Source organism: Pelobates fuscus, chromosome 5 (assembly GCF_036172605.1).
Source record: "Pelobates fuscus isolate aPelFus1 chromosome 5, aPelFus1.pri, whole genome shotgun sequence".
Classification (NCBI taxonomy): domain Eukaryota; kingdom Metazoa; phylum Chordata; class Amphibia; order Anura; family Pelobatidae; genus Pelobates; species Pelobates fuscus.
This window is the reverse complement of record NC_086321.1, coordinates 237,303,824-237,375,912: the sequence shown is the minus strand read 5'-3', so window position 1 is coordinate 237,375,912 and position 72,089 is coordinate 237,303,824. Positions and strand designations below refer to the sequence as shown.

The 72,089-nt window shown below is 42.5% G+C and overlaps 1 protein-coding gene across 1 annotated transcript; it reads right to left on the bottom strand.

The window, feature by feature from the left end:
• Positions 1 to 13,977: 13,977 nt before the first annotated feature.
• LURAP1L (leucine rich adaptor protein 1 like) lies at positions 13,978 to 60,501 on the bottom strand. The gene is made up of 2 exons (XM_063457220.1): positions 59,725 to 60,501; positions 13,978 to 14,760 (listed from the first exon to the last, which is right to left on the bottom strand). Exons 1-2 carry the CDS (start codon positions 59,941 to 59,943, stop codon positions 14,383 to 14,385), a joined length of 597 nt encoding a protein of 198 aa, XP_063313290.1. The 5' UTR covers positions 59,944 to 60,501; the 3' UTR covers positions 13,978 to 14,382.
• Between the last annotated feature and the right edge of the window lie 11,588 nt (positions 60,502 to 72,089).

Here is a 72,089-nt window from a genome sequence, read left to right as displayed (position 1 = left end):
GGAATGAACCCAGAAAACGCAGCATAAAGAAAACCAGACATAGAATAGAAAACCAGAAAAACCAAGAAAAACTAAACAAGAATTGTAAAAAGAGTACTGGATACCAGAAGCCATAGCCAGAATGATCCGCAGCTGGGAATAGGATGTGACAAACTGTTAGCAACATGAACATGATGTCCAGGGCCGCCATCAGGGGGTGACAACCGTGACAGTTGTCACGGGCCCGGCGGCCCTGGGGGGCCCGGACTGCTCTGGCAGTCCTGGGCCCCACTTTCCCTCTCTGCACACATAGATAGCGAATATCGCTATCTATGTGTGCAGCCCCGGGCCCCCGGCTTCCCAGTTACCGCAGAGGGGGCCCAGGCAGCACACAGCTTCTCTTCTTCTCGTTTCTGCTAATAACTCTCGCGAGACCCGGTTGCCATGGCAACGCTCCCCGGGTCTCGCGAGAGTTATTGGAGGAGAGAAGAGAAGAGGCTGTGTGCTGCCTGGGCCCCCTCTGCGGTAACTGGGAAGCCGGGGGGCCCCACCATGCCACCGGACCACCAGGGATGGAATCTCCCCCCTCCCTAGACACAGGTAAGCAGGGAGGGGGGAGAAACAATTCAATTTTTTTATTTTTTTTTATTATGTTAAAATGCCCCCCCCTCCCCCACACCCCAGCACATTTACACACACACACTGCATACACTGACACAACACACACACACACACACTGCATACACTGACACAACACACACACACACACACTGCATACACTGACACAACACACACACACACACACTGCATACACTGACAACACACACACACACTACATACACTGACACAGCACACACACTGCATACACTGACAATACACACACACACTACATACACTGACACAGCACACACACTCTACATACACTGACACAACACACACACATTGCATACACTGACACAACACACACACACACACACATTGCATACACTGACACAACACACACACACACTGCATACACTGACACAAAACACTATGCATACACTGACACAAAACACTATGCATACACCAACACAACACACTATGCATACACCAACACAACACACTCTGCATACACCAACACACTCTGCATACACCAACACACTCTGCATACACCAACACACTCTGCATACACCAACACAACACACTCTGCATACACTGACACAACACACTCTGCATACACTGACACAACACACACTGCATACACTGACACAACACACACTGCATACACTAATACAACACACACTGCATACACTAACACAACATACATACTGCATACACTAACACAACATACATACTGCATACACTAACACAACAAACACACTGCATACACTAATACAATACACACACTGCATTCACTAATACAACATGCACTCTGCATACACTACACACTAACACACTCACTGCATCCACTATACTGACACACACTCTGCATTCGCTACACATTAACACACTCTGCATTCACTACACTAACACACACTCTGCATCCGCTACACACTAACACACTCTCTGCATTCGCTACACATTAACACACTCTGCATTCACTACACTAACACACACTCTGCATCCGCTACACACTAACACACTCTCTGCATTCACTACACATTAACACACTCTCTGCATTCACTACACTAACACACTTTCTGCATTCACTACACTAACACACTCTCTGCATTCGCTACACATTAACACACTCTGCATTCACTACACTAACACACACTCTGCATCCGCTACACACTAACACACTCTCTGCATTCACTACACATTAACACTCTGCATCTGCTACACACTAACACACTCTCTGTATTCACTACACATTAACACACTCTCTGCATTCACTACACTAACACACTTTCTGCATTCACTACACTAATACACTCTCTGCATTCACTACGCATTAACACACTCTCTGCATTCACTACACATTAACACACTCTCTGCATTCACTACACATTAACACACACTCTGCATTCACTACAAATTTACACACACACTACATTCCTTACAATGACACACTCTGCATTCACTACACCCTAACACACACTCTGCATTTATTACACACTAACACACACTCTGCATTCACTAAACTATGCACACACTCTGCATTCACTACACTAACATACACTCTGCATCAACTGTGCACACAGCATCCACTACACAAACATCCTGTATTCACAGTACACACACTACATCCACCACAAATTGAAACACTCTGCATTCACTATACACAGACACTGTGTCTAATACACACACTACATCCACTACAGACACTGCATCCACTAAACACATTTCATCTAGTACATACAAACACTACATTCACTACACAAACACACACTACATCACTGTACACACACTACATCCACTACTCAAACACTCTCTGCATTCACTACACATTAACACTCTGCATTCACTACACTAACACACACTCTGCATCCGCTACACACTAACACACCCTCTGCATTCCCTACACATTAACACACACTCTGCATTCACTACACATTAACACACACTCTGCATTCACTACACATTAACACACTCTGCATTCACTACACATTTACACACACTCTGCATTCACTGCACTAACACACACACTACATTCATTACACTGACACACTGCATTCACTACACACTAACACACACTCTGCATTCATTACACACTAACACACACTCTGCATTCACTAAACTATGCACACACTCTGGATTCACTATACTGACACACACTCTGCATTAACTGTACACACAGCATCCACTACACAAACATCCTGTATTCACAGTACACACACTACATCCACCACAAATTGAAACACTCTGCATTCACTATACACAGACACTGCGTCTAATACACACACTACATCCACTACAGACATTGCATCCACTAAACACATTTCATCTAGTACATACAAACACTACATCCACTACACAAACACACACTACATCACTGTACACACACTACATCCACTACTCAAACACACTCTGCGTTCACTATACACACTGCATCCGCTACACAAACACACACTCTGCATTCACTGCACAAACAGTATCTAATACACACAAACACTACATCCATTACACACATTCTAATTCACTTCCACTATACACACCACATTCAGTCCCGCATCATTGTAAGCAGACTAGGTAGGGCGTGGGCGGGCCCGGGAGGGAGGGGGCGGGGGAGGGGGGGCCCAGACCTTGTGCTTTGTCAGGGGCCCCAAAATTTCTGATGGCAGCCCTGATGATGTCATCACTTATGTTGTAACAAATCGATTGTTGCCTTAAATGTACAGTCTCCTCATATTACCTGCTGGCAATACACAAATAAAAAAATACATTAGACACAACAGAAGAACTAGGTGGGCAAGCAGGACCACCATGCAGGAATAACGCTAGTTTGGAGACAACATAGGTTTTCAATAAATGAAGCTGTATGCTATCCATTCCTTCACCATAAGCAGAAGTTAAGCAACCTCTTCGCTCTGCAAAGACCCTGAGTTTCTGGATCCTATACTGGCTTTATAGCATATATTTTAAGTCTCGTGGACATATACTCTTCCCAGAGCTCTCAATTTAACCGTACAGGAGCAGAGTAGAGAACCAAAGAGGTAGCCAGCGCATTTCAGATCTGGCTATTTACCAAATCAATCATTGACAATGGGGGAGGGGTGGTGGATTTCCATGCCCTTGTTAAACATAATTGCACTCCAGTGATGATGTACAAGAACAAGTTGTAGACATCTTGTGGTGTCATGGTTTGAATAAGACGGAAAGTATATTCTGGTGATTTCATATTCTGAGATTCCTTACCAATTGCAGTTAAAAATTAGCTTGTGACCAATGTCAGGGGTTAGGAAAGCAAATTACTCTATGGGAGGCTAGCTAGGTATATATCTTTGAACACCACAGGCGGTGAGTAGTTGGTCCCAGGTGGCATTGGTATAACTAGTTGTCAGGAATAGATGGAGTATAATTCTACAAACCTTTGAAAAAAACACATAAAGCCTTACAATGGTATAAGAGAAACAGAATGACACTACACAGGTGATACTCATAAGCTGTAACTCATAATCATCGCACTTATGACAAATCACGGCTTGAACTATCTTGCTTTGCATGTAATGTGTCTATCTCATATATTAGTTTCCCCTTTTACGTTGCATTACTGAAATAAATTAACTTTTGCACGATATTCTAATTTTTCGAGTATCACCTGTATTCTTATTCATTAAGCGTCTGACTCAGAAACATGTAGTAACTGACTGTTGTTTTTTCAGTCTAGTTATCTTCATACATAAAGCATACGTTTTAAATATCCCTCTAAAAATGCATTATGGGCCAACCACACTGAGTTGATAACTGTGTCAGCATTATTACGTGATCTCAAGTGATCTCACCAAATCCTCTCTCTTTACCAGTGTCGCTGGGGAGAGATCCACATAGTGCTACAAAGCGTGGTTAGTAGCAGGCATCTCTGGGGGTGCTCTTGTGCATTATCCTTTCCTTAAATTCACACTATAATCACTCTGGTGTTAGAGGGTGGCAGTAATTTTGGTCACACTAGATGATGGGCTTTGTCCAGCAGCAAATGTTTGGGGTCAGTCTCAGACTATAGAACAGAACTTGAACATGAGCACTAATAAACTCATATAAGTTGGCATTGTACACCTCCTCTGAGACTCCCCAAGATCTCACGTTGTTCCGCCTAGATCAATCTTCCAGGTAATTTATTTTCCACATCCACCATGGTGTTATGCGCTGACACCAACTCCTCAAGTTTGGTCTTCATCCTATCAGTATGGGTATCCAAAAGACTGGATTCCCTTGCGGATGTCCTCAGTCATCTTGCTTTACACTCCCCTAAAGAATGGATTGTAGCTTATCAATCATATCAGCTGCTGTACAGTGGTAATATCACATTCTGCAGAGCTCAACATCGACAATGTAGGCCTTTCAATACCATCTTTGCTTATCTATCCTCCGATTGAAGCTGACACATAGAGGCCTCCGCTCCCCTTGTTCTGTCTTTTTTTTTTTTTTAAACCTCGGGGTCATCCTTATTAGTCCTTATAAGCTGCTACTGGCTATTGAGCTAGTGCAATTTGTATGACTTTTCACTGTGGATGTTACTGGATTCAGATTCTCAGTAAGGAGCCAACTGCCAACACCTTGCTCTATCGACTTCCAGTCATGCCCCTCGGATTTTGGAGTATATTTGATATTGTATTCTTTGTATTATTTAATCAATTTGGTTTCCATTGATTTTAGCACATTTGTATAACGTAATAGAAGTTACTATTTAGTTTACTTATCTTGATCTTGTAGATGGAGATGGCCATGATGTTTGTCAGGTCTTATCTCTGCAAACAGGCAACCAGTATAAAACATTCTTACTCAGCCTCTCTGCTCAGATAACTGATACACACTAGAAGAACTATAAAAAGGCCTCCAGCCTGTCAGGGGCAACCGTGTGTTATGTCCCCACCCCCTCCACACAGTTTATGGCATTAACTGAAGCCTGAGAAAATGGACAGCAGTTCAGGCAAGACTACAAAATAAGTGGCGACCTTACAATATTACAGGTGGGCCCTCAAAAGCCTTAGGCCCTCTGTCCATGACCGAAGGCCAGAGATTTCAGCCTTTCAAAAACTGCAAGCACACACAAAATGTGCTCCATGTTGTTGTTTTTTAGTTATTTAAATTTTTATTTTTTTGTGGTGTGTAATTCTTTATATATATATTTATATATTACATCAATAAAGGAAATGTTCAAATTTTGGAGCGGTGATCTGCTTTTTCCATTATTTAAGATTTCATTGGCAAGAACCCCCCTTGAATTTCACATACACATGTTAGTGGTGATAACCGCAGACTTGCAAAAAGCATTTTGCATCATTATAGAGGTATATGAATTTAGCTCTGAAATGGTACAAGCAAATTTTAAAATATTCAATCCGGTCTTTGGGCTTCTTTAGAATCAAAATTTACCACTATAATTTTTATGTACTATATACACTTCAGCAGTTATAGGACGCAAATGTAAATAGAATGGATGTGAAACTAAACCCAAACAAATTAATATTGTTTTTGTGTAACAGGCTTACAAACTTATGTGGTGTGTGCAAAAGACTCAACAGAGAGTGCCAGTGAAGATGGAACTTGTATATTGAATTCACCAAGCTTCCACAGCCCCAATAGGCATGTAAAAGTCCAATTTAGCAAGAGGTCTGCTAAAGTGGTGTGACAAACTGCCATTTGCCACTGGGCATTGGAGAGGACTTATTGCTAGCCTCCTGCCCTGCGACTATGGCCCTGCAGTTCAAACCTGTTATTTTCCCTGCCGAAAGGTTTATTTGTGCCTTTCTGCGGACTGTTAAAGCCATGCTACCCCAGATAGTTATGCCATGGAGCCCAGCCGTATACTGAAAGACTGTATGAAAGACTTTGGCTCTATGGAGATTGAACTGTATGTATGTGATCTGAGCGCCATCCGGTAATAATGTGCGCTCAGATCTAAGCTATCTGGGGATAAGTAGAATGTGTATGTTCTATGTGATAAATGTAACAGTATGTATTTTTATGTCTTTTATTGTACTAAGTCTGCCATGTGGCTAATGGAGTTTTGCCTCTGTCCTTGGAGATAATTGGATTACTTCTCAATTATCTCCAGGATAGAAGACTCTGAAACTGATTTGGGCCGGAAAGCCATGCTGGCAGTGGGTTTTTAAAAATACTTTTACTAACTTTTGAACCCCTGGTCTGATTCGTGCCATTTTTTAATATGCTGTTCCCCTCAATGGATTGATTATGAAAATGTATGTTTTATGTTTGTGACATGTATATTTTAGAAGTTATAGACATGTATAAAATGTATACGTTTTAGCTTGGAGATAATTGAGTAGATACAGTAGGAAACTTAATTATCTCCCAAGCAGAGGGGTGGGAATCTGTGGGATGTAACCGATATGTGATTGGTTAATACCTAATTGCCTGTGGGTGCCTCCCTTGCAGGGGAGCACTGCATAAAAGCAGAGTTCCTGTCATTAAACCAGAGATCTTCTTGACCCTCAATACGTAGCCTTGTCTCGTTATTGGAGGGAACTGCTATATCACACTGGGGATTGCTATGCTCTGCATTTTCCACTGAGCTTTAATCACTTGTTCTTGTTCCTGATACCCTATCCTGGAGGAGAGGTCTTTCCCACACGGTCCTGAATGCTGGAGGTTCATTCAGGGTGGAAGGAAGACGGCGCGGCTCCAGTTAAGCTACGGCGGTTGTGGAGTCTGCAGTGGTTGTGGTGTCGTCTGCAGTGCTGGGAGTCCTCAGGAAGCGCAAGGAGCATCCGTCAACGGAAGGTGATCCATTACAGACTTTTCCATGCCAAAGGTTCTCCATGGTGAATTTGCTGATCTGAGATTATGTAATTCAGTCAAAATGGGGCAATCAAAGTGGCTTCACTATAACCCATGGAGATCAACAGCATTTGCTTTTTTATGTCTTGCCAGAAGAGTTCTTCCATACACTCCCAGGACCCTAGGTTTAAGCCCACTAACCCAGGCACGGAAAGTAGACCAACGGCACTGTTCCAAAGAGGAGAGACATGAGGAACTTGTCAGAAGTGCATGCGAAAGAAGACCAAATATTTAAAACACTCTCAAAACTGAGAACTCAAAAAACTAAAAAACAGTACTAATATACAAAGACAAAAAACAAACAAACAAAAAAACATGTATTCACAAAAAGTTACAAATAGGAGGTTTAACCCCTTAAGGACCGGACTGTTTTTGTGATGTTGTACATTTGCGACCAGGCATCTTTTTACACTTTTGTGGTGTTTGTGTTTAGCTGTAATTTTCCGCTCTCTCATTTACTGTTCCCATACAAATTATATACTTCTTTTTCAGGACAAAAGGGGCTTTCTTTACATACCATTATTTATATAATATCATGTAATTTAATAAAAAAAATGAAAAAATATGATAAAAAATTGAAAAAAATACATGTTTTTTTACTTTTATGTGAAAAATCTTTTACTCATCTACAAAAGCGAATGAAAAAAACTGCTAAATAGATTCAAAATGTTGTCCTGAGTTTAAAAATACCCAGTGTTTACATGCTTTTTGCTATTTTGTTGCATGTTATAGGGCTATAAGTACAAGTAGGATATTGCGGTTTCAAAACATACATTTTTAAAATGTATCAATAGTGACATTGTAACACTATTATCTGTCATAAATCTCTGAATACCACCCCACATGTACATATTTTTTTTAAAGTAGACAACCCAAGGTATTCAATATGTGGTATGTCCAGACTTTTTTAGTAGCCACTTAATCGCAAACACTGGCCAAAGTTAGCGTTCATATTTGTTTGTGTGTGAAAAAAGTAAAAAACTAAATTGAACGCTAATTTTGGCCAGTGTTTGTGATTAAGTGGTTACTAAAAAAGACTGGACATACACCATTTGCAATACATTGGGTTGTCTTCTTTTGCAAATGGTATGCCATCATGGGGGTAATTCTCATTTCTCGGCTACCATACGCTCTCAAAGGCAACGTAACCAACCTGGCCATTTTCAATGTAAAAATATTTGACCCATATATTTGACCCTGTAACTTTCAAAAACGCTATAAGACCTGTACATGGGGGTACTGCTATACTCAGGAGACTTTGCTGAACACAAATATTAGTGTTTCAAAACTGGAAAATGTATCACAACAATTATATCATCAGTAAAAGTGCTGTTTGTGTGTGAAAAATTCAAGAAAAATCACTTTCACTGACAATATCATCGCTGTGATATGATTTACTGTTTTGAATCACTAATATTTGTGTTCAGCAAAGTCTCCCGAGTAAAACAGTACCCCCTGTGTACAGGTTTTAGTGCTAACAAATTAAATTCTCTGGACTTTCGACCTGGGTTGGCAGGCAGGTCCCTTAAATTGCAATCAATAAAATTACTTAATTATGTAAAAATATTACATAAATACACACGTAGAATTTAAATATATATGCATATTTATATATTTGAAGTCTACGTGTATATTTATATAATTATTTATTTAATTTTGTATATGGACATATGCATAGTTCGTATTCTTTTTATTTATTTATATATACATAGATATATATACAATTTCATTCTAAGTGTATTTTGATATAAATATATTAATATCAAAATACAGTTAGAATAACATTTTCATATAGATATATAATTTTTTAAATTTTTATTATTATTTTTAAATTTTTTAATTTAATTTAAATTACTTATTATTAGTATTTTATAATAATATATATATACAATATATAGTTATTATATTATATATATACACGTGTGTAATTTAATTATAAGTGTATTTTTATATTAATATATGTACATATTAATATAAAAATACACTTAGTATGACATTATATATATATGATATATAGACGTATATTATATATATATATAATATACGTCTATATATCATATATATATCATATATAAATATATATATATATATATATATATATATATATATATACACACACACACATATATAATTATTATTTTTTTTATTAACATTAACTTTATTTTTTTTCTTTGATTTTACACTAGCAGGGAGACTGCCTGTCAGCACAGACAGAACCCCTGCAGGCAGACACATGGACACCTATTGTGACCATGTGGTCGCTCTGTTGAGCGATCACATGGCCACAGGGGTCCTAATCTGCCATGGGGAGACTGTCTAGGCTGCAGGCAGTCTCCCCACACCGGGACCAACGCCGATCGCCGCCGGGGGAACGACGGCGATCGGGTAAGTAACTAAGACCGTTAGGACGGTTCAGGACCGTCAGCGGTCGGCAATGCAAAAATGCCGATGACGTCCTGAACCGTCCTCGATCCTTAAGGGGTTAAAGTGAATGTAATTATATATTTTTTTTAGATTCAAAGACAATTATTTTCTTCTTAGTATTTCTTATCCACCTCCAACTATGTATTACATTACAATAAAGTTACCTACAGATAGAACCAATAATGTGATACTACCCATTCCTGACACTTTCCGGTCTGGGCCCCATTCTCTCTCTCTTATTTTTTTTTTTTTTTTTTTTTTTTAATTCTTTATTTTGGTTGTGCAGGTAGGTACATTGTAACATCAAACGCCACAACAGCATGCATATAGGTTAATAGGATTGACAGTGGCATGGGAAGTTGCACATTTTTATAATTATGTAGTGAAGCTTAGCATAACATGTGATGTTCAAAGATAACGTTAACTATGCATATAACTGAAGAATGTATTACAAGAGTATTATATGTTTTAAGCAGGCAAGATTCTTAACATATAGCGCAGATAAGCGATGTTTGTAGACTTAGATTATAATCAGCTATATATATATATCAGATAATTTATAATGTTGAAAACATGTTAGACTGTAATGTTAAACCACAATGTTAAACTGGCGAGCTGTAGTCTACCAGGCAAACACATTAATAGAGGTGAGATATCTCCCAACCGTACATGCTGGTAGCTTGGCTGTTATCAGGTTAAATTATGTAATGACATGTAATTAGCCAGCATAGTTGTATCTGTACAATTTGAGCAATAAAACAAAAATGGAAGAACAAAAAATAAAAATAATACTGCTTCTCTCTGTAGCAAGCTCGTATCGGGCTAAGATCACCCTCACAAGCCAGCAGTATGGGTGTAAGGGCTAATACTCGTGATCGCCAAGTGGGGGCAGTTAATGTCCAGGGTGTAGTGGCTGCTTAGGAGTACTTCTCTTAGCGATCACGCTGTCCCAGGGTAGGTCTGATCCTCAGCCTATTCCCAGTCTGGGCGAGTGCAGTAGGTCTGTGATGAGGTGCTGAAAAATTTGGGCACAGTCCAGTGGGTCAGCGTAGTCGTTTGCTTGTGTGCGCTGTGGTAGGTTTCCCTTCTGTCTCCAGGCCTGGGTGTATGCCAGTGTTTTGGGTCCAGGGTTTTGGGACTGCCTGGGAGCTAAGCCTGCTCCCCTGTGGGAGCTTGGTGGAGGGTGGTTGCTTCTACCGGAGATTTTCAGCCGGTTTGGTCGGCGTCTACCTGTTGTGCCTCGGGAGGTTCTCAGCCTGTGATGGCGGTTTGTCGATGGAGTGTGGGTAGGAGGTTCTTTGCCCACAGGTGATTTCCCCTGCTTCAGCACTGCACGGTTTCTAACCTCTGGTATAGGCTGTTGTTTTAGTTGCTGTGTTCTGGCTTGCCCACCGCTCTGCCCTGGACCTGTACATATGCCTCTTGGTAGGTACCATTGTGGTTTGCTTTGTCCCTTCCTGTGGTCTACCTGGGCTGACTGTGTTTCTCATGCATGGGTGCTGTGGGTGGTCTGGGCTTGATCGCTGAGTGTGTGAGCTGGCAGCCGGTATCTCCGTGGAGTACCTGTTGTTTGAGGCTGAGAGCTGTGTGAGTGCAGTCTCACCTGCGCGAACCGGGTTCCAGGCGAGTCGGCTCTGGTAGTGGGACGGTTAAGTATGTTCCGTGCCTTCCTCCGTCTCTTCATTCTGGTCAGCCTCTCCGCGCCACTAAGTGGTGCAGGTTGTGGTGCTTTTGTCGCCGCCAGCTTTTGTACTGGGTCTACTCGCCGGTCCTTGTGGCTGTTCGGCGAGTTTCTCCCAGAGTTGCGCCCAGAAGCGATCGAATGCCCTCGTTATGTTGTCCTCGTGTGAGGCCCATGGCGCTGGGTTACGTGCGGTGGCCATCTTTGCAGCCAGCATGCCGGTTTGTGGGATCAGTCGCTTGGTGCTATTTTGCACTTGTTCGTGGTCTGTCGCTTAGTGGGGGCCGGGATAACCCCCACCGGCCCATAGGGGGGGAGGCGTAGCCAAGACCGTCGTCGATTTGTAGGTGAGGCGGGAGATCGGCCGCGTCCTCCGCCTCAGTGTAGTCAGCAGGCCGCAAAGGTCGTCGGAGCCCATAAAGCTCACAGCCGGGTGATAAAAATTGGTGCCCGGTCACTCCTGTGCCTTCAGTGATCGGGTGTTGCCGGTATTTTATTGCAGGAGTCAAGGTTTTTAGCCAATTTTTCTCTATTTCCCGAGTAGCTCCTTCGACATGCGTCCTGCTCGTTCAGTAGTCAGGCCCCGCCCCCCCTCTCATTTTTTTGTGTGCCATTCACTGTTCTGCGCCCCTCTCGACCGTCTTAAGTGTCTGTCTACCCCAGCTGAGTCACTGTTATTGTGAATGTGCTCTCCTCTCTAACACAAATACCTTGTCTCACCATTGAGTCCCTGTCTTCGTGCGAATCACCAATCTGGAAATCTTATAAGATAAGTCATATACAGCCATTTCCAAGGTTAGCGGTATAATACAGACGTGGCCTAGTCCTTTCTGCATCAGATCCTTTATTGCAGTGATGTTTCCTTCCTGAATATCGATATGTGGTTCATGGTCAAAGACAAGAGCTGGTCACCTTGTTAAACTCGTGTGATCAAATACCTTTGGGCAAAAGGACAAGAATAGTTTCTTTATGGGCAAGATTTTCAAACATCAAGTTTAGTCTTTTAGATACGTATCTTTCTTAATACACTTTGATCTTGGCAGCAGGACTGCTTGTCACACATTGATTCTCTCTTTAGCTCCCTTCTAACACAGGACACAAAAATATTGTTTCAATTTCCTAGCCAAAAAAAGAACTTTAAAGCACCAGAAGAATGTAAGATAAAGTCTTTGGCATTCGAAGATTTAAGGAAATTATATATTATTTCTAATATGTAATTGTAACTATTTAGACCTGACTGCCAGCATACCTCAGTCAGATAACATCTCTCAGATATATTCAGTTTACAAGAAAGTATCATTTAAAGTTCCTGAGTTATCCCTTGTACAAAAGGTTCTTTGTTCATTTTGACAGTTTTCTCCCCTTTGCTCTATTCACTGATATGACTGGTTAAGTAATGACAATTTTTTCTCATCAAATTTCAGCACAAATTTAACTAGTGTTGTCCACTGTATATCAAGGTTTTAGCGTGTATGTAACAGAGGTAAATGTCCCTAAAATGTGCAAACAAAAGAAAAGTGTATGCTAGTTTAATATGTAACTAGTGTGCCAAGATAAAATAGATTAGTTATTATAAGCCTGTCTACCTTGTTTATTTCAAATGTGTCCATCACACTAAATAATGCATTGCACTCTGTGTCCATGACCCTACAGGAGCAGATGAGTAAGATATTGTTACGGTAATATATAACCCCAATTACACTTTTCAATATGGGAAAATTTCAACATGATCTCTACTGAAGGAGTTGTGGGCACATGGGAACCTACATTCAGACATATCCTGAAGTGCAGCATTTCTGGTCCCAGATAAAATGCTTACTGGAAAATTTGTTTAAGAGACCTTTTGATTTGGACCCTTGGTCCTTCCTTTTGTTTAGGCGTAAAGATGGCTTCCCTAGGAATGCTCAGAAACTATACAACAATCACCCTGGTAGCCAGGAAGACAATGGCTGCTCAATGGTTTAACCCCTTAAGGACCAAACTTCTGGAATAAAAGGGAATCATGACATGTCACACACGTCATGTGTCCTTAAGGGGTTAAACCAGCTGCCCTCTCCCTATCTGAGATTAAGCATAAACTCAAGGACACTCAACTCATGGAAAACCTCCCAGCCATGGACAAAAGCTTCATGCCCTCTTACAAAAAGACATGGTTCCCATGGGATGACTACTGCAGTTGGGATGATCTATATACATGATCTATAGCATGAATACACACACACACACACAACTTGGCATATGAGAAGCTGAGACACACTGAATATACCACAACCAGCCGGCATACCTCTATGTGTTCATGTGTTATTGTGATACTCTGATTTTGGATCCCTCAAATACTTTTAATACTGTAATGAATACAATTTTAATCTGATTTACAGTAACACCCACCTCTTAAGTTATTTACTTAAAAAAATATGACTGAAAAATACAACAAGACATACATACCATCAAGGTATTTTAAAAGAGAAGCTGGTTTATTGTCACACCAAACCATTTCCCTGAATCTGGATTACAAAAAAAAAAAGATAAGGCCGAGGGCAATTTTCAACTAATTTGCATTATAAAATATAGTAGTAACGATAATAAATAAAACAATTCACCTTTAGTACATAAAATAGATGGAATATTAACAACACATCCTCATTAACTGGCCTAAAACTGATGGACTTATGAAGATCATGTAAGAAACATGCATTCTTCATAACGACCCTCATTAGAATAGATACTATGGCTCAGTATTTAATGTCATATGTACCTTTAGAACATGCAATATATCAGCCATATTAATTATGGTTACTACTATGTGTAACAAAAAACAAGTAGAAGCAAAAACCATGGAGGTTCTCCAGTATGGTCATCTATCTGAAACAATAATATTCATCATATTGATTTGTAGAATTATTACATATAGACTCATGGTCCACAGAGTTCTCTTGTGCATCACTGTACTCCTCAAAATCTGATGGTGTGCAATGTCCAGGAACGTCTGCTAATGTATCCAGGTAACTCCCAATGGATATCTCATCCATTCCATCACTGAAGTTGTGCAAACTGTTGCAGCTTCCTTGTAAAGAGGTGTCCCTGCTCTCAAGCAAACTGCAAAGGCTTCCACTAAGACTGCTTCCTTGACTTGTGATAATGTCCTTCTCTTCCATCATCCACTTGATAGATTCAATGCTTTCATTGATAATAAGCAGCTGTCTCATAAGTTTAACATCAGCAGCTCTCAGGAAAATCTGTAGGGAAAATTAAACAATTAGTTTAGAAAAAGAAAAGAAAGAAAATATTTTGTAAATTTAACTTGCCATGGGATATCGGAAAACAGACTTTATTTCCTCTATTGCATAAACCTAGCAAACACAATAACATAAGACCAAAGTGATTGAATAATAGGCATAATGTAACAAAATGTAAAATAATTTAATTGATTGTTTAATCTTTAAGTATTAAACCAAAATACTGTATTTGATTGACACAGTGTATTGCTATTTTACATGAGTTTGAGGCCACTCATGTTTAAAAAAAAAAAAGGGAAAAGAAAATACATTGAAATTCGCTTTTATTTACCAACAATTGTCTCCTTCATAAATCCCCCATTATCCATGTACTTAATTGTAAATTTCCCAAATTGGATAGATTAGGAAATACCTTGCCTTGGGAAATGATACTATACTTTAGGCCAAAGTAGTCAAATTGAATAAGATTTCCAGGCCAACTCAGCCATTATGCCTTAATGGAACACTCTGCATTCATATGTAGTGATCATAGACTCAGGAAGTACTCCCACACAAACTTTTCTTTGTCTTCTTAGAGTGGTTTGACATATTTAAAAAAAAAAAAAAAAAAATTTAGGTCTCCCGGTGCCGCTTTCCCCTCTAGAACAGCTCAGTAAATGTGAATAGGACTCCACAGGTAAAAAAAAAACAAAAAAAAACTAACAACAAACGAATTACAGACAACAGATTTGTCCGGGTGTGGATTAAAAAACAATTGATTCAGGTGAACTGTTCAAAACAAAAAACTTTTTCACAGATCTAGAGCTGAGCTAGAGCAGGAGGCTTTCTTCCCTGAGCGAAGCCCAGTTGTCTAGGGCTTAGCTCAAAGGTTCAGAGCAATCAGCGCGACCTGGCACACCTAAGGTAAGAAGTAAAGTCATACTAAGATGGTTTAAAGGACCACTCTAGGCACCCAGACCACTTCAGCTTAATGAAGTGGTCTGGGTGCCAGGTCCAGCTAGGTTTAACCCTTTTTTATATAAACATAGCAGTTTCAGAGAAACTGCTATGTTTATAAATGGGTCAAGCCAGCCTCTAAATCCTCTAGTGGCTGTCTCACTGAGAGCCGCTAGAGGCGCTTGCGTGATTCTCACTGTGAAAATCACAGTGAGAGCACGCAAGCGTCCATAGGAAAGCTTTGTAAATGCTTTCCTATGCGACCTAGCTGAATGTGCACGCAGTTCTTGCCGCGCATGCGCATTCAGCCGAAAGGGAGGATCGGAGGCGGAGAGGAGGAGGAGAGCTCCCCGCCCGGCGCTGGAATAAAGGTAAGTTTTAACCCTTTCCTCTCCCCAGAGCCGGGCGGGAGGGGGTCCCTGAGGGTGGGGGCACCCTCAGGGCACTATAGTGCCAGGAAAACGAGTGTTTTCCTGGCACTATAGTGATCCTTTAACTAATGATAATGGCTGCGCCTGGGCACTTCTAATATTTTAACCACTATCCTGAATTCCTGACAAAACACAGTTTAGTTAATAATGATCTTCAACGATTAACGTAAAAATATTCACCTGTTCTGTAAGAAACACAAGAGTTCATATCATATGATGTCTAAATGGAAGAATATATCCTACTGGAAGCACAATACAGAATATTATGCAGTACTGGAGGATGATATACAAATAAGTATCACAGTTTGGAGACAAATCCAAACTTCCCACTACATATAGTTTAGTCAGTCATTGCAATTTATGCTCACATTTGCAATGTGTTGGACAGGGAAAAATCTAAACATGGCTAAGATAAAAGAAAACCTTCCTTCTAAAGTAAGGTTCACATTGACATTGAAACGCTAACCTTTAAAATGCTGATTGCATTCTATCACCATGCCAGCATAGCTTGTTATACGTGATACATGTACAAATATGTTCCTTAAAGAAACACTCCAAACACTAAACAGCACAGCTCATTGCAGTGGTTATGGTGCTAGAAGAGCCCCTCACTGCTTAGGAGCGTCACAGTTCTCCTGCGTTAGTAAGAAATCAAACCATTCAAAAATTGAAATGTCCCTTTAATGTAAATTCTCTTTATATGTTCTATGAAGAGAAATCAGGTACCCTTGATAAAGGCAGCCAGTTTGTGCCGAAATGTTGGGGGGTTTGGTGACTCATGTTTCTGTCTGAGGCTTGTAAGGATTTTTGTGGTAATTTATTACTATTATTTTATTGTATCTGCCTTTACTTCTGTTACTTTGTTTATATTCATTTTTTCTTATATGTTTTCATTCTGGTACTTTTTTGTACATAATAAAATTTTAATATTTTTTTGAGATTGTTATGGTGTGCATTCTACATTCTATATACTATAAAGAGAAATCTTTGATTTCCAAATTCATACATAAAGTGCATAAAACTATATATTGTCAGAAACTGGGTGACTTAAAATGTGGTTAGCATGACATTTACCAGAAACACAAAACTAATGTGGTGTACTTTATATTTTTATTTCATAAGTATATACTGTGCTTCAAATATAGCACAATACCCAGCATTTATCTCCCTCTACCCACAACTGCTCACTAATAAAGTTTAAACCTCCAAGCCACTAAAACTAAGCGGAACACAACTATGCGGCAATGTTTCTTTGTGTGTGGCATAACCAACGGGAAGAACATCGGTCTAAAACCTGTGTAAGCTTTGTTCAAATGGGACAGTGCTGTTGGAAAACAAACTTGAAGTTAATCTATTGCTTTATATATATATATACTACGCTGCCAATAAGTCAAAAGACCACATGGTATTTAAAAATTATACTAAAGCTGAATTTGTGCTTAGTTGTGTGACTGTGCTGCTTTTGAAAAAGTGGTCTGTGTGACACAATTTGGACAGCTGTATAACTTAAACATGTTAATATATAAATCTTTTGGACTTGTGTTCTTGGGGACCAAGGACATGACTGAGTTACATCACAATATATCTGGAAAAGGGGCTTATGTGCCAGACTGGCACGGACAGCATGCTGACTAGTGCTGTTGAGGTGCTTTCTCATGGCTCTATGTGTTGAGAGCACTTAGCATAGGGCAGCACATCCTATAATATGCTCATAATGTGTTTGCTGGGAACAATTTCCCGGTGTTCCCAGAAGTGGGGCATTAAGGAACAAACCAAAGATTTGGGAATGACTTGTCAAATCCAGACCGTAAGGTATATAGTTTTCTAGGCTTACACTAATATTACCAGAACACTATAATCACCAGAAGATATACCTTTTCAGAGAAACGATAGTGTTTACATTACTGCCTAGTGACACCTAGTCACAAAGACAGCTACTAGACATGCTTCCTGGGTCACTGCTGCCCAACATTTTCACGCTCTGAACTTTCAGAGGCGCTTAACTTTCCCCATAGAAATAAGAGGAAATGCCGACTAGCGTAGAGTGGCATTTTGTTGCACCTGTGCATTAGCCTCCCATTAGATTGGCTGTGATTGTTAGTTTTGATGATCTCAACCAAGGGAAGTGGGTGGAGCCAGTGCTGGCGGAGACCTGCGTGACGCTGAAATAAAGGAGAGTTTTCTTTAGGTTTAAGAGGGGTAAGGGGGGCCTAAACTGCGTTTATCACATTATAGGGTCAGGAATATACATTTGTATTCCTAACCCTATAGTGTTCCTTTAACTTAATGACATAAGATGTATCTGTTTGCAGTTGGTTAATTTGCAGTAAAGACTGATCATATATACCAGTACATTTTTACATTTTAGTGCCAGCTAGATACTTGCTGTAACTAGAGATATGCAGCTTTCACTCAATATCTGGGTCTCCCTTTTCTAAGCTGGGGTCAAACAAGTCCAAAAGTTACCCTTTGCTAACCCTAGCTGTTTCCAGCATTCAAAGTATAGTGCTTTGCACAGCCCTCTACATTCCACTGGCTGATATTCTAGGTAGATTAACAATATCCATAGGGATTCTAAGAAAAAAATAAAATAAAAGATTAAGACATGAGGTCTGATTAGACTCTTATCTGTTTTTACTACATGCCCCATGCTAAAAATGATCAGTACTGGGCTGTCCATGCTGCTCATCACATATCACTATGTGTTGGCAAGGAAGGGCATGATAATCAGCATCAGAGAGCACAGAGCATTTAAACGGTGTAACCAGGGGAAAACCCTCTTATGGTGTCAGCCATCATCAGTTTAGGGAGTAAGGGATGGTGTTTTCTGGGGACTTGGGGATAATGTAGTAAGGGAGCTTATGCTTGAAGTATAACTGCTTTCAACATGGCATGGATTGTATCTCCCATAATTCTAAATCAAACAAAGCATGTCTGAGAGTGATCGGAATTGCAGACCAAGATATATTAAAGACAGGTGTTTTCTATGGTTTTCTATCCTTCTGAAAGAAGCCACTGACATCAGGGAACACCATCACCATGAAGGGGTGTACGTGGCCTGCAACATTCTCAATTTTGGTGGTATGTGTCAAAGTAACATCCATATGAATGCCAGGACCCATGTTTTTCCCAGTAGTACATTGGCCAGTGCACAACACTGCCTCCACCGGACTGCATTCTCTTCCCCTGATAAACAACTCACATGTACCTAGCCATCCACCTGATCTAAAAGAAAACATGATTCATCAGACCAGGCAACCTTCTGCCATTGCTCCATGGTCAAGTTCTGATGCTCAAGTCCCAATTGAAGGTGATAGACAGGGGTCATAATTTGCACTCTGATCAGTCTGCGGCTACACAGCCCCAAAACATAGCAAACTGTGATACACTGTTTTCTGACAACTTTTTTATCATGGGCAGCATTAACTTTTTCAGCAATTTGCGCTACAGCAGCACTTTTGTGTAATCGCACCTTCCCGTCCTCACATGCATCAATGCGACTTGGACGCCTATGACCCTTAAGCCAGTTTACCAGTTGTCCTTCCAAGCACAACTTTTTTTGTAGGTATAACCACTGCATACCGGGAACAGCCCACAAGACTTACAGTTGTGGAGATGCTCCGACCCAGTCATATAGCCATCATTATTTGGCCATGTCAAAGTCACCCTGGTATTTTCACTTGCCCATTTTTCATGCTTTCAACACATGTAATTCAAGATTTCACTATTCACTTGCTCCCTAATATATCCCACCTTAATAGGTGCCATTGTAATGATATTGTCAATGTATTCACTTCACCTGTCAGTGGTTTTAATGATGTGGCTGTTCAGTGTACTTCAGCTGAATAGAATAATCTATATGCTATAAAGCAATACAGACCTATATCTGACCGTGTCATCAACTTATTATGACAGGTCTGCTTAAAGAGACACTGTTGCGTTCGGAATAAATAAAATTAAATAAAAGGTACTTTCCTTACCTATTTTTCCAGCTATGAGTCTCCTTCGGCGCTGCCATGTCTTCTCCTCGTCTGAGGTTATCCTGGGGGTCCAATCCAATTCTCCTCAGAGTAGGAGATGGGCAACCTTTGGCACTCCAGATGTTTTTACTACATCTCCCATAATGCGCTTACAGGTATAATTCTGGCAACACATACGGGGAGGTATAGACCACAAGATCTGGTGTGAGGAAGGTTGACTATCCCTATAATAGAGGAGCACTGGGACTGTAGGCGCATGCTTGGCACTTGCTGCGATGCACCTATGACTCTTCCATATAGTATCATTGCATGCAACAATTTTCTATGGCAGACCGTGATGGTCATAAAAGCCACAAAGTAACAATCCCAGCTCTTCTACTCTGAGGGCTTGGAGTTGTGGCCTGAAGCTGTGCTTCCAAGCCTTTCAATTAAATACTGTCAATTTGGGCCACTAAAGAGGAAGTAATAACTGTATGCACGATAACAATTTAATTGAGATTAAGTTGTTAAAGTGAGTGTAGTATTCCTTTAAGTGACATTGTGATATTTTGGATTAAAATATTTATTACGGGCAAAATACGGTTGTCTAGCTTCCTTGAGAAGGAAGTGAGTCTATTTTGTTCTACAGTAACGTGACTAAATTTAATGCCCTCAGGTGTGAAACTGACTTATTGTTAAATGTAATCCCTAAAGGCACAGTCCAGGCTGCAGCTAAAAAAATAATTAAAAGGGGGGCGGAGCCTAGCAGCTAAGCCGAACGGTCGCACATCAGGAGTGCTCCTCTCAAAATAAGCCTAAATTAAGCCAAAAATCTGCGCTGAGCCCTAAAACAGCCTGCCTTTCCACACCAGAGACAAGGGCCCAGCACGATAACAAAACTTAAACGAAACCGAGGCTGAAACCAGCGACGAGAACCCGGGGATCGATCTGAGGCCTACAAGCGGCCTACTCAGCTGGCACGGGGGAAGCGGCCGACCCCTCTGCGGACTGCAGCCAACCTAGTTGGAGGTCTCCCCAACACACTCTCTCCCCCCCCCCCCCCTGCCGGAGGGGGATATCCCGGCACACAGCTCACAACTCGGGTGCACAGCACCAACCCAAGCATACCTGCACCGTCGGTCCGGCAAAACACAACATGGCGGACGCCACATGCCAGACAGGACAGGGTCCCCCACTGCTGCCACTCTCAGAACGGCTGGACCGCCTGCTTGCCGACTTCTGGGCCAAGCTCTCAGCCCAGAGGAGCACACCAGCAGAGGCACCAGCGGCAATGAACCCACAGGTTGCCGTGCTGCAACACAAGGCAACAGGAAGGAGCCAAACTACATTTTGGAAGGCTGGGAGGAGAAGGAGGCAGACTCAACACAAGCCTCAGTGGGTCGGCAACAGACCACTGGCGGTGAGTCAAACGACTGAACAGCGACAAACCCCGGGACTGCCTACCCAGACCCCCCCTTCCCACACGGAGACCACTATATTTCCTGGGAGAAAACACCCTGACAGAGGCTCCCCGATTCACAGGCACAACCCAGCCCGATACATCTACACACGGGGGCAGGAGTGCGAAGGGGAACATCCCAATACCCAACAAGAGGCAGAGGCTTCCAACCAACGCATGCACCACAGTCCCTACCACATTCAACGGGTACACGATGTGCTTGCCACAAGACAAGGGACCTGTACTGCTGTGCACTCGGACTGCATACCGGCAGGAAGATGGAGGGGCCCCGAGAAGGGGGATCCACAAGCGAGCCATCACGCCAGCTACACCCTCACAGCATCTGGAGTCGGGTGAAGGACCCGGACTGGACACTAAGCACCGTGAGCGCCAAGCTGAGCAGTATATGGCCTCACGTAATGTCATAATAAGGACATATTAGCGGTTATTAACCCTTACTGTTTCGGCCTATACCGTTTCCTCTACTCATACGGTCAATTGCATGTAAAACATAACTATGATAAAAGCCTAATTCTTAGTAACACACAACAATGTACCACTACTCAATTGCCACACTAGGCAAATGCTTGCTATGTATTGTCTCTCTAGCTAATCAAGTGTGATAGAGTAATTGCATGCCTACCAGCTTGGCCAGAGCGCACTCGGACTGCCGGGGATGGGACTTGGTGTCTAGTCTAATCAAGCATGTACCCTACGAATACCACTCGCTGTTTTTTCTACTATGACCTCACATACTACTTATTTACTATGTGCCTAAGTTTTGCATAGCCCACTTTTACTCTCTAATAGTCTATCAGAATAGGCATTGATACTAGCTACAACAAGCTTCTGTTACACGACACGTTACCACAATTAAAAAAATGAAGCATCATCACTCAGGAAATGTAATTTTTCAAGCAAACGATGTACTTACCCTTTAATGTAATCAGTTTTTTACATTTCCCTATCTTTGTTTCTGTACCCCATCTAATATGCTTCAATAAAAGAAAGATTGACAAAAAAAAAAAATAATAATTAAAAAATAAACACCCACCCATTTTAATGCATCATACAGATATTTGCAGGAAATGATTCACCCAGTCACGATCCTCCCATACATTTCTACACAAGCTGCACAGTCACTGGTGTGTGTTTTATATATATATATATATATATATATATATATATATATATATATATATATATATATATATATATATGTGTATGAGACAGAGAGAGAGAGAGAGTATTTATTAATAAAAAAAGTACATATTTTTTATGATGATCCCTGTTCTAGTGGCTGGAGGATCAGGTTTTGCTCCACTGCTGGATGCAGGCCATGTGTATTGCACTACTAAAAAATATTAGAACAGAGCATCTGTAACCTGTGGCAATGCTCTGATACATTCAGAAAATCCATTACTTGCTGGAGCAGTATACAAGGTCTGCAGATGCTAGATCCACCTTTGTCACCTCACTAACATCACTGTTCGCTTTGGCCAACGAGGAAGGTCTCACATATAGATAAACATTCCTAGACACACATTTACAAACTGCCAGATGCATACGCACACATGCAGATGCACAAACAGCGAAACAGATGCACACACAGGTTCACTTGGTCAGGCACACACAAACATCCAGACCCAAAGGTACAAACACGTCAAAACATGTATTCTGTTTTAACTCTTCTCTTTTCCAAACTATGGAGGGTGGTTCTTCTGGAGTCTAATAAGGAGTGGGCATGTGGAAATTGTCATCATCTCTAGCTCTCTATATAGTTTCCGTAGCACTAGAACAGGGGTCAGCAACCTATGGCACATGTGCCATGCATGACACTCAAGGTGCCTTTGCACGGCACTCAAGGCTGCCAGAGCCAAACAGGCTCTGGCCTATTGGAAGCCCCAGTTGGACTTCAGGTATCTGCTAGTGCAACCACAATGGTGACTGCACATTTCTGCATTTTGAGGATAATTTCCTCCCAGCATTTGTGAATGGGAATCTACACTGGAGTAGAGCAGCCCACAGCAGCTCCTGCCCTTGACCTGTGCCCCACTGGATGCACTGGGAAGCCCCTCACACTGCTAGATATACACAAAACTGCAGAAGAAGCCTCTCATACAAATAATATAAATAACCCACACACACATAGTCCCCACAAACACATCCCTTAGCATCTACGTACACAGACACAACCACACAAGCAGCCTGTCACATGCAATTCCGCATGCAGCCTAAACACACAATATGACATATAATCCAGACACACAATTCTACAAGCAGCCAACATACACAGCCCACATTCCTAGTTATCATACATAAAACCACAAACTACTCATGAACAGATACAATAGAACAGTCCACATAGGACCAGCTCACCAAGGGACTTCAAGATTTTGTTTTGGTACAGTACTGCTTAAAGTGTCTAGCCCTGTACTAAAAGAAAGTGATCTTGTCTCAAATTCTTCCAGCTGTATCACTCTCTGTGAGGGTATCTCCAATGCAGCACAGCTAGGAGAGATAGATTTAATCTCCAACCAGACCCTAGTGGGTCCCCTCTTTGAGTGGTCCGATTATGGGAGTACCGAGTGTACACCCAGATTGCAGCCCTGTGGGTGTTACTGAACAGAGTGTTAAGCTGAATTATACAATTCAGGTTAATATATCCAAAATCTACCTATAGCAGAGTTTGTAAAATTTTGTTTGCAAATCTGTGTTTAGTGGATAATCCATTCCACTTCTATCAGTAAAGAGAGAAAGAGGGATTTAACAAGGAAATCAAGGCCTGAAGGGCAGTGCTATCACTTTAAAAAAGAAAAAAAAAAAAAAAAGAGCTCAGAACGAACAAAAGCATAATGATTAATTATTGCAACTTGGGGTTGCATTACACACTTCATGTCCTTGAGGCAGCTCACTTCCTTTTTCTTAGATATATAATCGTTCAACCTTGGAGAGCATTTAGCACTGCATTTGCTTGTTTAATGATATGTGTTTTGTGAAAATAAAATATATATATACTTCATGAAATTAAAAGCAAGAGTTCAATGCTTTTCTGTGGTGTTTATTAGAAATGTGAATTAATTTTCAATTTGCAAAGGGAAGTCAAGTTCTTTAATTTAGTTATATTCTCAATGTAGATATTTCAGCACTGAAAAAAAAACAACCAAAAAACTATGCAGATATTTTCAAATTACAACTTTAAACCCATGTATATTAAACTCTTTAGAATAAGAATAGCCAAGAACTCTCTGAAGCTGTTTTTTTGGGGGATCCAGACCAGTAACATTGGATACAATTTGTCATTCCTCCTCCAGCATCAGGGACCAACAAACTTGCCACCAAGACGTAGGTATCAACCCTTCATCCTACTCGTTCCCCTCTTTTGGTATTGTCACTTCTGCCTACTCATTCCCCCTAGCAGTTTTCAACCCCTCTGCCCACCCAACAAACAAACAAACAAACCTTACATTTGAAAGGCCCAGGAAACCACTCTTTTTTTGCCCAACATGTCCGCTCTGCCAGACAACAGTACAGACAGAAAGCTGGTCCCTAAAAGCTCCAGAAAGAATCCCATCTTAAAGGGACACTATAGAAACCTGAACAGCTTAATGAGGTTGTTCAGGTGAGAACTCTAGCTCCCTGCAGCCTCTCCCATGTAAACACTGTATTTTCTAAGAAAATACAGTGTTTACATTGAAAGCTAGGAACACCTCCAGTTGCAGTCACTCAGAGTGAACCAGAGGGACTTTGGAGTTGATGGAGGCACAATATGCCTCCATCCACTCAGATCTGCTGTCAGCAGAGCACAGGGCAGCACTGTGCACAGCATCCTGTGACTCAGTATATCCTCCCTCTGCATGCAGACACTGAACTTTCCTCATAGAGATTCATTGATTCAATTAATCTATGAGGAGATGCTGATTGGCCAGGGCTGTGTTTGAATCATGCTGGCTCTGCCCCTGATCTGCCTCCTTGTCAGTCTCAGCCAATCCTATGGGGAAGCACTGTGATTGGATCAGGCTACCACAAGTCAGCAGACTGCTTGTTTTTCTGAGTCTAACAACATGCAGATATACAGCTTCAGGCTTGAATACAGCAAGATTTTTACTATATTTATGGAGGCATGAGGGGTCCAGGGGGGCTAGATGATGGTGTTAACACTATAGGGTCAGGAATACATGTTTGTGTTCCTGACCAGTGGCGTACGTACCGCGGTCGCAGGAGTCGCAGCTGCGACCGGGCCCGGCACTCCAGGGGGCCCGGCCGCCCTGCGGCCCCCACGCGACCGGGTAGCAGCTGCCACGCTTTGTGGCCCCGGGGCCGCATGTTTAGGGGTCCATCGGGTGGCCCATGCGGTCAGGGCCACCCGATGGACATGGATTGTAAGGGGACCCGGTCTGCGCTGAGCGCTTTAAGTGCTCAACCGGGCCCCCTGTGAGGACATCATCACTGCTGGGAGGAAGTGACCGCACGTCACTCCTCCCAGCATACTGAGAGCCCGCACGGGAGGAAACAGAAAGGAGGAGGGAGTCAGATTGGGAACTCTGACTCCCATCAGGCTGACCCCAGGGCCCCAGGGAAGTCACAAATGGTAGGAAACATTTTGTGTCTCTGTATGTGTGTATGTATGTGTGTGTGTGTCTCTGTGTGTTTATGTATGTATATATGTCTGTGTCTCTGTGTGTATGTATGTGTCTGTGTCTCTGTATGTGTGTCTGTCTCTGTGTGTGTGTGTGTATCCGTATGTATGTCTGTGTGTGTGTGTATCCGTATGTATGTCTGTGTCTCTGTGTGTGTGTGTATGTATGTGTGTCTGTGTCTCTGTATGTGTGTCTGTCTGTGTGTGTGTGTGTGTGTGTGTATACGTATGTATGTCTGTGTGTGTGTGTGTGTATCCGTATGTATGTCTGTGTCTCTGTGTGTGTGTATGTATGTGTGTCTGTGTCTCTGTATGTGTGTCTGTCTATGTGTGTGTGTATCCGTATGTATGTCTGTGTGTGTGTGTATCCGTATGTATGCCTGTGTCTCTATGTGTGTGTATGTATGTATGTGTGTCTGTCTGTGTGTGTGTATCCGTATGTATGTCTGTGACTCTGTGTGTGTATGTGTGTCTTTGTCTCTGTATGTGTGTGTGTGTGTGTGTATCTGTTTATGTATGTTTGTGTGTATCTGTATGTGTTTATGTATGTTTGTGTCTGTGTCTCTGTATGTGTGTATGATTGTATATCTGTGTCTCTGTATGTGTGTATGTGTCTGTCTCTGTCTCTGTGTATCTGTATGTATGTGTGTGTCTACATGTGTGTACGTGTGTGTCTGTCGGGGGTGTGTGTATGTGTTTGTGTCTGTATGTATGTGTCGGGGGGGAGGGACCCACAGTCAGGGGGAGAGGGTCAGGGTAGGGGGGGGCCCACGGATCAGTTTCGCACCGGGGCCCCATGGAGTGTGTGTACGCCACTGTTCCTGACCCTATAGTGATCCTTTAAAATATTAATTTAAACGGAGACTAGCCTATTACAACACTATGTTTAAACTACTGGTGACAAACTGAAAACAATAAAACATATAGGATAATTTGCAGGGAACATAAAGTATAATGGTCACAAACTCGTCTTACAGCCACCATAACTGACAAATGACCTTTTATCGACAGGCAGCGCTGTGCACTACAATGCTCATGCCAATAACAATAACTGGGTTAGCCCATAAGAGTCTTTTTGAGTCCATAAGAGGCCCATAGTCTCGTGGCAGCAGGTTCAATGTCAAGCCCCCCACAAGCCCTAGTCTTTTTCATTTTAAGTGTAAGGTAATGATGTAGTGAATAAGCTGTTCCCAAATAACAAAATGTAGCGGACAGGAACATCCATATGAAAGATGAAGGAGCTTATGTCACAAACAGCAATTCCCATGAAACTTATACACACACATATTAGGGATCGACAGATTATCAGTTGGACCAATAAATATTTGGCAATAAAACGTTATCGGCTTACAATGATACCTTCTCAATATACAAGCTCCTGGTAGGCTGCACAAAGCCACTGGACCACCAGGTACTTTAAGGTCAGCCCTCCCTAGCCCAGAGGTAGGGAGGGGGAAATAAAATCCAAATATTTTCTTTTCAGTATGGCATGTATTTTTTGTGCATTTACCACTCATTAAAAAAAAAAACAAAAAAAAAAACCCAAACAAACACAAAAACAACCACATTAACCCCTTAAGGACACATGACGTGTGACATGTCATGATTCCCCTTTATTCCAGAAGTTTGGTCCTTAAGGGGTTAAACATGTCAATTGAATAGCAGATTTGTGTAGAAATTGTGCATCTTTTTTACAAACTGTAAACAAACAGAATATCAGTACCAGTTATCCAGTTTTTGGCAATCGTCAGAAAGGCAAATGATAATCAGTATTGGCTCCTCAAAAAAAATAAAAAAATAAAATTATATCTGTCAATCCCGATTACACAGAATTTTTTGTAAAAAATAAATAAATTAAATAAACACATGAACCCTTCCAATCTACATGCATTTCTGTATTACTTTGATCTAAATTCTGATCAAAAGTTCAACTGTGTCCTAGCAGTAGATACATATAACTGGATTACACAGCTTAAAACCACAACTTTTTGTAGTCTTTAAAACCTTAAGGGTGGGGGCAATTGTACAAGTTCTGAACCAACCAAAACAAAAACAAAAAAAACTAGAATTTGAGCTATATGTCTGTTCATCCGTAATTCACCTTTGATATGAAGTGCATTCACACTTATTATAAATCATTTAGTTCAGGCTCAATAAAAAATACTTAGAATTAGTAAAAAGGGAAATCTGTGCTGCAAGTAGGGGCATGTATACTAAACTGTAAAACCAGACCCTCCCAATCCAATAAAGAGGGACCTGGCAGAAGTCCCCATGTTAAATAATTAATCATTTTAGTGTCGCCCCCATGCCCAGTGAGTGGGGACTATTAAACAAAACAAGACACCCAGTGTCCCCCTCAGCCCCACACCTACTAGTAGTGGGTGGGGGCCGTAAGTGATAATGAGGGGAACATATTTCCCCCCCTCCAGTTACCACCCATTAGTATCAGTTGGGAACCCTATATGATAATGGGGGGACCTACTGTAGTCTTTTTAGCAGCAGGTGGGGTCTAATTGCAAATCAAATTACCTACCCCAGTAACATGGGGTCCCATAGCCCCTAGTAACCCCAACCCCTCAAACACATACACTGCCTATCCCCCTCACCATAATAAATAGTGAGGGGGGATAATAAACTAAATGTCTGAAAAATAAAAAAATAAATACTTACCAATACATGTGTTCTTCTTTCTTCCATCTTCTTTTTCCAGGTGAGGATCATACCACTAACGCTATCATCAAGGAGCAGTTGGTCTGCTCCTCCCTTGTGAGTACCATTTTATACTGTTGGTTGTCTCCTTTTATTCTTCTCGTTTGAGTGTTGAACATACCCCTGATGGAGGAAGTCTATCCCATATCCCATAAGCGGGGATTGTACCGCTGTACGGTCTTCATACTAGAGCTAGCTATAGCTCTAATATATGTGAGTTTATTACCATCTTTTCATTATTTGCTTTATTAGACTGGACATATTACACTAGTTGGTTCTCTATTTGCTTTATCTTTTCATATGAGTGGATCTGCCTGGGCAAGGACAGCGAGGACATTGTTCCTGACCAAGCACCTTATAGACTATCTGATCTTAATTAGATCATTCCAGTTAAGACTTATTTGGACTACCTTTTATTTTGATTACTGTATGTTATAAGGTCAGCCCTTATCTCCTTTTTTATTCATTTAGTATACATGCCCAACTAGCGGTACATCATGGAGATCATATGATAGCCCAGGAATGAAAATTACCACCATCGGGGCATACCTGTGAAAAAGTAGACAACTCAGGGTACTCAAAATGTGGTATGTCCAGTCTTTTTGTAGCCACTTAGTCACAAACCCTGGGCAAAGTTCATGTTTGTTTTTTTGCATTTTTTCCACAATGTTTGTGACTAAGTGGCTCCTAAAAAAAAGACTGGGACATGAGAAATTAAAGCCCTGTTTCTCCTGAACAAAATTATATATAATAAGTGTGGGTGCACTTAATATGAAAGAGGTGAATTACGGTTGATCAGACACATAGCGCAAAGTCCAATTTTTGTTTACATTTTGTTTTGCTCAGAACGTGTACTATTGACTGCGTCCTGAAGGGGTTAAAATACATTATTACACTGCAATAATAAATAGCCTTTCTATAAATAAAGTTATCCAAGCACTTATGCTCTGCTTAGTTTTGATAAGATCTCCTAAGCAGCAAATTCCGAATTCCTTTGGCATTGTTCATTCCTCCTACAAACCAATGGTATGTTCCAAGCTGCACTCCCGAAAGTCTGACTGCACAGTTGTACAAAGTCGATAAACAGAGTGCTCAATAGTCAGTGTTTCACAGATCTTTTTTCTTTTTTTTTCCCCCTCTGGTTTTTCACTCTTGTGCATATTGCATCAAATCTTTTTAATCCCATTCAGGACAACAGGGCTGTCTTGATAAGGGATTTGTGTAAAACTTTCAATTGCATAATAATGTGCATGAGTGATAGAACTTATATAGAGATACTATTTTACTATTTTAACTAATCTATGGTTACGTTATAGTCTTTATCAAGGTAAAAATTTCACTGAAATGTATATGTAGAATTAATTATAACCCTGACCAGAGGCAGAACTAATGCAGAGAGGGCCCCGGTGCAAGAAATTATGTTTCCCCCCAGCACATGGGTGGCCAAAAGATAGATTCTGCTGTACATATCCCTTATTAATGCATTGTCAGCTGGGGATCTACAATTTTCTCAACCTTGCATAGTTTTACTTGGGAGCAGTTTTTGTGTGTTTGGATGTATTATTATTACTGGCATTTATAAAACACCAACATATTCCACAGCAATATAAGCAGGTTCACTACCTATGGAGTATGTGTGTGAAATGAAGGGGTCCATTTGTGTATAGTGTTCAATGCAGTGGTGTATTTATGTGTACTGTTGCTACTTAAAAGCAGTGGTGTGCGTGTAAATACAGGGGTCTGTTTGTATGTAGTGTTGGTGTTTGTATATAATGCTGTGTTACAGGAATGTGTTAGTACGTTGGCATTCGATTGCAGGGGTGTGTTTGCATGTAGTGTTGGTATTTTTGATAGTAAAAGTGTGTTTGTATATAGTTTTGATGTTTTAAAGCTGGGATGTAAGCACATATGCACATGTGTGGCAACAATGACATAGAAACACATGTGTCCACACTGCTACACACACACAGATACAAACATACCTTCACAGACACACACACACACAAATACCTACACAAACACACACACACACACAACAATGTACCCACACACTGACACACATAAACGTATACCTTCACAGACACACACATTCAAACATATACCTATACATGCACATACTCACACTGATACATTCAAACATACACATATATACACATAAACATATACCTACATACACACAAACTGGGCCCCTGTTTAGCAATAATATCCATCGGGTAGTTCTTAGTGCAAGGGCCAACAGATGAGCCCCCAAAGGGCAGGTAGTGTGCCCTGGGTGACAGGCAGGTTGGGAGTGCAAAGAACTTGTCCCCACACTTCCAAGTGTTAGGAGGGTCAAAATCCCTCTGTCTCTCTTTTCTAACCTAATGTCCCTCTTTTCTAAGAGAACCATATTACTGTGTTTGAATGCATAACAGAGCTCTACATCAATAACATAATAATGCGTCTTAAAACTAACAAACATATTTTGAAATCAGTCTGTGTAAATAAGATACATTGTTCTTGTTTTGCATTACATTGTATTTGTATAAATTGTTATGTCTCCTAAAATGTTTTTAGAACATCATGTCCTCTGGCTACATCCACACGCACACCCCTATAATTAAGGTGTCCCTTTTTGTCCATTTGAAATGTTGGGAGGTGTTAAGCATGGTAACACTGGAATGTGTCCTTAATTTAATCTTTTTTTGGATACGCTTTTCAAATGATTTATCTACAATTTTACTGGTGACTTCTGTAGATACTGCAATTTTTGATTTGAAAAATGTATTCAAAATTATTAAATCAAGGTCTGTGTTAGAGGGACTTCAAGTACCTCTACATGGTCTTACAGAAAGCCAAGAGTTCAGTGCAGTGAGTATAGGAGCACCTAAAATCATCTGACCTCACTGCCCATTCAGCATGCCACTTGGAGGAATCTGTGAGACCAGGAAAAGGAACATAGTGATCTTCAACCGTGATGCTGCACTGTCACACTACGACACTGTTAAGTGAGGATACAGATGAAAAACACATTGAAAATTGTGTGTCACACAAATCATATATGATTTGACATACTATATGGAGGAGACAGTGCATCATCCATACCAACTTTCTTACATATTGATTAAAAAAACAAACAAAACAAAAATAAAAAACACCCCTCACATTGTGATGTCATTCTGTTAAATCAAGGGGAGACAACCTTTGGCACTACAGATGTTCTGGACTCCATATCTGCTGATGCTGCCAGCCAAAGGTTGGCTACCCCAGTGTTAAATGATCATGAAATGCAAATGTGAAGCAAAATGCCATTTGGTAATGCACTTTAAATGTGATTTGTTTAATGTCAGATGCTAATTACAGCTGTAACTTTAAACTATGTTTAAACAGATTGTCATGACATTAGCTCTAATTATAGCCTGTTAGGCTTTGTTTTCTACTTGCATCCTAGCAGTTTTCCATTTAGAGAGAAGAATTACTGTATGGTTTGTAGAACTTTATAAAATATAACAAAGTATTCCTAAAGCAGCACTGTGACCATCTAGGGACTTTGCATAATCTGCAAAGACAAAGACCCCTGGTGACATCGCCTTTGGGGTCCGGTGGACAAAGGGGGTAGGTAAAGTTTAAATTCACTTGCCTGTCCCTCACGGGTGCTGAGAGTACAGTATTGAGGTCTATGGAGGATCCCACATGTTCCTCCATACACAAAGTGGATTCCCTGGTGACGGCTGGGGGGGATTGACACTTCTAGACAGCGGTAGCTCCACCCAGTGTCTAGGAGAGTCGGGCATAGGAGATATACAGAGACAACACAGTCAAAGGAAGTATTTCATAACTTTTTTTTTTTTTGGGTGGGGATGCACAGCACAAATTGAAATAAATACTTAAAAAAAAAAAAAAACAGAAAACATTGGGCATCATAGCACCCTCTTCGTTTAGCTTGTTGAGCAGAGTAATTTATTTTAAAGTATGGTATTACTTGGTACCTCCTGCAAATGTTATCGAAACTTTATGATTCTCCAAGGTTGGTGGGCCATGGCCGACAGGGAAGATCAGAGGATCTCACTGATGGCCCTGCATGGACTACACTATCCAGCTGGCCCTTTACTGGAGCCAGGGAGCTTAGCCCAAACCCTAAAACCATCCCCTTTCTCCTCAAAACTTTACAGTTTGCACTATGCATTCTGGAAAGTATCATTCTCCAGACATCCATCACATCAAGGTTCAGACTGTCAAATAGTGAAGATTGATTCATCACTTCAAATAACTTGTTTCCACTGCTCCAGTAGCAGTGTTCTTCACACTAGCCAGCCAGAGAAGGATTAAGATCCTACAAGAACCTAGGCAGGTTACCGGTTTGGGCACCCCCTTCTTTCTTCACACAGGGTCCCAAGCAAATTCATGGATCTGCAGGCCCTCTCGGTCACCGTATGGATAATCCTGCCACAGAAACCCATTTAATTGAAGTCCTGATGCATAGTTTTTCTGCTGATCTTTATTCCAGAGACAGTTGTTGTGGCGGACACCGGGGTATATAGTTTAGACCGACCGTACACGAGGCGCCTGCCCAAAATCAGGCTGTGTGGTCCATCTCTTTCGGGAATATCAAATGCACAATATTTATATATGAATAACAGTTCGTGCATATGTTCACAGAGTATCTTTAGTTTGGTAGATGTTTTCACAGAATGCCGCTTTGGTCATATGAATAATACCGAACATATTTGGGTATGGAAGTCTCAGCGGTGTACGCCCCACTGTCACCTGCTCCTGCCCAGTTTCACTGAATCCCAGGGAAGCCACCCAAAAGGAAGGAAACAGGAGGGTGGCTAAAAAATAAATTAAAAAATACATATTTTTATTTTTGTGTGTGTGTGGATCTATGATATTGTGTGCATCTGTCAAGTGTGTATGTCTGTATGTGTATTTGTGTGCATCTACGAATCCTTGAGTGCATTTGTGTATCTATTTGAGTGTATCAAAACTTAATTAAAACATATATATATATTTTGTCAGTGCAAGTGTGTGCATATATGTTTGTCAGTGTGTGTGCATATGTCTGTCTGTCAGTGGGTGTGTCCATCAGTGAATGTGTATGTTTAGGTCACCAACCCCCCTCTGATCTTATGGGACAGGTGTTTTTACGTTCCTTTTTTCCTATGCCGTGCCGGTCTCGCCGCAACCGGCACTTCTCCATAGCAGAGATTATCTCTCTTGATTATCTCAGTGAATCCAATGCTTTTCCATAGGAAAGTATTGGGAAGCTATTGGGCATGCGCTGCAAATTGTGGCACTAATCAGCATCTCCTCATAAAGATGCATTAAATCAATGCATCTCTATGGGGAATGTTCAGCTCCTCCATGCAGAGCATCAAGGGTGCCAGGTTTTAAGTCATTGCTATGTGTTGTATTTTATGCAACTGTTGGGTGAGCCTTTAACACCTAAATATAATAATTTCTAGGAGTATCCGCATACTTTTAATCACAGTGTATTGCAAACAATTTCAGGCCACTGCAAAAGAAAAATGTAGCGGTTGTCACGGTAATATACCCCAACACGCAGGAATAGTTCAACAGTCACGAGACAAGGACAGAGTTCGTCTTACCGGACCTTAGAATGGCCGGACTAGGACGAGAGAAAGACAGAGTCAGAACAAGCCGAGGTCAAGGGAACTGAGAGACAGCGTAACGTAGAACAAGCCGAGGACTGGTACACAGAGGACAAAACAGCGGATAAGTAAGCAAGGATAAGGAGAGAGCGGAGTCAGGAACAAAGCCAAGGTCAAGCACCAAAAAACCAACTGAACGATACAAGCACTAAAGGGAACTGGACAGAAACCACGATAGGGCAAAGAGCAAGGGAAACAGGTGAGTATAAATACCCTTAAGGTTCACTTTGATTGGCCCCTGTCATATCCACGCCCCCAAAACGTGAGTGTATGGGGAATGTGGCCTGACAGGGGCCAATGGGAGACTGATTCTAATTTAGTCTCCCACTGTCCCTTTAAGAGCGCGCCCGAGACGCGCGGCGCGCTCTTAGTGTCGGGCGGGACATGTGACCGCTTCTCGCGGTCACTGCCCGCCTGACTGATCCCATCGTTGGCTGAGCCGCGCGCGGCTCGTGCAGGAGCAGGACCGCGCGCGGCGAGAAGAGAGGACCCCGGCCGGCCCCTGGAGAGGGTAAGTACCGCTACAGTACCCCCCCCTGAAGACACGCCCACCGGGCGGGGAGGAGCAGGCCTGGCAGGAAAACGAGCGTGGAAAGAACGCACAAGGCGAGGAGCGTGAACAGCGTCAGCGGAAATCCAACTGCGTTCCTCAGACCCATAGCCCTTCCAATGTACCAGATATTGGAGGCGACCCCGAAGCAAACGAGAGTCAATTACAGCCGCCACTTCAAACTCCTCATGGCCCTCCACCGAAACCGGAGGAGGAGGGGGGACATGCCGAGTATAACGGTTGCACAGGAGGGGTTTTAACAAGGAGGTATGAAACACGTTAGGAATGCGTAAATTTTTTGGAAGATCCAATGCATACGAGACAGGATTAACCACATGCAAGATACGAAAAGGACCAATAAAACGAGGGGCCAACTTCATAGAAGGCACACGAAGACGAATATTGCGAGTAGAAAGCCAAACCCGGTCTCCCACAGCATAGGATGGAGCCGCCCTGCGATGCTTGTCTGCCTGAACCTTCTGGCGAGCAGCTGAGGCCACCAAAGAACACTGAACCTGCTCCCAAGTATTACGTAGACTAGCCAAATGTTCGTCCAGAGCTGGCATGCCCTGTAAGGAGAATGCAGCTGGAAGAACCACGGGATGCCGGCCATAAACAACGTAAAAAGGGCTGTTACCGGAGGATTCATGAGCAGCATTATTACGAGCAAACTCAGCCCAAGGAAGAAGGTCAGCCCAATTGTTCTGATGGTGGGACACGAAACAGCGAAGATACTGCTCCAGAGATTGGTTGGCACGTTCAGCAGCTCCATTAGACTGGGGGTGGTAGGCTGAAGAAAACGAGAGGGAGATACCCATCTCTGCACAAAACGCTCTCCAGAATCTGGAAATAAACTGGCTACCCCTATCGGACACGATCGAAGTGGGAATACCATGCAACCGAAACACCTCCCCGGCAAAGATAGAGGCAAGTTCCTTGGATGATGGCAATTTGACAAGAGACACAAAATGAGCCATCTTAGAAAAACGATCCACAATCATCAGGATGACAGTTTTACCATTAGAGGGAGGTAATTCAACAATAAAATCCATGGATATATTGGACCATGGCCTCTCGGGTATGGGCAACGGATGCAACAACCCACAAGGAACTCTGTGGGAGGACTTCATACTGGCACAAGTGCTACAGGCATTAACGTAATCGGTGACGTCCTTGCGCAAGGAAGCCCACCAGAAATATCTAGAAACTGCTGAGACTGTCTTAGAAATACCAGGGTGTCCAGCAGTTCTAGTGTCATGATATAATGACAAGATGTCTCGTCTCTCTGGTATATCAACGAATAGCTTATCAGCAGGCCTCTCCTCAGGAGCCAAGTTTTGTTTAGCCTGAATAGTTTGTAAGAGAGAAGACGAAATAGAAAGAACAGTAGTCGCTATTATTCTGTCAGGCGGAATGACAGGGGTAACATCGACCTCGAGTTTGTCAGTAGTCTCGAATTGTCTGGACAGAGCGTCAGCTTTAGTATTACGATCACCCGGTCTGTAAGTGATTATGTAATTAAAACGAGACAAAAACAGAGACCACCTGGCCTGCCTAGAAGACAATCTTTTTGCTTCACTAAGGTATGAGAGGTTTTTGTGATCCGTTAAAATGAGGATAGGATCCCTGGTACCCTCTAGCAGATGTCTCCATTCCTTGAGCGCCAAAATGATAGCAAGGAGTTCACGATTGCCTACATCATAATTCCTCTCTGCTTTGGACATCTGTCTGGAAAAGAAGCCACAAGGTTGTAACGGCTTTTCAGGTGAATCTCTTTGAGACAAGATAGCACCTACCCCTATCTCAGAAGCATCAACCTCAAGAATAAAGGGCAGTGAAGGGACAGGATGCTGTAAAACAGGAGCAGAGGCAAATGTAGCTTTCAAGAATTCAAAGGCCTCGAGTGCTTCTGGTTTCCAGACATGAGTATTACCATCCTTCTTGGTCATTCTGGTTATAGGCGCTACAATGGCAGAAAACCCTTTAATAAAACGCCTATAATAATTAGAGAACCCCAGAAAACGCTGAATGGCTTTCAAACCCTGGGGTAGAGGCCATTCCATAATGGCAGACAGTTTCTTGGGATCCATACGAAAACCCTTGGCAGAGATTATATAACCCAAGAATTGGACTTCAGATTGATCAAATGAACATTTTTCGAGTTTGCAATAGAGACCGTTAACCAGAAGAGTTCTCAACACTAATTTAACATGCATGTGATGAGTCTGTAAATCATTAGAATAAATTAATATGTCGTCCAAGTATACTATAACGAATGTATGTATAAATTGACGTAGGACATCATTAATAAATTCTTGAAAAACTGCTGGGGCGTTACAAAGACCAAAGGGCATCACAGTGTACTCGTAGTGGCCACTCCTGGTATTGAAAGCAGTCTTCCACTCGTGATCCTTTTTGATACGTATGAGATTGTAAGCACCCCTAAGGTCCAATTTAGTAAAAACTGTGGCCTGTTTAAGCCTATCAAAAAGTTCTGTGATCAAAGGTATGGGGTACGCATTTTTGACGGTGATTTTATTAAGGCCCCTATAGTCAATACAAGGCCTTAATTCGCCATCTTTCTTAGATACAAAGAAGAACCCAGCCCCTGCCGGGGAAGAGGATCTTCTTATAAATCCCTTCTCTAGAGATTCCTTGATATATTCCTCCATAACCAGATTCTCCTGAGGAGATAAAGGATATATTCTCCCTTTGGGAGGCATCGTACCAGGTAATAAATTAATTGCACAATCGTAAGGCCTGTGAGGTGGCAATCTATCAGCCTCCCTTTTATCAAAAACAGATTTAAGAGACAGGTACTGAGAGGGTATGACCGTAGGCACGGGAGGAATATGAGTAGAATTCAAAGGGGTGACTTTAACAACACAAGACTCTTGGCAAGAATCACTCCAAGAAACTATTTGTCCTGACTCTCAATCAATGGTGGGATTATGAGTACGTAACCAAGGATACCCTAACACGAGGTGAGAGGAAGGAGAAGTAATGATCTGAAACCGAATGGTCTCAGAGTGTAACACCCCTGTAGACATATGAAGTGGGACAGTTTCATGAGTGATAACTGGAGAGCATAATGGTCTACCATCTATGGCCTCAACGGCCAAGGGTGTCTCCTTCTCTCTGGTGGGTATGTTATTCTCCTTGACAAAACTGGAATCAATAAAGTTTTCGGCCGCTCCGGAATCAACCAGGGCTAGTATATTCCCTGCTATGCAGTTACTATCAAGGTGCAGGGAAAAAGGAAGAAGTAATTTATTAAGAGGCAAATGTGAGGACTGTGATGTCACACCCAAGGCCAGTCCTCTATACGGACTTAGGTGCGATAGTTTCCCGGACGCACGGGACATTCTTGTCTCATATGACCCCTCCTACCACAATAAAGACAAAGTCCCTCCTTTCTCCTATAAAGCTTTTCAGCGTCAGTGAGTTTGGCAACCCCTAACTGCATAGGTTCCTCCTCAGAACTTTTAGATCCCTCGGGAGTCTCAGCTCTAGGGGAGTTAACGGGAACAAAATGTCTATTTCTGGACCTGGTGTATAACCTGTCACGGATCCTGTTATCTATATCGATAAGATAGTCAATCAGGTCCTCCAGGGGTACAGGGAGGTCCTTAGCTGCTACCTCATCCAACATAGTTTCAGACAGACCTTCCAGAAACGCGGTAGTAAGCCCATTATTAGTCCAATCTACCTGTGAGGCCAGGGTACGGAACTGAATAGCATAATCGGCTACAGATTTAGATCCTTGCTTTATTCTCATTAATGCCCTGGCGGCATTTTTTGACCTTTTAGTCGTGTCAAAAGTTCTACGAAATGCTGCGAGGAAGCTAGTGAAGTCGTGTACCATAGGCCCATTAGCCTCCCAAATAGGATTTGCCCATTCTAGTGCCTTATCCGTAAGTTGGTGCATAAGAAAACCCACCTTAGATCTATCAGTGGGAAATGAACGTGGGTACATTTCAAAGTGGAACTCCACTTGATTAAGGAATCCCCTACATGTCTTAGCGTCCCCTCCATACCTAGGTGGCGGGGTTAGATGTGCTGAAGCATTAGGCATATTAGCAGTATCTGGTATAGGGTTTACAGGAGGCGCAGGTACAGGTACCGGAGCTGATCTGGATAACAGTGTCTGGATGGCTTGAGCCATTTGATCCATACGGTGATCCTGTTCTGCGAATCTAGCCTCATGAGTGGCCATCTGTTGTCCTAAACCTGCGGGGTCCATGGCCCTATCGTAATGTCACGGTAATATACCCCAACACGCAGGAATAGTTCAACAGTCACGAGACAAGGACAGAGTTCGTCTTACCGGACCTTAGAATGGCCGGACTAGGACGAGAGAAAGACAGAGTCAGAACAAGCCGAGGTCAAGGGAACTGAGAGACAGCGTAACGTAGAACAAGCCGAGGACTGGTACACAGAGGACAAGACAGCGGATAAGTAAGCAAGGATAAGGAGAGAGCGGAGTCAGGAACAAAGCCAAGGTCAAGCACCAAAAAACCAACTGAACGATACAAGCACTAAAGGGAACTGGACAGAAACCACGATAGGGCAAAGAGCAAGGGAAACAGGTGAGTATAAATACCCTTAAGGTTCACTTTGATTGGCCCCTGTCATATCCACGCCCCCAAAACGTGAGTGTATGGGGAATGTGGCCTGACAGGGGCCAATGGGAGACTGATTCTAATTTAGTCTCCCACTGTCCCTTTAAGAGCGCGCCCGAGACGCGCGGCGCGCTCTTAGTGTCGGGCGGGACATGTGACCGCTTCTCGCGGTCACTGCCCGCCTGACTGATCCCATCGTTGGCTGAGCCGCGCGCGGCTCGTGCAGGAGCAGGACCGCGCGCGGCGAGAAGAGAGGACCCCGGCCGGCCCCTGGAGAGGGTAAGTACCGCTACAGCGGTAAGCATCTTTGCAATGCATCTCACACTAATTTAATGCAAAAATAGTTCTGAAAAGAATATATATTTTGGGGGACTATAGGTTCCCGACCTCTGTCCACCCCATTTAAACAAAACAAAACATATGTATATATACACACACACACACACACACACACACAATGTTCTCAACGCTGACACACTGTTGTTGCAGCCGCTTGATTTGACTTTTTTGTCTAGCTAGCAATGCACTCCAATTAAATGCTCTCTATGAGACGTATCAGAGGATGTTACATGTAAGAACGGAATCTGACTTCGTTCTCACAATAGAGCCAACTTCTAGTGTCTGTCACAAAGACAGTGTAACAGAACTCCCCGTACTCCGACTAGCCTGCGCCGAGGATCACAAGCACTGAACTGGACACCACAACCACCGCAGACTCCACAACCGCAGTAGCTTAACTGGAGTCTTGCCGTCTTCTGTCCACCCTGGATCGGCTTCTGTCCTCCAGGACCGTGTGGGGAAGACCTCTCCTCCAGGAGAGCGTATCAGGAACAAGCTCTTAAAAGAGCTTAGTGATTAAAGCTCAAGGGAGTATGCAGAGCATAGCAATCCCCAGTGTGATTATAGCAGTTCCCTCCAATAACGAGACGAGGCTACGTTTTGAAGGGTAAAGAAGAACTGACTGTACTGGCACATACAGCCTCTTTTATTCACATTCTTCAAACATAGTACTGCCCACAGGGTTTTGAAGAACAACCAAACAACACATTACAACACAGCTAACACTCCTATTCATTGCATCAGAAAGCCTCCCCTCTGCATGTGATACAATTATCTCAACATAATAGACTAACTTAATTATCACAGGCAGGAAAATACAGTAATATAAAACATATCACAGGGACCCCAAAACATGCAATAACCCCATAAAAATATATCCTCGGAACCGGGGGATCTGTGTGAACCACATATCCAAAATTCACCCAGATCCGTTTAGTAGTTTGGACGATACGGTTTAAGGCAGATTTCGGTTTATAGCACGTCCCCGCCGTCCTATGTACTTACTCGGTCGCCAGTGATCCCACGCTGGCGATAAGGTGAGTTTTAATTCCTTTTAAGGGGGCTAAGGAGGGGCTCACACAGAATGGCACTGTACGGTGCAACAAATAACTCTGCAAACTGTGTCAACATATATGTGGCAATAACACAGCCAGACACAATAACAAATCATACAACATTAAGGGATCATATTCATGCACGTGATACAGTGTACAGTGTGTGACAAATGTTGCTACATTGGAGAAACTGGCCTTAAGCTGCATCTCATAATGAATCTACACAGACACTCAATCAAGAACCACAAGGAAAACAGATATTGTACCCCTGTTGGTCATCACTTCACCCATACTGGTCACTCCATCCAAAACCTCAGGATTACGGTTCTTAAAGGGAATTTAAAAGACTCATGAACGAAAGACATTTGAGATGAAAATGATCACACATTTTAACACCAGAAATTAAGGATTTTCTTACACACTACCAAAACTTTATATAAAACACACATCTTATTGTCTTATATAGTTATTTTTCGATATTCTCGCTTCACCTGTATTGAATCAATTTATATACATACATATATGCAGCCCGCCCCCCTCCCCCTACCTCTTTAGAGGGCCCTCTCATTCTCCAACATCAGTTTTTTTAAGTGTTAAACTATCAGATTGATCTGTATTGCTTCAGACCTGTGGAAGAGCGGACAACTCTTGAAAGCTTGTCTTTAAAATACTATATTAGTCCAATAAAAAAGGTATCCCTGCATACTGCAATACTCTGGTGTATATATACATACATACACACACACACAAATACAAATACTTTCAAGGTCCTAGAACATGTGGGTTATGTTTTGCCATACTGCTTTAGCTAAATCATATTTACAGGGAGATTTTGAAAGATACCCTACATACAAATAGTGGGGCTAAACTCAAGTGAGAGGATTTTAACTCCTAGCAGGAGTGTTTTAAAACTCCTAATGCTAACGTTCTAGTGTTCCTTTAGCGACATGATCGGGAAAAGTATGTGTAAAAAGATTAAAACACTTCTATTATGGAATAATTTACATTTTCCTTTTACTGTTCAGAAAGACTCAAGTGTTATCCATTTTTAAAACCATCTTTCACACCATCATGTACACCAACCACAAAATAAACTTAAGCCCCGTCTCACACATTTACATTTATGCTTTGCTCCAGTACATAAACATAACAAGCAAAGGCTGCACCTCAGCTGGGCTTTGCTCCAAATGTCACAACAATTCAGTTTGAACATTCTGTATATGGCAAGCCTTTCCTTATTCACTACAATCAGCAATGAGCCAACAACACATTGTGCTCTTTATAACAGAGCATTGAAAATGAATGCTATTTAAAACAAATCAGAATATGTTATACTACAGTATATCGGTGCTATCAAAATATTATATACACACACACACCTATCTATTATTGTATTCAGGGACAATAAGCCAAGTTATAGAAGTGGTGGTGTAAGTTGGTTGTGGTGTGTCGGGTAGGCCTGCAAAAAAAGAGGGCCCACCAAATTGAATTGCTGTGTATCTTCCAGTCAAGTTAACTTCCTAATTAACCTCATTATTGTTAGTGAGGAGGACCAACCTTTATTTATAAATTTCACATGCTGCTACGTTGTCTGAGTAGCATTTGACAGATATCCCCTCCATAAAGACCCAAAGGCGTGTGTGGTGGCCACAATGGCATATACTTCGAAGAGAGCTTAAAGGACCACTATAGTGCCAGGAAAACATACTCATTTTCCTGGCACTATAGTGCCCTGAGGGTGCCCCCATCCTCAGGGACCCACTCCCGCCGGGCTGGATGGAGAGTAAAGGGTTAAAACTTACCTTTATTCCAGCGCCGGGCGGGGAGCTCTCCTCCTCCGATCCTCCTCCTCTCCTCCCATTCGGCTAAATGCGCACGCGTGCATTCAGCCGGTCTCATGGGAAAGCATTAGCAATGCTTTCCTATGGACACTTGCGTGCTCACACTGTGATTTTCACAGTGAGAATCATGCAAGCGCCTCTAGCGGCTGTCAGTGAGACAGCCACTAGAGGATTTGAGGGCTGGATTAACCCATTTATAAACATAAATGAAACTGCTATGTTTATAAAAAATGGGTTAACCCTAGCTGGACCTGGCACCCAGACCACTTCATTAAGCTGAAGTGGTCTGTGTGCCCATAGTGGTCCTTTAACTTTAACTAAAAGAGGGTAGGCTCTGCGTCTCTGTGGGCCATGTCTCACGGAACCAGTTATTATAAAAAATGGTTGCTAATCCAGTGTGGGCAGTAGTATCCGTACAGATAATGGGGGATTAGTCAGATAGTGGGGGAATGCACATTGTTTTTTCTGTTTCAGTGGGATAGAAAGCTTAACCCCATAAATGGGTGTGCTCGAGCCTGAGTATCAAGTTTCTCAATGCAACTGTTGGTAGGTAATCAGAGGGTAGGCCAAGTAGTCGGGAAATAAAGTAGCGACCTTGTTATAAGCATTTATGGCAAAGTTCAGAGAAGCAATGAGAGACTGGAGATCCAAATTAAAATTGGCATCTTTGCCCACAGAGGACTCCACATTTCCATGATATGCTGGGCTAGTTGTATATCCCGGAAAATTAAACTGGAGGAGGGGCCTACGGTTAATGCTTAACACAGCGGAAGCAGGGCCAGTGCAAGGATTTTTGGGTACATAGGCGAAGATGTATTTTTCCGCCCCCCTAAAATAACATCTTCACCTATGTGCCTCTTAACTCACTGATTTGACAGACACTCACAAAACACACACTGACAGACACACACATACACTGACACACTCATACACTCACATGCAACACTCATACAATCACTCACAGACACACACATACACACAGTCACTCACAGACACACAGACACACATACACTCACACACAGACACACATACAGTCACTCACAGACACACACAGACACACATACACTCACTCACAGACACACAGACACACACACATACACTCACTAATTATTTTAATAAATACAAATTTTCCACCCAGCCTCCCTACCTGGAGAGCTGGTGTGGATGAGTAATCATTCCCTGGGGTCCAGTGGGGCTGCTGGGCGGCGTGCAACAGTGCTGTAATCAGAGGCGGCGAGGGAGCTCTAATCTCACCTCTCTGCTCCCTTGCGCGCTGTCTGCTGATGCCGCGGGAGCCGTAATATGACGTTATATTCCGGCTCCCGCAGCATTAGCAGACGGCGTGCGAGGGAGCAAAGTGGTGAGATTAGAGCTCCCTCGCCGCGTCTGATCACAGCACTGCCGCACGCCACGCCGGGGGTCCAGAAGCTTCCCTCCTGCCGGTCACCGAAATCTTGCGCCCCCGGAGCCGGTGCGCCCTATGGACGCGCCGGCCCTGAGCGGAAGGCTCTGGGATAAAACCAGGTCTTGTGCTGAATTGTAACTGGTGATTTTATTCTGAGATAATAGAAGTAAGCGGTATGAAGTAGGGTACTATGTGGGAGGGTTAGGAACTCCTGAGTAAGAGATTCTAACTTCTGCAGTTTGTCATACTACGATGAAAAGTAAATGTGATGGCCATGCTGGTGATTGTGTAACCTTGCATCAACTGGCGACTTGCATATTACCAAATGGCATAGAAATATGCTATGAGAAGCTCTAGCTATGAGAAGCTCTAGCTATGAATTAGGCGAGGGACTGAGGCCACCGAACGAAGTTGCCGAAATTTTGGCCTCTCGGTGACAAGTAAGAGATTCAAATAAGTGGCTGTAATGGGCCTAATAACCTGGAGAGGTTGGATCGAGACTCTAGCTAGGGGTTGGGCCGATGGACAAATACCTCCATGTGAGGAGGAGAGTTGGCCTTGAGGGACTGAATTAACATAGAAAAATAGAATGTGACGGCAGATAACCATTCGGCCCATCTAGTCTGCCCAATATTTTGAAATACTTTTAATTAGTCCCTGACCTTATCTTAAGTCTAGAATAGCTTTATGCCTGTCCCACGCATGCTCAACTCCCTCACTCTGTTAACCGCTACCCTTTTAGCAGGAAGGCTATTCCATGCATCCACTACCCTCTCAGTAAAGTAACACTTCCTGATATTATTTTTAAACCTTTGCCCCTCTAATTTAAGACGTTGTCCTCTTATTGTGGTAGTTTTTCTTCTTTTAAATTATTATTACCTTATACTAGAATATGTATAATTACAATTATACTAGAATATGGTCTGCACCAATACCCTTTACAGCCAGTTGATCTATCCCCAAGGAATGTAGGGAAATAGAAACATAATGAATTGATAGAAAGTATGTTGGAACGTATGCATTTTGCCCAACTAGTGCATGGTTGAGCTTGAGAAAGGAAAATCATAGAGAGGAGCCTAAAGACACAATAGGAACGCTAATGGATCGTAAGAGTGCCAATTGAAATAAGGATATAACGTGGTTATGTGGTATGGATTAAAAAGTCAACGACAGGATGATAAGTAGGGATAGTAGAAACCTATATAATAATGGAACTTACGATTATGAGCATAAACTTAGACCAATTAATATGGATTTGAAAGAGAGATAACTAGTAGTGCTGCATCGGATTAAAAGTTCCCACCGGGGCTGGCGAAACAATTAGGTGAAGAAGGCATTCGCCTGAGGCACCGGAGTCTTCGGCGCGCCCACTGGGAAGTTTCCTGGTGGGCTGCTATCTGGGGATGCTATGCTGGGTGAGCGGCTCCTTAGCCACCTCCCCAGCACAGCCATTCAGCTGCTGAGCTCTCTCTGCAGCCGATTACCCGATCAGGTGGAGGGGATTACTGTAATCCCAGCACCCCAGGAGCAGAGCACACTGCTTCCTGCAGCCAGAGGAAGTTGGGACATGACTTAGTATCCCGACTGCCTCCAGCCTGTGAACACTGGAAGCACTCTGAGGGGGAACAGGAAGCAGCCTGTGCTCACAGTGCACGGCTGTCCTGCTTCCCCCTCCCAGGAACAGAGCAGCTACCTACAGGCTGGACTTCTTATCCTCTTCACAGCACCCAGGTATGGCAAGCTAAGGGGGATGGTTTATTGTGTTCATGGTTGTAAGTTGGTGTGTGTGTTTAAAATTGCTGTATCAATGTGTGTGTTAATATGTGACTTTATGTAAAGTGATGAGAGTTTGTGTTTGAGTGATTGTGTGTGTGTGTTAGTCAAAGTGTTTAAGTGGCACTGTGTGCATGTTAGTGAGAGTGTTCAAGTGACACTGTGTAGGTTACTGTGTGTGTGTGTGTGTGTGTGTGTGTGTGTGTGTGTGTGTGTGTGTGTGTGTGTGTGTGTGTGTGTGTGTGTAAGGGAGAGTGTGCAAATGACACTGTGTGTGTGAGTGAGTATAAGTGACACTGTAAGTGACAATGTGTATGTCGAAGAGAGTGTGTAACTGACAATGTGTAGATCAGTAAGTGTGTCTCTTTCTTTCCCTAAATGTGTGCTCACTATGTCTCTCTCTAGTCTCTGTTTCCTAAATATCTCAAGAGTCTCTCTATCGTTCCCCGAAATGCTTCCTCATGCTGTTTCCATTCTTTCTCACTGTGCGTCTGCTTAAAAGGAACACTACAGGCACCCAGACCACGTAAGCAGATTGAAGTGATCTGGATTCACTGTCCCAAATCCCTTACCCTGCAAAGGTAATTATTGCAGTTTTGAACAAACTGCAATAAATACCGTTCAGGGTTAACTCCACCTCTAGTGGCCATTCATGGGGACATCCAGCGTCAAGCAAAATGCCATAGAAAAGCATTATGGGGAAAATCATAATGAGAGCACGGCCATTGAGGAGCGACGGCGGACCTGAGCCAGTGCCGAGGAACAGAAGTAACAGCAAGTACCTGTGACAGGAGTGGTGGATTACACAAGGCTTAGGTATAACAGTGACATATCTAAGAGGCCTGAATATGGTTAAATGCGTAATAAGGGGTTCTAGGTTCTCAGGAGTGAAGAGAGGGTCATATAGAAAGGAATTACGTGGGCTTAACAAGGTCTAAAGGAATAGTCATCAGTAGTATGATAGGGTTGTAGTTGACTAGGCCTGTGTGGAGCCCAGAAAATGCTTTAAACAATGCAAGTATTGAAGGACAGTGAAAAGAGACAGATTAATTACAAGCAGTACCATATGCTAGCCATGTGTATAGGCACAAGTTTGGGCCTGACAAATTTAGACCGTCAGTTGCAACATCCAATTATTAAACAATGTAAGTCCAATGAGTGTCTGAATACCCAGAGGGCAGACATACAGAATACATATAGGTACTGAGGCTGGAAGAGGCTTGGTGAACATAAGTAACAAATGCTGGTCTTATCAAAGCAGACAAGTATAACCAAGGCCATGTGGGCTAACAATAATAAGCTGTAAATATGAAAAAAATGAATATGGCATAGCATTTATAATACATTAAAATGCAGGGTGACTAACTGAATTGCATATGATTCAATTGATATAGCCGAATGAGGGCCCATTACAGTAAGCAGAATGCATGAACCTAATGGAGATATCACAGTGATGCTATGCATAATTGAAATTAGCCAAATTTGAGTTACTAGTGAAATGCACCATATCCGAATAAAAAAAAATACAGACTGAACTGCGAATGCCACCCTAGTTAATGAAAGGCTGCATAAGGGGCGAATACATGTTGAATGTCAGTGATAGCGCACTCCAATGCTGCCTACATGCTTGGCCTTCCTATGCGCACACATACCCCTTTAGTTACTGTCAGTCAGCTAGCTACTAAAGGCCCTTCCATATTTCAGTCGTGCAATTTGTGCAGGACCTACATTCAGCATCTCCACACTATGCATAGACATTCCCTATTGAATCAATGAATGTCCATAAGGAAAGAGAGAGGAGAGCGAGAGAGGAGAGCGAGAGAGGAGAGCGAGAGAGGAGAGCGAGAGAGGAGAGCGAGAGAGGAGAGCGAGAGTTTCAGATCATTAATTGGGTGCCCTCCCAATAAATAATAGGTGGTAATCATAAAAATTGCAAAAGAAACATTTGAGATTTTTAGGTTACTGTAGCCAAATGACCTAAACAGGGAATTCAATTTGCATTATTTTTCTAAGGTCTATAATTCATATCTAATTTTGGATTTTAGCTCTTCTAGTGGGCCTTGGTCCTTTTTCCCACCGACACAAACTTCTTGGATTTGGTAGGACACTGAGCGGTAGGATCAGAGGTAGGACACGTCTATCATAATTTTCAACATACTATTAACATTCGCACGATCTAATTCAATCTAAAAAAAATTTGAGAATACTTTAACATGTGTAATTCACATGACCTTTGACAATTGTGCGGTTACAGTTTGATATACTTTATTTTGCATTTTTCAATGTATTGGGGCTGTCTACCATGGTCACGCGACTTTGTTAATTTTAAAACAGTTTGCGCATGATAATAATGTAGAGATGCTAAATAACACTAATAATCACATTAATCACGCATTGTGATTTGAGATTGTAAAGTATTTTATTATCCGTTTTTTTTTTTTTTAAACCTGTCCATTTTTTGACATGCCTAGTTGCACCCAAGAAAGCTTCTCCAAATAACCACCAACAGTAGAGGGGCCTTGCATAACTGATACCTATTACATGTGTCAAAGAGATAGATTTGTTTTTTTATTTTGAGACACACACATAGGCAACGGCTGAAGTATGCTAATCGAATTTATTTCCCATATTTTGTAAGGAGTGTCCACATTTGCATATGGCAGGGGTTCCCAATTAATTTTGACCGTGAAACTCCATTGACATAGTGTCTCAACATCGTGGAACCCCCCCCCCCCCCCCCACAGGGTGTATCTGTGTGTGTGTGTGTGTCTGTATGGGCCAGTGTGTGTCTGTATCAAGGTGTGTGTATATCTGTGTGTCAGTGTGTATGAATCTGACACACAGATACACACATCTTGACACACAGTGTGTAAATGTGCCAGTGTGTGAATAAATGTGTGCGTATCTGACATACAGATACACACACTGGCACATAGTGGCACACAGATACACACACCTTGACACACAGTGTGTGTGTTTATCTATGTGTCAAAGTGTGTGTATCTGTGTTGGTATGTGCCGGGGTGTTTATCTGTGTTGGTATGTACATCTGTGTGTGTGTATGTATCTGACAAACAGATACACAGTGGCACATAAATACACACACTGACACAAAGATACACAGACCTTGACACACAGTGTGTGTTTGTATGTGCCGTTGTGTGTATCTGTGTTTGCATGTGTCAGTGTGTGTATGTATCTGAGACACAGATGCACACACTGGCACACAGATACACATACTGACAGATACACAGCTTGACACACAGATACACAAACTGGCACATACACACGTTTAAATTTGATGTTCACTTACCTTTTTTCTGCAGGAGGATCTTCAGTGCTGCTGGCTGAGGTTGGTGTGCTGCTCAGTCCCCGCTGCTACTCCCCCCCCTCCAGGCAGCGTGCTCTGTCTGGGAGGAAGTTGCGTCACTTCCTTCCAGCATCCAATACTAAAGAGGTCCGGTCGCGGTTTTAGATGACCGCGGCGCCTGACTGGATCCCTGTTTAGTGATACCCATCAGGTGGCCCTAAATGCTTGGGCCACCCGACGGGCAAAATCGCTGCAAAACCCCAATTTTGTTTTCTAACACGAATTGGGACACACTGGCATACAGTATGCATTTATGGAGTAATTTAAATGTGTGAGCTATTAAAATGCCCCACATTAGTCCACAGACACATCTTCAGTTTGCAATGTTATGTTTATTTACTTAGGAAATATAGCTGAGCACAATTTAGTGACTTTTATTACCACAGCACACATCACATTTACAAAAGTTCAAAATATACAATATGACATACCCCATGGTAAAAAACAAACATTGTTATATGTGGTCACCTTTTGTCCAGTTCCACAAATAACGGCTGTGGGATTCAGACATCAATCTATGAAGGCTCCCATGGGATCCTTCAAAAACCTTAGAGCTGTACTCTTGTGTACGTGCGAGAATATAGCACAGACGCGGCTCCCAGCAAATGAAGCGCAAGGAGCGGACTGCAAGTGATAGCGTCAGGCAAGTAAAACTTACCTTTCCCTGCACCCCACGGCCAAACCGAATATTTCACTTTTGGGGATCTTTGTGAAATATGCACCCCTGAAAGTTCGAAGGTCTGTTTTAAAGTACAAAACAAGCTAAGTAAAGCAAAGCATGGTTAATGGTGTAAGTTGCAGTGCATGTGGCATATTTTGACAACCAATCAATCTATTGATTTAATGTTCATGCACACATAAAAGGAATAATCTAAAAAGGATCATAAAAATTTAAAATGTTATTTTATATATACACACACACACACACACACAAGATCATAATGAGTAAAAACTATCATGACTTCTCCTATGGGTTCATTTATCTAAAATGAACTAAACTTCTTTAAAATATGCATTATTTCCTTACACTGGGGGAAAAACAAGTAAACAAAAAAACATTTCAACAAATGCACATGTCAGACAGCATTGTTCTCCATGAAGAAATACATTAAGGTTGCAAATCACAGGCTTGGTTTTGTTCCCACACTAAAGCTGGTTACACTTGTGGTCAGTATTACCTCAACATCTCAGACTTTGTTTATAAAGCACTTATTTTTTCACCGATTATGGTTATGTCTAGCTCTAATCTGGTTATTAGACTTGTTCTTCAAGTAATTTGACACGAATGATGCCCTTTGAGATATTAAAACTTCACAACAGTTTGATGTAACTAAATTTGGCAACGTCACACTGCTAAATATACCTCGTTTGTATTTCACCTTAAAAATAAAATAAATAAAAATAACAAGTTTTTCAATGTGTGAACATTCCCCTCTCTATAAAAATGCATTCACTTGCATGGTTTCGGTTTAAATTCATCATTGTACATGATTCAAGGTGATGCCTTATGCATTGACTTTTGGTTACTGTTTATCTCAATAAATAATCGTTGTATTTAGATGAAGTTACCGCTGATGCAGCATTTCTAATATCTCACTCATATTTCAGAAACCAAAATGTGAAAACTAAATTCGCTGTTCGTTTTAATATTTAAATTCCAAAAGAACGGAAAACTACTATTTTGCCTTGAGGCACTTTTTGTGAGAGTAATGCTTTTGATATCTTGCAATATATTCCACTTCTTTACTGTTCTACTTTAACACTTTGTTTTGCTCATCAACTCTTCTTGTAACCTGGGAAGAACAGTAATAGTGCCACTGGATTTTAGCATGGCGTGAAAAAAAAAATAAAAAAAATAGGGGTGGGGGGAGAGTAAAAACACCATTCCCATGCGATCAAAAACACACACAAAAAGTTATGTTTTTTTTAAATTCAATGCTATTCCACCCGGCCTTCCTACCTTTGGGTGAGCTGAAGTAAACCAGCTTTCCCTGGGGTCCAGTGGGTGGAATGCTGGGAGTGAGTGGAGGCAGGCAGCAAGCTGCACGTATTTTAGGCAGGGGGAGAGGGAGCTGTGATCTCCCTGCTCTGCTCCCTCGCGCGCAACTTAATAATGCAGGGGCCGGAGTGACGTTGTATTCCGGCTCCAATATCACTAAGCAGTGCCCAGGGTTGCAGATGAGTGAGATCACAGCTTCCTCGCTGCCCACCTACAATACATGCAGCCAGCTGCCTCCTATGGATGGAACAGGCTCACAAATCCCAGGCGCCAGGACAAAATTCCTAGTTGCCACGGTGACCTGGCACCAAGGATTTTTTTGAGCCCTTTACAAAAAGTGGACAAGAGTATGCAAAGGGGGTCTTTCTAGACTTATGAGATATAGCTGAGCACAATTTAGTGACGTATTACCACAGCACACATCAAGTTTACAAAGTAAAAAAATTGAAATTAAAAATAAAGTGGTTTAAAAATGTCCCTGCATGCATTTTAGTATAAACACTACATTTTCACCCAGACAGCCACTAGAGGTGTGTCCTCTGTCAGCACGGCTGCACATTGTGTTTAAAAACTCTGGGAATTTGGGAACTGCAATCCAAACAGCATTCTGTATTTTACTTATAAGTTGCAAATATCTACAATTTCTTTTTAAATAACTTTTTTTTTTTAAATAATGCAGATAGGACAATAAAAACGACATTACATTTTTTTTCCCATTCCATTACAATGTTTTTATGTCGTCCCCCCCCCCCCCCCAAACAGCAGGTGGTAAAAAATTTGGCAGGTGTACAAGTTAAGGTACGGTAGTGTGCTGAAAACAATATGTAATACGATTCTCAGAGCCATGAAACCCAAAGGACTGCACTGATAATCACTGAATAATAAAGGCCTTCAACTTAGGAAACAAAGGGAAAAATAAAATGAGTTTACATTACAGCAAAGGATGACAGATGCTTGATTAACATGAGCCAGGCAGACATCATTATTAATTATACAGAAAAAAAACCTCAAAAATGTAAGAGCTATTTCTAGCTTGAATGGAAAGCTCTTGATATTTGTCAACAATGTATGCAGTTCATAATAAGAAATATGAAAATTCAGGCATATCCTCACTTTGAGCTAAATCTTGGGCCAGAGGTTGCCAAAAGGTAGAACGCCAACTGTTGCCCGACTGCCACTTCCATGTTGAATTACCTGTTGTCATGCTGCTAAAGTATCATAGGAGTTGCAGTTCTGCAGTAGGAGGTCATCTACTTCATCCACAGTCTTAGACTTATGTTGTGCATGTAATGATGAGAATATTTGTTTCTAATATATATACACACACACACACACACACACACACATACACAATATTTCAGGTCCCACCCTACTAGACAGGCCTACAAGCTACTCTCCAGAGCTGAATTGTTCCTCATTAAAAATAAAAAATAAAAATGTAATAATTATGACTATTAATTGTGGTACAGGAATATGCAACAGCTAGTAGAAATTCTATTCCCTGGATATTTGGTAATTTCATGATGCTTGGTGTGCACGTATAGTGATTAAGAAATTATTTACCTATACAAATATACATATATATATACACACACACACACACACGTTTTAAACGCCACTTTTGAACTACATATGGATGCTTTTGGCAGGACAGTACTGATTTTGAGGTCCTGTCCCGTTTTATTTAACTGGTTTACAACTTCCAGGCAGCACAGTAATGCATCAGACGTGTTTGGAATGTGCAGTGGGCACTAGAACCATGAAGGGAGCGCATCAGCATCGCTATCTGCATGATCCTGGGAGCTGGCCAGACAGCCTTTCAGGCCACTCTTTTTTTGGACTGACCAATAGGAATCAATGCATGGGAAGCGTTCAGCATCTCCATACTCTTCATGGAGACGCTGAAAATAGGTGCTGCACTGAAATATGAAGCACCTCTAGTGGCGGTCTCACAGACAGCCACTGGAGGTCAAAAATTGGTCTAGCTTTTAGATTGCAAAGCTTGCTGGGACATGTTCTGGTTAAGTGGTAGTGGTTCTGGTGATTATAGTGTCCCTTTAACTTAAAAGGGATACTATAGTCACCGGCACCTTTGCGGTCTATAGTGTGTCCCTGCAGGCTGTTCAATGCAAACACTGCCTGTTTAGAGAAAAGACAGCTTTTACATAGCTGCCTAGTAACACCTCTAGAGACAGTCACTCAGTTGGCCAATAGATGTGTTTCCTATCACACTGCTGCACAGTGTGCAGCATCTACATTCGGCTTTTCTATGCTCTGATTCAATACATTTCTATGAGGAGATGCTCACTGAAGCAGCATGGCATTTTGCTGCGCATGCGCAATAGCCTCCCAGTGCTTTCCAAAGGAAAGCACTGGATTAGCTGAGATGATCAAGATTGTTGATGGGACCACCCACTGTGAGACCAGTGCAGCGAGGGAGAAAAAACACCTTTTCATTGCAGTGGGGCTAGATACCTAAACAGCCACTCCAAGACTATGGTGTAAGGCATACAAAACACTATATAGCGTTCCTTTAACTTGTCCTCTAGGAAACTCTTCAGGGCATTATATCCCACACCCACAACTCATATTTCCATTTTTATTTTTACTTTATTTTTACTTTATGTGGGCATCTGGTAAAAGTATCTTATACTCCTCACACCTCACATTAACTATTTGTACAGCCAACTACTCCTCGTTGTAAAGCTGTAACAAGCATCTTAAAACATAACCCATTATCTTCAATGGATGAAATTCACTCAATAAAAACCGAAAGCAAAAACACTACTCCCTAAAGTCCGCTCCCATCCTTAATGACCACCAAGGCTTATAGCACATATTGTGTGTGGATGAGCTATATATTTGTTCATTGTGTGTGCTCTGTTGAGCCCCCTCCTTAATTTCCCAAATTTCAAGTTTATTGAAAAACCGTATCAATAGCCAGAGATCTCAATCTGAAATTATTTTGTGTTTCAAGAGATGCAGATTGACACGGCGAAAATAAACAGCGAGGAGGTGCCGAAACGTTGGGGGTATTCGGGACTTGTGTTTCTGCCAGATTAGGCTTGTGGCATTTGTGGTAAATATCATTGTATATTTTATTGCCTTATTTATTGTCACTTTACTTTGTGCTTTATGTTTGTTATGCCTATTGTGGTTTAATAAAAGCATTTATGTATACATCTCTTTGGAGTTATTTTAGTGTGCAATCTCTTTCTGTATTATATAGTATTGTTTAGGCACTGGAGGGACACACAAACTTCTCTCTCTTTTTTCTAGGACCTTACTTGGTGGAAATATATTTTTATCTAAATTTGACAAAAAAATTTCTACTTAAATTCAGGTAATACTTGCCACCTTTCTCACACACATGAATGTTATTGTGTCATGTAGATATCACACTTTAATGAAACAGGTATATCAGCCTGCAAGTCATAATAACCTTCAGGTAGTGTATATTGAAACCAGTGCTCTCTATGTGAATCATTCACTTCCATTCTACAATGTTTTTCACAAAAAAAAAATTATAATAAAAAAAAAAAAAAAAAACACCAGTCCAGGACACACACATAGTGGGACATCCCTCTATAAATGATCCTGCATATCTGCTATTAAGGCTGACTGGACTACAGAGGACACTGGTTTTGGCTAATATTATTTGCCTCTCCCACCAGCCTGTTTAAAAAACAGGCTGGTCATATTATAAGTGCTGAAAACAGGTGTCCCCTAGTGTTTACGCACCTGTAGGCAGGTGCCAATGGGAAATTAAACTTGCCGGCATTTCGGTTCTGGACTTCCCTTATGGGTGGGATTAGTCTGGTGTGCAATATAAGTTCTCTTTATAATGGCACAAGGGAGCAAAAATATTTTTGAGACCGGAGCAGGGAGTAACCAAAGGGCAAGCTCTCTAAGCTTTTGTCCGTTCTAAGAGTTCTCATATTCTCGTTTTTTGTTGCAAATTAATTAAAATTATCAATTCTGTCTTAGGTGACAGGTCAGCACTAAACACAATACACGTGCCAGGAATACATTCAGTATTTAATTAATTATAATAATAAAAAGTAAATAGTTTCATAATTCCAAGTAGAATTAGGAGTGGTACTGCCAGCAGCTAACATTATGCAAAACACTTCATAATTTCTCAGTCATTATGTTTCAGTAGCCCTTTAGTTGTGCAATTTCCTCTGTACAAACATAACCTATTATTACCTATTTTTCAGTTTTACCATAAAACGATCACGAGAAATATTTTAATTTGAAGACATGTCTTTATGACAGCAGGGGTTATTCAAGTGGTTATGATGCTAAAAGTACCCTGGCCGAGTTTCCCGGTAATGGGGCAAACTGTTTTTCCTCTTACCTGGTGCTGCCATGCAGCAAGTACCCTCAATTATATCTAAAAACAAGAGAGCGCAAAAGACTAATAATTCTAAATAAAAATAAGAAATACACAATATCTAAAAAAAAAAAAAAAAAGCACACAAGAAACTTCCTTTAAAATTTTGCATCAAACAATATTCAATAAAAGTGTCAGCGCTATGGTGGAAAAAAAACAAAACCCTTAATTACACAATCCGGGTAATCCACATATAGTCTATGAAGTAGAAACAATGGTATAAGGACTTATAAAGCGTATCTTGAAAAAGCTTGAAGACACGGGCGGAATGCATTGTAGCGTGAGTGGCAGTACAATTGTTCAGCTTGGTAGGAAAGTAGTGGCTTTTAGCTCTGGCGTTCTTCCAGAACAAGTGCATCGTTTTTTTTGGCTAGGAGATTCAGCCAGAACTCGTATGGCAGGAGGACCGGGCGGTAAATCTCACCAACTACTGTACACCGATGCTTAATTTGTGGTTCCTTGGAAACAAGTACCACAACACATTAATGAAAGGGTTCCTTTTGGGGGAGAGGTTTTTTGTTTTTTTTAATTGGCCAAAATAAATACAGTGTTACGCTATGTGGATCTCTTTGTATCTTTTTTAAGGTATTGTGAACACTGTTCCAAAGAGTGCATTCTAAGACTGTGGATCCAACCTGTGTGGCAACATCACCCCCCTATTCACTACCCAAGGAATCTTGGACATTACAGTAATTTATTTGAAGTAGTACATGCTGTGATATATATATGCTGCTGATTTGTTTGTATTATTTTTTTTAATCAACTTTAGAAGTGCATCTACCGTTGTTCCTACTTCATAGACTATATGTGGATTACATGGATAATGTAATTTGTAGTTTTTTCCACCATAGCGCTGATACTCAGTCAAGGAATGCAATTCTGTGTATGCACTGAATGGGCATTAGTCAGCCCAGGATAACCGATGACACCCCAATTATGCTGTTGAAGTTACACCTTCAGCAGCAGACAGATTAATCTCCATATGTGCAGTGTTTCATAGCAAAATTCTGTACATACAGCTTCTAGGCACGACAACCACTTCTAATCACTGAAGTTGTCATGGTGCAACCTTTTAAAGGACCACTCTATTACACCTATTAAGCAGTTCAACTTGCTTAAATGCTTTATGCATGAGGAGTAAACCCATAACAGTTTAGAAAAGTGCCAATTTCTATTAGAAATCAGCACTTTTATACATAAACACAGAAAGGGGGTTTTCTTCCAACATCCGTTTCCTCCCCTGAGCAATCTAAAGAGTGCGTCTGCCTCACATGCAGGGAAGGAGCACTTTAGAGTCTGTCATTGAGAAGGCTATTTCTCTGTAAAGTGACTGAAAGAAAGGTGATTTCCGAGCAATCCGCACTTTTCTAAATCCTGTTATTAATATACCGACTTCTTAAGTAGACAGCTGGAAAGGTTTACGGCCTTGCTCTCTTTAAAAGTTATTCACTAAACCATCCGGCTGTGTACAGGGCTACATGGTCTGCAATGTACAACTATTGGATTCAATGCTCCCCTATGAGAAGCATTTGATTGGACGAGTGTGGCACTCGCCATGCCTACTCTTCTCATCTGCAATGTTTCTCCATGAGTAGCATTGGGTTGGACAAAAAGACGAAGAGTAGAATTGGGTTGGACAACAGATGCGGAGTGGGTTACTCAGCGAGGTTTAATCAATTAAGGTTATTGGGAGTTTTTTGTGGATTTTAGTTAAAAAGGACTGAAATGTACACTCCACTGATTTTTTTTATTGATTTTTTTACAATATAGTTGATATACCACGATAGAAACACATGCCAGACACAAAATACATGCATGATTTATTTGGAGGCATAAGTGACAGTGTGGTCCTGTACCCTATTCCTTCAATCATATTGTTTTGGTGCCATATCCATAGTATTTGCATCCATGACACAAATCATACATATCAGTGGCCAGCACATGAAACATTTTATAAGTACATGCTGTATTAAAGTAATTAGTCACTAAGGAATCCTGCAGCATATACATTATACATACTGTAGGGCAGTATGTTTTATGGGTCGCAATTAACATGACATTTTCAGACCCCATGCCCACTCAGTGATTTGAAATGGTCATTGTGCTCAGAGTATAATGCTGAAATGCTGCACATATTAAAGATATTTAGGCTAGCCGCCATTTTGGCTGTGTCATTAGCTAGCCTAGGACTTGTGTACCAGACTGGCTAATATCCATTCTGTATACAAACTTTCATTCATTGCCTGAGAGCACTTGGCCGACTCTCTCAGCCAATGAATGACCATCAAGGTTGGCATCCGGCTTCTGCAGCTCTAGAGAAGTCACATACAAGTCACTAGGCATGACAGGAGGCTCGATGACTGGTGAGACCAAGATTAGTGGCAAACAGTGGGCCGTAGTGGTCATGATGCGAGGAGTAAAACATTAAAACCAAAGTAGCTGAACTGGAAGCATTATCCATGCCAGCTATGCTTCCAGTTTGGTTACTTTGGCCTTAAATTTGAAATTCACTTTGAATTCCTGCCAGTTCTCATGCATTTGTCGTATACCTTGTGGATATGGAAGGTATCTTGCCTGGGTGCTGTATCCCTGGCGTCAAATATATAAGGAAATCAGACAAATGGGATGCACTCACAGGTCTTCATATAAGTGAAAAAATTGTGTTTTATTAACCCATTAGGTGTATACAAAAATCGACCGACATTTCGACCCTGCCGGGTCTTTTTCAATATATATATAAAAAGAAATGTATAAGCAGAACTGCTGTTCTGCATTTCTTTTTTCATAAACTTAAGCATTGTGGTTAAGAGGATAGGTTGCCATTTCAGTGATGTGTGGGTTAGGTCAGCAACCACATCTCAATGATCAAACAATCCTCTTCAGCCAGTTGTAATTTTATCTTCCTCTAAACTTTAGTCTAAAGTTAATTTGTTGTAACACAGGCTAAACTCCCAGATGCAAATTTTGGATGCAGTAAATTTCCAGTTCATAGAAATGTATCCCATAGATTTGTTCTGCAACAACTTCTATTTATGTTGGCAGGTGCATTTGTTAGATACATACTTTTTCTTCAGCACAAGCAGACACGAGTTAATAGACAGTATTTGTCTTAGAGAATAGCTGCAATTATTTATTTAAGCAATCTTTAAATAAATATTAAATGTAAGGTAATGCCATGAAGCTATAAACGTTAGTAATCTAAACCAACAACTTACAATATAAACGTGTTTACTATGTATTATATCTCTCTTTAACCCCTTAAGGACACATGACATGTGTGACATGTCATGATTCCCTTTTGTTCCAGAAGTTTGGTCCTTAAGGGGTTAAAAATTCTACAAAAAGACCAACTCTGCAAAGTGCATTCAAAATGTCAGAGCTGAGAAAAAAAAAAAAATCTACCACTCATTAGTTTTTAAACTAGTTATTGAGGTTTGAAAACTGTGAATTCACATTTCAAATCACTGTTTAAGCGATGATCATCAAATTTTCTATAGCCCATCATCATCATCCGCAGCATAGTCTCTAGTACAAAAACTTAAAATTGCCAACAAGGACACACCTGTTACAGGGTATGTAATGTTGATACATCAGAACTTCAAAAGGAGATTCCAGGGAAGGTAACTGATGACATAAATATAAGATCAGTAGTCTAGCCTCTAAATTCCAGGTGGGTAAGCAATTCTCTGCATCTAACCCCTTAGGCATGGAGAATAAATGTGGATTAAAAGATACATGTGGTTGGAGCTCTCTTGTGTCATGTAAGAATCCCCTTTCCATTATGCCCACACTGTAACCCACACCTGTCATTGCAGAATGTATGTACTTACCATGTCTTGTTTGAGAAGCTGGATTTTGGTCTCCAGACGTTCCATAGAACTGGTTTGGGGAAGGTTGACAGAGTTCGTTTCCGGATAGTTAGAGTATTCATCCCTGCCATCCAACACCTCACAGTGAGCCTCTTTAAGGGATTTAATCAGACTCTCAGGCACCTTGCGTCCTAACTTGAGTTCTATATCTCGCAGATCTACGGAAGGAGAGTCGGCCATGCTGATGCACTGATCACAAGCTGTCAAATTACTCCAGGACTTTTTGAGTAATAATAATAATAATAATGAAAAAAGAGAGAGATCAGATGGTGTTTAAACCGGTGTCTTCATAGGACAGAGTGTGTGAAGTGATCAGACAGGAGCTCGATGAGACACATGCCCAAGAGATACATAAATGATCACACAGAGGGTGAGACAGAGAGCTCATTGATTGCTTGGTGACAAGTTGTAACTTCTGCTCAGGGTGTGCACAGTTCCTGTGCAATTAAGTTTCAACTGAAGAGGAGTAACAAAACCTCACAGCGATTATTCTTGATACACCCATGTATCTCCCCTCCAGCTCTTCTCAGGTCCTGCCGGATACAAACACAAATACAGTCCAGTGTGCTGTACTGGGGGTGAGAGCGGGGGTGTCAGCTCCAGGCAGACTGAAGCGGGGGTGTCAGCTCCTGGAAGTGCAGTTCAAGTGCGATAAGGTGACCGAGCTCTCTCACTGGGCTGTTTGATCCAAATCATTGTGTTTCCAGACCTGTTGAAACTTTAAACCCCTGTGGCAAGAGGACCTGATCTGACACAACCCTCCTACCGTAAACCTCCAAAAAGCTGGGAACATCGTTTCATTATAGTCTGCCTTCTGCTATTACAGCTGCAGTTATATCACGCTATGGTAACTGTGTGAGACAGAGGGGAATCCTGGTCAGATCATGTTTGTATTGCATGGTGCACATACTGAAAGCTTCTAATAATATTTTTTTTCTGTGTGTGTGTGTGTGTGTGTGTGATATATGCTTCTTGTAAAGTTTTCATGTGATGTTTAATGAACAGGGATATTATTGAAATCTTAACTAACACACAGATACACACGTGTACCCACACTGACAGATACAGATACAAACATATACCTACATACACACACTGGCACACACATGTACACACAGACACTCACAGGTACACACTGACACCCATACCTACACATAGATACACATACACTGATACAAACACGCATACCTAAACCTATACACTTGCACTTAAACAAATTGAAATTTACATATTGTTAGCCACCTCCAAGCTTCCATACCTTGTGGCAGCAGGGCATTGAATTCCTGAGGTTGGTGTTGCTGATGGGAGTCTTAGGCTGACTGCTGGCAGTGCACCCTCCTCCCTCTCCCTTCAGTCCTCCCTGCCCGTGCAGTCCTCTAAGCTCACATACACTGACAGACTCACTCAGTGACACACACACACATTTTCATTGTCAGACACATACACCCTCACAAATGATTATTTTGTGAATTATTTTATTTAAGTCCAGCTCTGCTCCATTGTGCATTGTTTAGTGATGCTGGGACCTGAGTAACGTCATAACCCAGCTTCCAGCATACCCTACATTCAAACTCCAAAATTCTATACAAACACACTCCTTCACTCAAATACCAATACTACACATAATTGTACATCTGCATTTAAAAGCAAACATAATATCCAACCACACTTTTGCAAACAAATACAAACGCTACACTCCAGTACAATCACATCCCTGTATAAAGCACTAACATTATATGCAAACACCCATTTATTCAAATAGCAACACTACATACAAACACACCCTTACATTTAAACGCAAACACTACATACAAGTACTCCACTGCATTCCAATGGGAACAGTACTTACAAATACACCCTACATTCACACATTTACTCTATACAAAACATGCATACATTCAAACGCACAACACGGCTCACAAATACCATCCTGCAATGATAGGCAAATGGTAGAAGATCACCAGCTGGGATAGCATCATTGGAGGTGTACGATAAATGGAGATCAACCTTTTGGCCACTCTTGCAGTAGAGGACTGGCTCAAAAAATGTTCTTGCACCAGGGCCCTCACTACATTAATTTTGCCACTGTGTCCCATTATGGGCCAGTGAAGTGATTATCTTTGTAACCGGTCTGGTGGAGCCTAATGCGGGAGGACCTGAGGTGTAGACATGTGCAAATCGTTTCGGTCCAAATTAATATTCGGCCGAATTTCTGGTAATTCGGACATTCGGGTGCTTCCGAATGTCCAAATAGCTAAGTTGCCGAAGTGCCGAAATTACCGAAGTGCTGAAGTTCCGAAGTTGCTGAAGTTCCGAGGTGTCAAAGTGCCGAAGTTCCGAAGCACAGTATTGCCTAAGTATTAATATACTTACCCAGTGAAAGAAGAAGAATATTACACTGTTTACAATTTCAAATAAAAAAGTATACAAACATAGCCAGGACTCAGCTGTAAGCGTTTGCAACACTTACAACAATCAAGTAATGTCAGGATCCCGCGGGCGGCTGCGAGGGGAGGCTGCAGTCCGCTTGCGGCACTCACCCTCCAGCCGTCCGCGGTCTCCTTCCTGGCGTGCGCTCGGCGGGCGGCATCCTCCCAGCCACGGATGCCGCCCGCGTCTTCCTCTACGTCCCCCAGCGGCAGCATGCATGACGCTGCACGCTGGGAGACCACCCAATTTAATAAACGCCGGGGTCAGCCACCTGACCCGGCGTTAAAGGCACAGTGCCTCAATCACAGTGGGAGGTCTAGATATTAACCATCTATCCGGGAAAGCTTTAGCATGGGCTATTCCCATATGGCAAAATACGTCCCCTACATCCTTTGCTGAGTTTTTGACAGCCTTTAAACGTACTTTCGATCTACCCAGTAGGGTTGCTTCTGCTGGCAAAGCTCTGCTTAGGGTTCGACAAGGGAACAGATCGGTAGCGGGTTACACTATTGAATTCCGCACTTTAGCAGCTGCAGTGGTTTGTAATAATGATGCTCTCGTAACGGCCTTTCAGGAGGGTTTGGCCGCTTACATCCTGGACGAAATAGCGTCCAGGGAATTGCCTGTCCTTCTGGATGATCTTATTGATTATATCATCCGTATTGATAATCGTATTAGAGAGAGACATAGTCAGAGGCGTATGTATACACAGATGTTACCTGCTTTACCCAATACTGCGCTACTAGCATTACCCCCTTCTAGCCAACCTCCCCCTGAACCCATGCAATTGGGTGCTACTGGGTTAACTGAGGTTGAAAAATCATATCGAAGAAGGGAAGGGTCATGCCTTTACTGTGGGAAAAGGGGACATCTTCTAAGAACCTGCCCTGAATTGCAGGGAAAACTTCAGCACCTAAGGCCTATAGAGGGGTCGGCCCCGGGTGTTATGTCGTTTTCCCCTCACGTCCCCATTGCTAGACCGTTTATTACGGTTACCCTTTTTGTTAGAAATACTACTGTGATTACCAAAGCCTTGATAGATTCAGGGGCTGCTGACAATCTTATGGATGAGAGTTTTGCTAAAACTGCATCTTTGACTCTGATCCAAAAGGTCACTCCCTTGGTCGTGGAGGCCATAGACGGTAGACCACTGGAGAAACCTCTGGTGACCCATGAGACCCAAGAACTGGTTATGTCTGTGTGTGCCTTGCACAAGGAAAGATTGTCCTTTCAAATAATCGACTCTCCTGCAGCCTCTATAGTTTGGGCTTCCCCTGGTTGGTTAAACACAATGATTGATTGGGGTTGTTTGGAGATTCTCTCCTGGGGGAAGTCTTGTCAAAGAGATTGTATGACTCGTGTTTGTCCTGTTAGCTTGCTTAACCCCTTAAGGACCAAACTTCTGGAATAAAATGTAATCATGACATGTCAGACATGTCATGTGTCCTTAAGGGGTTAATGTGCCCACAGCCAAACCACTTTCTGTTTCTGTCCCTCCTGTGTATGCAGACCTAGCAAAGGTTTTTGAAAAAAGGGAGGCAGATAAACTGCCCCCGCACCGTGAATATGATTGTGCCATAAGCCTCTTACCTGGTACTATGCCGCCTAGGGGTAAGGTATATCCTCTTTCCGAAAAAGAGAACCAGGTCATGGAGGAGTACATACAGGATGCCTTAAGTAAAGGTTTTATCAGAAGGTCCTCCTCTCCTGCTGGGGCTGGTTTCTTATTTGTTGCCAAAAAGGAGGGTGACCTAAGGCCATGTATAGACTACAGGGGTCTGAACAATATAACGATTAAAAACGCCTACCCTATCCCCCTCATCACTGAGTTGTTTGATCTTGTTAAAGGTACTAAGCACTTCACTAAATTAGACCTCAGGGGGGCTTATAACCTTGTCCGTATAAAGGAGAATGACGAGTGGAAGACAGCGTTCAATACGTGTAGTGGGCATTACGAATATCTGGTCATGCCTTTTGGACTGTGTAATGCTCCTGCTGTGTTTCAGGACCTCATAAATGATGTCCTTAGGGATCTATTGCATGTCTGTGCCGTGGTGTACCTTGACGACATACTTGTATATTCTTCTGATTTGAAGTCACATCATAATCATGTTAGGATGGTGCTTAAAAAGTTATTACAGAACAGACTTTATTGTAAGTTAGAAAAATGTTTGTTCGATCAGACCTCTGTGCAATTCCTAGGATATATAATTTTTGAACAGGGTTTCAGTATGGATCCTGCTAAATTGGAAGCCATACTGTCCTGGCCACTTCCCCAAGGACTTAAGGCTATCCAGCGGTTTATAGGATTTGCTAACTATTATAGGAAATTTTATAAAAAACTTTTCACCACTTATCTCCCCTATAACGAAGCTGACTAAAAAAGGTCTACACCCTAGGGTTTGGACTCCTGAAGCCCTTAAGGCCTTTGAAACTCTCAAGAAGGCATTTGCCTCTGCTCCTGTGCTACACCACCCTAATCCTTCTCTTCCCTTTGTTATGGAAGTAGACGCTTCTGAATCGGGTGTGGGAGCATTACTGTCACAGAGATTATCATATGACTAACCCCTCCATCCCTGTTGTTACTTTTTTAAAACGGTTGACTGATCCAGAAAAGAATTACGATGTTGGGAACAGGGAACTATTAGCTATTGTGTTAGCTTTTAAGGAATGGAGGTACTTATTAGAGGGTTCTAGACACAAAATTATGGTTATAACAGATCATAAGAACCTCTCCTATATAGCTGATGCTAGAAGGTTGTCCGCCCGGCAGGCTAGATGGTCTCTATTTCTTTCGCGCTTCCAATACATTATTACCTATAGACCTGGTTGACGTAATGCCAAAGCTGACGCTATCTCTCGACAGTATGAACCTTTAGAATTTGTTAACCCGACTCCTGAACCTATTGTACCTGCATCTCAGATAATAGCTACTACCCGTTTGGTTGTTTAGTCTCCTTTCCTTGATAATATTAAGACATACCAAACCCAAGCATCCCCTGAGACGCCTGTTGGTAAACTATACGTTAAAGTAAATGACAGAAAAAAGTTGTTAACTTTATTTCACACCGGCAAAACTGCTCGTCATCCGGGGGTTACCAAGACTTATAAGGGCCTCCTTCAACAGTTCTGGTGGCCTTCACTTAAGCGAGATGTAGTGGATTTTGTACAGGCTTGTCGGGTCTGTACGCAGTGTAAGTCTCCTAATGTGAGACCCCAGGGTCTACTGATGCCTCTATCTGTACCCAAGAAACCATGGACCCACTTATCCATGGATTTTATTGTATGCCCTCGCACTGTCTCTAGTGACGTGTACAAAGTAGCTGCCCTTCTCGACTCTCGTGTTTCTAGGGGTCGGCTGCAATATCTGGTGGATTGGAAGGGTTACGGCCCTGAGGAGCGGTCTTGGGTTTCGAGCTCTGATTTGCACGCTCCCTCTTTGGTCCGCTACTTTCATCCCCGGTTTCCTTTGAAGCCTTCTGCTTCCCGCCCCCCGGCCGGTCTTCGAGGGGGGGTAATGTCAGGATCCCGCGGGCGGCTGCGAGGGGAGGCTGCAGTCCGCTCTCGGCACTCACCCTCCAGCCGTCCGCGGTCCCCTTCCTGGCGTGCGCTCGGCGGGCGGCATCCTCCCAGCCACGGATGCCGCCCGCATCTTCCTCTACATCCCCCAGCGGCAGCATGCATGATGCTGCACGCTGGGAGACCGCCCAATTTAATAAATGCCGGGGTCAGCCACCTGACCCGGCGTTAAAGGCACAGTGCCTCAATCACAGTGGGAGGTCTAGATATCTCCCACGTGTGATTGTTAATTCTGATTGGAAATTATCCAATCAGAATTAACCTATGGATTTAAATACTTGCCTTTCCTGTTCCTCTCTGCACTGTTGTGGTTTTTGCTTGCTAGTATTGCTACTGAACTTGTGTTTCTGGTTACGTACTCTCTGGCTTGTTTATCTGACTTTGTGACTTTCTCCTACCCTTTGACCTCGGCTTGCTTCTCGTTATTCTGTCTTCTGGTTCCCCTTACTCGGCTTGTCTCCTGACTATTCCTTGTGTGCTTAGCCCGGCCACTCTAAGGTCCGGTACTGCACCTTTTCTGTGTGTGTGTTAGCGTGTTTGGTTCCCGGAATCGTGACAAGTAACATACATTCATATAAAATGTAAGTTACTTAGCCAGTCATGTAATGACAGGAATGAATAAGTAGACAACTCCCTAATTCCCACAGTATTAGGGAGCTATCTACTAAAAGACTGAAAGACCTAAATTGGTCTTTCAGCCAAATTTACTAATGCTAAGTAAAGATTACTTAGTATTAGTAAATTATGCCCCTACTCGCTATACCGCGTGTGGCTGCTCAGTGTAAAAAAAAAAAAAAAAAAGCCCCCACCTATTGCTCCCCCCGGCCCCCACCCCTGAGTGGCGGGTGGGGGCCCTGAAGTAAAAAAAAAGGGGGAGGACCTATTGTCCTCCCCACCGGCCCCCACCCCTGAGCAGTGGGTGGGGGCCCTAAAGTAGAATAAGGGGGGGAACTAATGTCCTCCCCCCTGGCCCCCACCCCTGAGCCTTGGGTGGGGGCCCTAAACAAGAATAAGGGGGGACCTAATGTCCTCACCCCTGGCCCACACCCCTGAGCGGTGGGTGGGGACCCTAAATACAATTTGGGATGGGGACCTAATGTCCACCTTCCTGGCCCCCACCCCTGAGCGGTGAGTGGGGGCCCTAAACAAGAATAAGGGGGGGGACCTAATGTCCACCCCCCTGGCCCCCACTCGTGAGTGGTGGATGGGGGCCCTAAATACAAATTGGGGGGGACCTAATGTCCTCCCCCTGGCCCCCACCCCTGAGCGGTGGGTGGGGGCCCTAAATACAAATTTAACCCCCCTCGCCCCCAGGTGACTAGGTGTCCCCCAAAAAACCCAATTCATCTTCACCTGGCGAGGGCTCCGCGCAGACTGAGCTCTGCAGGGTGGGGGAAGGCTTATAAAGCCTTCCCCCACCCTGCAATTAGGCTCAGAGCACTCTGATTGGAGGGTTTAAGCCATCCAATCAGAGTGCTCTGACAGGTAAATGAAGAGACTGACAGGTAAGTCTCTACATTTACCTGTCACAGCACTCTGATTGGTTGGTTTGAAATCCACCAATTAGAGGGCTCTGTGTCATTTTACACCAATCAGAGTGTTATGAGTCAAATTACACAGCGTGGGAAAATTCCAAAGAACTTTTCCACGCTGTGTAAAATGACACAGAGCACCCCTTATTCTTGTTTAGGGCCCCCACCCGCCGCTCAGGTGTGGGGGCCAGGGGGGAGGACATTAGGTCCCCCCCAATTTTTATTTAGGGCACCCACCCACTGCTCAGGGGTGGGGGCCGAGGGGGAGGACATTAGGCCCCCCCCAATTTGTATTTAGGGCTCAGGGGTGGGGACCAGGGGGGAGGACATTAGGTCCCCCCCTTATTCTTTTTTAGGGCCCCCACCCACCGCTCAGTGGTGGGGGCCCTAGGGAAGGACATTAGGTCCCCCGGGAATTTGGATTTAGGGCCCCCACCCACTGCTCAGGGGTGGGGGCCAAGGGGGAGGACATTAGGTCCCCCCCCCTATTCTTGTTTAGGGCCCCCAGCCAATTTGTATTTAGGGCCCCCACCCACCGCTCAGGGGTGGGGGCCAGGGGGTAGGACATTAGGTCCCCCCCTTATTCTTGTTTAGGGCCCCCACCGCTCAGTGGTTGGGGCCAGGGGGGAGGACAATTTGTATTTAGGGCCCCCACCCGCCGCTAAGGGGTGGGGGCCAGGGGGGAAGACAATAGTTTTTAGTATTTAGGGCCCCCACCCACCGCTCAGGGGTGGGGGACAGGGAGGGGGGACCTTTTTTTTTTACAGTGAGCAGCCACAGGCTGCTCACTGTTTAATAGACATGCCACTACTCGCGGTATAGCGAGTAGGGGCACAATTTACTAATACTAAGTAATTTTTGCTTAGTATTAGTAAATTTGGCTGAAAGACCAATTTAGGTCTTTCAGCCTTTTGGTAGGTAACACCCTAATACCGTGGGAAAGTCCTGAAATGCTGGAATTTACGAAATGCCGTAGTTCCAAAGTGTCTAAGATCCGAAGTGGCGAAGTGTTCAAGTGTCGAATTGCTTAAGTCCCGAATTTCGGCATGCCGAACCGAGCCGAATATTTTCCCCATGCACATGCCTACTGAGTATGGTGTGCACCTCTGCCATGTTCAGGCCCTGTGTTGTACTTCTGCTATAAGTACAACACAGACCATTTAGAGTGCTTCCATGGGTTGCCACAGCACTATTCTTGCTATCAAAGTGCATGAAGTCTGCCCATTAGAGCAGCAGTCCAGAAACTGTGACAATTGGGCCACCAGGAATTTGCATGTTCTCCCTGCCTGGCTAAATAATAAAAAAAGAGAGAGAGGGAGACATAAACAATTTTTTTTTTAAATAATAATGAAAAATAATTGCTCCCCCTTCATGTACAAACCTTAAAGTCCCTATCTCACCTCACAAACACAATAAAGCTCCTATCTGACGACACACACTAAAGTCCCTGTATACTCAAATGACAGCCCCTACACACACACTACACCCAGTGGTGTATTTTGGATCTGTGCTGCCCTAGGCATGACTGAACTCAGACACCCCCTAATTTAAATTTTCCCCACCCCTTCCTGTGAAGGGCACACGTCTTCCTGTTAAAGGCTAACACACACTTTGTCTGACAGACACACACTCTCAGATACACTGGCATACACACAATCTGACACACACACACACACAATCACCGACTCAGTCACAGACACTCTCACTGACAGATGCACACTCACTGACATACATTCACTGACAGACACACACTGACAGACATACACACAATCACTGACAGAAGCACACACTCACTGACACACCGTGACAGACCTACACACACACACACACACACACTGACAGACACACACAATCACTCAGACACACAGGCTCCCTCACAGACACACACTGACAGACATACACATATCAACTGACAAACACACACTCACAGGCACACACTGACAAATATACACACACAGACTCACAGACAGACACACACACACACATTCACTGACAGACACACACACATTTTCTCCCAACACTCACAGATTATTGTTATTTTTATTTAAATCCACCCCGCCTCCCTACCTTTGGGAGAGCTGGGTGGATTTTTTTATCTGGGGTCTTGCTGTTTGGGCTGCTGGGCAGGAAGGTGGGCTGAGGTGCAGGCAGGTGGGTGTCCACGCTAAGCTGGCAGTGAGGGAGCTGTGATCTCCCTCACGTGCCACAGAGTGATGCTGCGAGCCGGAGTTATGTCATATTCCGGCTCCCGGCATCACTCCTATCCATGATCCCATGTCAAATGTCCAGTCAAAGTATTTTGTAGCATTAGCTAGCCAGTTTCCTAAATCATCTGTGGTTAATGGTTTTCTAAAGCGTTTCTGCACCTCTTCTAAATGATGAAGTTCATGCTTAATTTTTTCTGATTGGTCTTCTATCCACACACAACATGCCTTGCCTCCTATTCTTTTGCACACTCCTCCTTCTGCTGCAAGCAGGTAATCTAATGCTATTCTGTTCTGCAAAGCTACCTGTCTAATCTGTTCCTGTTCATAGTTAAGTAGGCTAATTGTGGTTCCTGTGCTATTGGAGGCATCATCAAGGGTGTCAATTAAAAGATTTTAAATTTGTTGACATCATTCCCACCCCTACCATTGGAAATAGAGAGACCCAAAACTGTGTATTTCTATCCATTTTAAATCCTCATAACTCGGTGTCTCACCACCAATGTAGATGGGTGGAAACAGGTAAGGTTTTTGTAGGGTAAATGGCGGGCATCACCATTAACAAGGTACAATCAGTATGCATTTTACATGGGAGTTTTTGTAAGCCCATCTCCCACAGGGACAATAAAACACTTGTGAAGGTATGGAGTGGTTTAAATGTGAAGTAAGTGCTACTAATTTATACCACCAACGACTTATAGTTTTAGCCTCACTTTCTCCCAGAACATATTTCCCTGGCAAGCTAACTACCTCTGCTCCTCCTGGCAAGACAGGTGCTGTAGGAATCAAAGCTTTGGTGGTTCCTTCATCTGGGGAAAGGATTGTACTTTATCTGGCCACCCCCAAGGTGTTGGAGCATCTGTCCACAGATTATTTACCTTGACTCCTTATAAAGTCCCATTTTCTTGTATAATCTCCAGAGAGTGGGAGTATCTTTCCCATCAATATCATCTTTCCTAACCCCTCTCTGAGGAGAGACAGAACATTTCTTTTCTACTTACCTTGTTTTCAGTATTTCCATCCTTTGGTGTCCCAGATGGTTTGAATGTTGATGAATCTGGTCTTGGGAAGCCTCCCTCTCCTGGGTGCCCAGTCTCCCAATTCTCCTAATTGCATAATGGCTTCAGTAACCAATTGCAATTTGTTTTCGGTTTGACTTATAAGCAGTGTCATTATCACCTGCTTATGTGCGGGAGGGGCAGTTTTTATGATCTTATTTCTCATTTTAACTGTCACAGGCATTTCCATCAGTCTATCCAGTTGTTGTTAATTCAGGATAGCCTGTCTTACCATCTCCTGTTTTAGTTTCCTTACTGCATCTGTCAGCCTGCACCATGGTTTGTCATTATCTGGGTTGGTTGAAATAGGAGGAAAACCATGAGAGGACACAGAGACCGAGTGATTGAAGAGTTTGGAGAAGGAGAACATGCTCAACTGTGTCAAAGGCAGCAGAGAGGTCAAGAAGAATTAGTATAGAGTAGTGACCTTTGAATTTAGCTGTGATAATGTCGCTAGTAACTTTAATAAGGGCAGTCTCAGTAGAGTGGAGGGGGTGGAAGCCAGACTGAAGAGGGTCAAGGAGAGAGTTGAAGGAGTTGAGGAGGCCAGATGGGTAAAGACTAGTCTTTCAAGAAGCTTTAAGGAAAAAGGGAGCAGGCATATAGGACGATAGTTAGAAGGGGAGGATGGGTCAAGACTTGTTTTTTTTTAAGATGGGTACTACAGTAGCATGTTTAAGGACAGCAAGGAACGTGCCAGAAGAAAGAGAGCAGTTGACGATGTGTGTTAAGGAGGGCACAAGACAAGAGGAGAGAGATCTGATAAGGTGAGATGGGACAGGAACAAGCGGGCAAGTGGTTGGGCAAAAGAAAAGGATAAACACAGCCACCTCCTTGTTCAGTAGCCTGGGAGAAGGTCGGAAGGGTTGGAGAGGCATGATCCAGGTGTGGTTGAGAAAGTGAGAGGCAAGGTGGTGAAAATTCTCTCCTTAGCTGTTCAATCTTGTCAGTAAAGTAGCATGCAAAACTATCAGCTTATTAATAATAATCGAGATGGGTATAAGAGAGACTCAGGGTAACAACAATTCACTGCCCCTCGTTGTTCTCACCAAGACAGTGAGGCGGCCATGTTATTAATCCACTCTGGAAACTTTCCACCCAATTGGGTTGTACACCACTTCACAGGGCCGGATTAACATAGGGGCTGATGGAGCTGCAGCTCCAGGCCCAGGCCCATGGAATAGGCCCATTTAATACTAATACTAATCTTAGATTTGCCACCTGACTGGTATTTTACTGGCACAGCTGGTATTTGAGGCTGCCTGGCCATGCCGGTATTGCAGTAATACCGGCAATACAAATGCAGGTTTTTTTCTCAGAATAAATGGAGATTACTCTGCAATACCAGCCAGTAGGGGTCACTGTGTGTGGAGAGAGGCAGGGATAGGAAGTTACACAGCATATCCCGGCCTCCCTCTACTACTCACTGATCCGTGGGGGAGCAGCAACACAGCACAGAGTCCAGATAGCAGCTCTACAGCTCAGGTAAGTGAGGGATGTGGGGAAAGGCAGCAGGGACACTG

What these genes read in the sequence shown, in the direction of transcription:
- LURAP1L (XM_063457220.1), bottom strand. Translation starts at nt 59,943, where the DNA reads ATGGCCGACTCTCCTTCCGTAGATCTGCGAGATATAGAACTCAAGTTA. An exon ending in AGCTTCTCAAACAAGACATG is followed by an intron (nt 14,761 to 59,724) that starts GTAAGTACATAC and finishes TTTTCCCTACAG; the next exon opens with ATTTTCCTGAGAGCTGCTGA.